This window comes from Agelaius phoeniceus, chromosome W, assembly GCF_051311805.1.
Source record: "Agelaius phoeniceus isolate bAgePho1 chromosome W, bAgePho1.hap1, whole genome shotgun sequence".
NCBI classification, from domain to species: domain Eukaryota; kingdom Metazoa; phylum Chordata; class Aves; order Passeriformes; family Icteridae; genus Agelaius; species Agelaius phoeniceus.
This window is the reverse complement of record NC_135301.1, coordinates 1,103,064-1,174,038: the sequence shown is the minus strand read 5'-3', so window position 1 is coordinate 1,174,038 and position 70,975 is coordinate 1,103,064. Positions and strand designations below refer to the sequence as shown.

General features: G+C 46.2%; 2 long non-coding RNA genes across 2 annotated transcripts; both read left to right on the top strand.

Annotated features, from left to right (window-relative positions):
- The first annotated feature begins 49,598 nt into the window (after positions 1 to 49,598).
- Positions 49,599 to 50,358, top strand: LOC143696633 (uncharacterized). Its single transcript, XR_013186023.1, has 3 exons — positions 49,599 to 49,642; positions 49,721 to 49,805; positions 49,886 to 50,358. It is a non-coding gene; the product is annotated as an uncharacterized LOC143696633 (long non-coding RNA).
- A 5,305-nt stretch (positions 50,359 to 55,663) lies between these two features.
- Positions 55,664 to 56,374, top strand: LOC143696563 (uncharacterized). The gene is made up of 3 exons (XR_013185973.1): positions 55,664 to 56,016; positions 56,185 to 56,244; positions 56,329 to 56,374. It is a non-coding gene; the product is annotated as an uncharacterized LOC143696563 (long non-coding RNA).
- The last annotated feature ends 14,601 nt before the right edge of the window (positions 56,375 to 70,975 follow it).

Here is a 70,975-nt window from a genome sequence, read left to right as displayed (position 1 = left end):
GGTGTTTTCTTGTATTTATTTGAGATGGGGTTAGAGATGGGGTTTTTCTTTGGATTAATAGAAGTATTCTAGAAATATAAATCTAACTGTAGAGAGATCCAATCGATAGAGGAGGATATTTCTAAAACCACAACCGAACGCCGCCGCCTTCGGGGGAATCGCACGAGCTCGGCCGAAGCAAGGCGAGAGCGGCCGACCCTGACGGCCTCGAGCGAACCGAGGCGAGGCTTCCGAGGCTGCCTGAAGCGAAGCGAGCCGAGCTCAGGCGAAGCGAGCCTGCTGCTCTCGTGCGCGCTGCTTAGCGCCAGTGCGCTCCCAGCCTAATGAGCTCCTGCCCGAGCCCGCGCTCCCGGTCGTGTCCGCGCCGTGGCCGGGCCGCCCGCGGGACGCGGCAGCGGGAGAGCCCCGAGCCGGGCGAGCTGAACGGGAGGCGGCGGCGCTTGCCCGCCCGCCGTCGGGGAGCCGAGGCGAGGCGAGCGGAGCCGAGGCGCGCCGAAGGCACAGAGCGGCTGGGAGTTGGGCCGAAGCGAGGCGAGCTCGGCCGAAGAGGCGAATGCAGGCGCCAAGAGCCGAGTTGAGGCGCCAAGAGCCGACCGGAGCCGAGCGTCTCCGGAGCGAGCCGAGCTCCGCCGAGCGCCGCAGCATCCCGGGCAGGGCGAGGCGCCGGGCCGGGCTCGGGGTGCAGCCGGGGCTCTGGGGGGCTTCCCCGCCTGTCCCTCTCTCTAGCCCTCCTTCCTTCTCCCCGTCTTCGCCTTCTCTCGCTCCCTTTCCCCCATTCCCTCTCCCCCCGCAAAGCCGGCTCCTTCCTGTCCTGTCCCTAGCCCGCTACTCCCTTCTGTTCCCCCTGTCTCCTTCCTGTGCCCAGCCTCCGTGTACCCTCGTCCCGGGCTTTCCCTTCCCGTGCCGCTTTCCTGCACAGCCCGAGCTCCCTCGCCGCCCTTTGTCGTGCCCTGCTCTCGCTCCTCTCTTCCCGTGCCCCCTTTCCTTCTTTGCCCCGCAGCCGCGGGGCTCGGGCTGCCGGAGAATAAAGCCCCGAGGGCCGGAGCCCGGCGCCCCTGGGCCCTTGCGGGAGTCCCCGCGCGGGGCCGGAGGCTCTCGGCGGATCCCCCCGTGCCGCTCAAGCAGCGCGGCCGACAGCGCCGGAGCTGCGGCTTTGCCGGCATCGCGCTGAGAGCGGCCCCCGCTCCGTGCCGGGCCGTCCCCGCCGTCTGTGCCGCTCCCTCTCTCGCTGCCCCTGGCCCGTGACAGCGAGGCTGGGCAGGAACCTCAAGCCTTCTGGGGGCTGCCCCCCCTTTCTTGTTGCAGCAGAATCCCTTGCTGGGGCCATGCACGTGTGGGAAGGGCTTGGGGGAAGCGCTGCGCTGCTGTCCGGGGCAGTCGGATTCGTTCGGAGCCTTCTTTGGGGGTCAGGGAAAGGCGGGGTGAAGACTCGGGGCTCTGATGCCGTTGGGGGCAGCCCAAGGTGCCCAGGAGAGGGAGCCCCACGGCGGTGCAGGAGCAGGTGGGGGGCGGGCGAGGGGCGGGGGTCACGCTGGGTGCCGTCCCCCAGAGGGACCCAAAGCTGCCACCAAATGCACAGGGAGGGGTGAGTGGGTGTAGGATGCTAAAACCTGGCAAGGCATTCGGTTTTCTAGGTATTGCTAAAGAATAGGAATTGGTCTCTAAACTCAGCTGGGGAGAAACCCTCTCTATGCACTCATTTGTTTACAGGAATGTAGAAGGTTCCGACTGGAGATGCGTAGTAGTTCTGAAGATATTGCCGTGAGGTTTTGATCTAGGAACGGACCGAGCTGTGCCCTGGAACCCTCAGAACAGCTGCAGGGGCTGAAGGCGATAGAAAGGGCTCTCTGGCACCTTTTGCCTCCGTTCTCTGCCAGCGCCCAAAGCGTGTCGCAGTCCCGGAAGAGGCGCTTGTCATCCCGAGAGCCAAAAGGAAGACGTGTCAAATCCCAGCTCTGCCTTGTGTTTCGTGTGGGTTTTTTACTTCGTATTGATGTCATTCCAGAGAGCAAGGAAAGAAGAAATGGGACCGGGTCCCACTATTACTGTGTGAAGGCTTTCTTGAAAGGCTGCTGTATTTATATTGTCCTTTTCCACTCCAAGCTTGACTTTTGCCCTCGTTTTTCGAGCTCTGCTGCATTGGGTGTCCCAAGGAGGGCGGGGTTCCTCAGCAGGGCTCTTAGGAGGCGGCGCTGATTCTGCTTTTTCTAAAGGCGTCTCAAAGCGCGCTACCAGAATGACAGTTTTGTGCACTGGAAAGCTTTCCCTCAGTGCCATCAGCGCACGTCCGTGTCTGAATTGTGGAAGCAGACGGACTAAGAAAAGCCAGCACCCGGAGCAGATTTCTGTTGGCTCTGTGTCTGTGAGAAGCGGGCTGTGTGCTGGACGGGGAGAGGCGCTGTTGGAGAGTGGCATCAGCGCCAGGTGTGAGCTGTGAGGATGATGGGGGGCTCGGAGCAGCCCCAGGTGTGAGCTGTGAGGATGATGAGGGGCCGGCTCCTGCCGGGGGGGCGAGGCTGTTTTAGGGGGAGGCTTCGCCTCAGCTGCCTTTTGCATGGAGCTGCTGAGTAGAGGGGTTCATGGGGGGGCTCCCGGGGCTGTCTCATGGAAGGACTGCGAGAGCTTCTGGCAGCGTCTGGGCGAACACCTGGATACGCGCTTGGATCCGCGGAGCATCGCTTCAAGGAGGTGCCGAGGGACGAATCTTTGTGCCGGGAAGCAGCAGCCGAACGGGTGAGCGCGTGTGGATTTGGAGCGGGGACTTTGGTCCTTTCCCTTTTCAATTGGATCTTGGCAGTCCCCCCTCCCCGCTTCCCCAGGAACAAAAAGGGAGCTTGTGAAGACAAAAGAAATGAAGGAGAGGCGCTACTCTCCTAATATTGTCTGTGTTTGAACTGGGGGGAATCCGCTTTCGCTTGCGGTTCCAAGGATGTCGGTTGAAGGAAAAGCTGCCTTTTCCCGGCTGTTAGGGGTATCCCAGGGGTGACAGGGAATCCCTGCGTTCCATTTGAACGGGAATGGGCAAAGTATTGTTGTCATCGGATGGCTTTGATTTGAAGGTAGCCAGCCCATTTTCATCATCCTAAGGTTTAAACGGAGGGGACAGCGCTGGTGTCCCTCCTTTGCAAGGGTTTGAATGGAGGTCAAAATCCCCCTTTGCACATGGCTGGAAGGATTTCATTGGAGGAAAGCCCCTTCTTTTCTGCGCTCCTAGGGGATGAATTTGAAGGGGAGAAGCCATTTCTTTGCCCTTGTTGAAGCGAGGTGAGCGCCGCCCGCGGCGTCAGTTTCGGGGTTGAGTTGCGGGAAGCCGCAGCTCTGGCGGCGTTTGCAGGGCTGCAGTCGGGCTGTGCCGCTGCATTTGAGGGCGCTTCTTGTGGCCGCGGCCCGGGCCGGAGCGTTGCCGCTCGGGAGCGCTGCCGGCCCGGGCCGGGCGGGTGCCGAGGCGCACGGGGGAATTTGGCGCGGCAGCGGCGGAGCCGCTTTGCCGGTGCGAGGCGCCGTGCGGAGCCGAGGGCAGCTGGCGCCGGGCCGGCCAAGGGCGGCAGAGGCGGCGCGGGCGCTGCTGCGCCGGCCCGGCCGGTGCCGGCCGCTCTGTCCGCTCCGGGCGCGGGGCTCGGGCGCCGCCGGGGCCCCCCGGGCAGGGGGAGCGGGCGGGGGCGGGGGGGTCTCCGGGGCGGCGCCGCCCCTGCGCGCCGGAGCAGCCGCCGGAGGAGCCGCTTTGCCGCCGGGAGCCGCGCTCCGTCCGGGGCCGGCAGCGCGGGGTTGGGCTGCCGCAAGTTCTTGGGTGTCGAGGTTCGGAGGTGGCTTTGTAGGGATGCATCGCACGGGTTTGTTCTGGTCGCAGCGGGTATGCGCTAAGGGCTATGGCGTTCTTCCTGACCGGTACGGTTCTCGGTTCTTCGGGTGGTGACGATAAAGGTTTGGTTTGAATCGAGTTCTGTAGTCGGATATTTTTTTTGCCGGGCTATTCTGTTTTTAAAGGCGTGCAATGGTTTCTACGGGTCGTTGCGTGAAGCAGCGGCTCGGATTTTAACTCTGTCGCCGTGGCTTTTATTAGCGTGGGCGTGTAGCGTTTGTTTCGGTGGGTTCGAGGTGGCGTCGTGTCGTTAATAGCAGCGGGGTTTTTAAAATCTCTCTAATTGCGTTTGTGTTTCTCGTCTTCCAGGGCTTTTATTTCTTTGGTTTGTTTGATTGTAGTGTATGTTTTATTGTTACGGATCATTTGGGAGATCTTGTGAATGGTTACGTTTCTCTTTCGGCTTTGTGTTTATTTCTGGGTGGTATTTTTATTTTGATCGAATGAGGTTCTATGCGTTTATTCTTCAGTTGGGAATAATTTTTTTGACGTAAATTGAAGTTGCTTTGGTTTGGGGGACTTTTGTTTTACAAATGTATTTTCTTTTTTTTTTTTTTCTTTTTTCTTTTTTTTTCGTTTCTTGTTGTCCTTTGACGTATTTGGTGGTTATTGATCAGTTTTATTTTTGGGAACGTGGGTATTTATATGGTGGGTCTTTTTAAGTAGGGGTTTTTTGTTTTTTTTTTTGGGTAGTTATTTTCTTATTTTTTAGTGGTTGAGATTTTTTGGTTTTTTTCTATTTCGTTCATTAGTTCGCTTTCTAAAGTTCTTTTGACAGAGTATTGCTTATTCTTTGAGTTAGTGTAGATGTAGAATTTTGGTTAGTTTTTAAAATAACGTTCAGGGTCAGTGGCACTGATTGGAGTTGAGCGAGTTGGTTTGGGTTTTTTTAGAGGTTTTTGTGATTTGCTGCGTGTGTTTCTCCAGGGTTTTCTTTTCGTTTGGTTCCATTTTTCTGATGTGATGAGAACTGTTAGTGAAAAGAGTGTTGTGTGTTTTTTTCGCTGGCAGTTGTTTGGCTGGTGGAGGTATCTTGATGGTTTTGGAAGACATTGGTGGGAATTCGATGCTGTTTGTTTTGTCATTGCATTTAGGAATTGGATTTTAAATGTAAAATTCTAAGGATAGCTATCTTTAAACAAGACAAGTAGGTGTGTAGAAATGGGAATAAACTTTTATTTTGATCTATTCGATCTCTATTTAAAATTTAACAGTTAACATAAGTCATGGTGTATTCCAAGAAGATATTGTAGTTTTTAATAGAGTATTGTGTATGTTTATAGATATATCAATAGAGATGCTAAATATAAACACAACTCAAACGAAATTTTAAATGTAGAAATGTGTTTCGAATCTTTGCAGATATATATATAAAATTATTAAAGGATTGTAAATATAAAGTGACATAAATCCATACAACGCGTAATACAAGTGATACTGTATGTATCTTATGATGATATATTATAGCAAGTAGCTATAAAATAGCTCTAAATATAGTCCATCACTATGATATAATATCTAAAACATTATAGGTATGGTAAATATAAATACAACAATATTATTAAAAGTAGTTTAAAAGAAAGGATGGTTTTGTTTTTTGTTTGGCAAAAGCAGGGGTTTTATTATAAAAACTACAAATACAAATAATAGAAAGGTAGAAATCTAATTGTAAAAATATCTCATGAATACATCAAGATGGATATAAAAATTGAAAATATTAGAGAAAAGAAGTTGTAGCAGTAGATATGGTACATAATAAAAATAATAATTTATCTATATGATGTGAATGATATATATGTGATATGTAATGATGAATGGAATGCATCAGTATAAACTGTGACTATAAATGTGAATATAATTATGCAAGCTCTAAATATAACACTATTTCAATATAGTTTAAAAGAAGGGTTTTTTGGTATTTGTTTGGTTAGAGATGGGATTATTTTTGGAATAATAAAAGTATGATGGAAATGTAAATCGAAGTATAGAAATTTACAATCAATATATACTGATATGGATAAAACCACAAAATATGAATAAATACAGATAATAGGAATAGACATAATAGATTGTATAAATGACGTAACACATCACTGTCCGGTATAAATATGTGTGTGAATAGAACTAGGAAAACTAGAACTATAAAATTTATTTAAAGAAGGTTTGAAAGAAAGGGGGCTTATTTGGTTCTTGTTGGGTAAGAGGCAGGTTTTTGGCATTTATTTTTAGAGGAGTTTTTGGGGGGGATGGCCCCTGTTCTTTTTTGCCGCCTTGGCCGCCCGCAGCCCCGCGGCGCGCGGCGCCCCCGGCTGGGGTGGGTGGCAGTGCTGCCGCCTTGTGGGCAGAGCGCGGTACTGCAGCCCGCCGCCGCCAGGCAGCCCTCTTGGGCGTGGCGCGTGGCGGAGTTTGTTTGACCGTCTCAAAATGGCGGCCAAAAGGGCGGGCAACCGGAGGCCCGCGGTGTGTGTATCAGGACTGCCTGCACGGAACGCCGGCGCGGTCCCGGCGGGATATTCTCTTGCGTTTCAGGTGTACTCGGCACGGGCTGTAGGGTCAGCGGCGCTGCGGGCGGGCGTATTTTGGCGGGTTTCTGACCGGCATCTGAGTAACCGCCTCTCTCGGCTGGGGGGGGAAGGGGGGGAGACCTTTCTCGGCCGCCATCATGGGAGCGGCGCGTCGCCAATGTCGAGGAGTTTGTTTGACCTTCTCAAAATGGCGGCCAAAAGCGCGGGAAAATCGCGGACCCGGGAGTCTGCCGCCCTGTGGCCAGAGCGCGGTACTGCAGCCCCCCGAGCCAGCGCCCTGCCCCTCGCCGCTGGCTGCCGGGGGCGGGGCAAGGACGCGGCTGCCGAGCGAGGCAAGGGCGAGGGGCGGGGGCGAGGGGCGGGAGCGAGGGGCGGGCGGGAGCGAGGGGCGGGCGGGGCGGGCTCGGTAAATGGCCGGGAGGGGTGAAAGACGTTCAGGAGTGCAAAAGGGACACGATGGCTGAGAAGAATGGCCGGGGGGGGGGGCGGCCCGGCGGGGCCGCTTTCGGCGGGCGGCGGAGGCGCGGTCGCAGCGCTCCGCGGGCCGGGGGCAGCGAGCGGGGGCGGGCGAACGCCGTCGGAACGGGGCTGCACCCCCCCCCGAGCCCGCGCACGCGCCTCTCCAGGCGGCGGAAGCGACGGCGGGCCGGAAAATCCCGGCGGGGCGGCGGCGCTGCCCGCCCTTTCTGCCGCCATCTTTGCAAGGTAAGACCGCCCGCCCCCTCCCGCCCCGTCCCGTCCCGCCGCCCTCCGGTGTCTGTAAACTTCTCTCTGGCTTCGCAGGTCCGTGCTGGAGAGTGGGAGAAAGGTCCCTGCTGCTTGCCGTGTCCTCGGTGGGCAGAGAGCTCTGACCTTGCCTTGGATGGGCTGCTGAGGATTGGATCCATGGGGATGTGCTTGGATGCATTTAGTGACCTTTACAGATTTCTTTCCCTGCTTTTTTCAGTTCACAGAATCATGGAAGAATTCAGGTTGCAAGGGGCTCTAAAGATCACCTCATTCCAAGGCTGCTGCCGCCGTGGGCAGGGACGTGCTTCCATCGAGCAGCTTGCTCAGAGCCTCATTGCAGAGCACCGAGGGGCCTTGAACACTTGCAGCGATGGGGCGGCAGCCCCAGGACCTCTGAGCAACCTGTGCCCTGTGCCAGCCAGGTGCCAGAGGAGGAAGGAAGCCCTTCCCACCTGGAGCAGAGGCTGCGTAGCCTTGTGTCACCGAGCGTGTGAGACAGAAAGGCCCTTCCTTTCTGGAGGGGTAACAACACTCAAAGCTCTTTCTCGGGACAAGCCGAGCAATGGAAGGCCAAAGGAGCCTTCAGTTCTTCCAGCAGCTTTGGGAACAACTTGAAGGAGGAAAAGCAGAGCCAATCTCTGAGAAGGGACGTGCGAGCTCTGGCGAGGACGGCTGCTCCCCCTGGCCTTGGTGTGGGACCTCCTGAGCTGCCATTCCTGTGGTGGGAGTGTTTCTCCTCTCCTCCAGCCAAGCCAGAGACCGCCTAGGGAAGGAGCAGGTAAGGTTGAAGCACTGAGATCTCCCAGGTAAGAAGTGACACGGCAAGAGGAAATGGCCTCAACTTGCAGCAGGGAGGGCTTAGATTGGATTGGAGGGAAAATTTCTTCACTGAAAGGGTGGTCAGGCATAGGAGCAGGCTGCCCAGGGAAGTCCCCATGCCTGGAGACATGTCAAGGATGTCAAGATGTGGTGTTTAGAGACCTGATTTGGGGGGCAGCAGCTGGGCTGGATGTCCTTAGAAGGCTTTTCCAACCGCAAGGATCCTATGCTTCTGGAAAGCCTTGACCCCTCTGGCTCTAGCACAGCACCTGGATGCTGACAAAATGAGGCTGGTCATAGAGCCTGGAGGTCCCTGTGCCACAGGGAGAGGACAAGCCGGTGTCACCTGCAGGGAGGGTCTCGTCCCCAGAGAGCAGCCAGTGACTCCGTCCCTGCCCGGGGCTCTGGGTGCACCCTTGGGGGGGGGACTCACCTGCCCTCCTTGCTGCTCTCATCCTTATCCCATATGGATTTAGCAGCAATCTTCTGTCTTTTCTTTCAAACTGTCCTTGGGAGAGTTCCAAGAGAGGGTCATTAGTTATTTCAAAGCCTACATCTTTTACCTATTGGCACTGAAGAGAAAAGACACAAACCTGCTTTGCATCCTTCTGCCTGGAAGTCCTTGTGACACGGGGAAGGGAGGAAGGGGCTGGCCGGGGTCAGCCTCTGCTGAGCCTCAGCTCTGGCTGCTCCTGCTCACAGGGTAAAGCCAAAAGCTGTCGTGATCAAAAACGCAGGCCACCCTTCTGACCTGAGTCACAGGGGCCGTTTCTTCTGAATGAATCAAGGTGGGAAATCATTCTTGGAGCTTCAGAAGAAAAAAACCCCAAAACCGTAGGTACATTTGTAAGAGTGTGTATGTACGTCCATTTCCTTGCAGGCAGCAGGGTGAGAAAGGGTGTTTATTTGAGGGCCCCCCCACACAGGGCTTTTCAGAAGCACAGCAGAGGCATTCCCATGTCTTCCTCACACAAGGTCCACTGCACTCACAGGAATGCCATTGAACTTTGCTTTTCTCTAACCCAGGTGTCACTCATAATAATGCCCACAGCCTTGGAATCAGGATGAAGGTGGAGCCTGAAGGAGCCAGGCACACTCAGGAGAGGGCAAGTAGCTGACTTGCTGGGATTTGGCCCACATAACTCTGAACTCATACTTTGGTTTTGGTTTTCTTTATTGTAGCTGACCGAGAGGCTAACAGGCGATCACGGGGCCCTCCGAGGCAGACTCATTTCAGGTGCAACGTGGATTCACATCACTGATCATCCAAAAGATAAGTCTGGGTCACGGCCTGGAGAAGGGAGAGCAGCGGGTTGGGAGTTCCTGGGACAGATTGAAAAATTAGCAGAGGGAAAAGCAATCTTCTCCAAGGGGCCTCTTAGGACAGCTAAGGGGAGAGACTCCACATTTGATGGCAGCGTGCAGGCGGGCAGGGCAGAGCAGTTCCGGTCCACGTCGTGTTGTCGGGTGTACCGTGTTACCTACTGTGTCTTTGGGGTCCCTTTTGCCTTTTCCCCTCGAGGCCCTCACCACAAGCATAATGTGTTGTGTTTAACGTCCCCCCGTTTGTCACGTTCTGTGTCACGGGTGTCTGCACATATTTGTGCCGGAGCTGCTCTGCCCTGCCGCAGAGGCTGCTGCAACAGGACAAGGCTCAGGGACACGCAGTTTGTGGGGTGTGGCCGGACTCTAGATGATATTCCTAGATAGACAGAAGATGTTTGGAGCTGTGAAGATATCCTGCAGCCCTTTGACGTTTGTCCTCGCTTTCTTTCAGATGCAGAAGGATAAAATCCAGGGCAAAATCCATCCACCCATCCCGAGTGAGGAGGTTCCCCCGAGCAGGTCAGTCACCGTTTGTCTCTGCAGGGAGAGTGTCAAGTGTGACTCTGTTACAGCTCTGTTCTTTTTCTTTTTAGGAAGTAAAGCTGGACATCAGCAGGCAAGGTGAGATGGGCAAGGTGAGCATTGAGTAGCGTACAGAAGCAGTTGTTATTGCTCCAGTCTCACTTTGCGGTGCAGCTCTAAGCATCCGTTCCTGTTTCTGCGCTTCAGGCAATCCACTCGGAGTAGGCCAAGCCCCAGTCACCAACCGGCCGACGCGCTGGGTTTGCCGCTCTCCCGAGCCCTGGGGAAGAATCCCGGGACTCGGCGATGAAGCCTCTGCCTTTTCTGTTTAAAGGTGTCACCAGGGCAGCCTTCAGCAATGGCCGAGGAGTTGCGGTGAGTCAGGGAAGTAGGGAGGAGGAGCGAGGCTCCGCTCAGGTTTCAGCAGCGCCACATCCCCTCGTCTCCTCTTAGCCCAGGCGTGCCCCACGACAATGGCGTCAGCCTCCGAGTGCGGCTGAAGCGTGCGGCCCCAGGAGCCGGGCATTCTTGGGAAAAGAGTGAGTGGCAGAATTGTTGGGTTTTGGCCAATGTGCTGCTGAGGTTATGCATTGATATTTTGTTTTCTTTATTGGAGCAGACGAAGAAACAACAGGAAGTTGTTGAACAACAGTGCCAGCAGGACCTTCCCAGATGTCGAGGCAGCCTTCCTTTGCACCTGACACAGACCGGCATCCCCAGATGTCTGAGAGATAAGTAGAGGGCTACGACCCACAGAGGGGATGAAAGCAGGGTGCTGGTTTGGGAAATACTGGGATGGGTTTTTGAGTCCACTTTGGAGGTGGGGGGTGTCCATGAAGTGGCCCCTTAGGCCCCATAAAAGCAAAGTCTCACTTTTGATCCCAGTGCTGAGGTGCGCAGGGCAGAGCGGTCCCAGTGTGTATCATGTCCCTTGTCTATTGTGCCTTGTGTGTTGTTTGGGTATCTCATGTCTCTTACCTTAGGCCTTTGAGGGGCCTGTCAGAAACCTTGGCATTGTTCTTATCCTCTGTGATCTCTGCATTTCTTGGCCCGGCATCCATGCCCTACAACCTTTGCCTGGGGAGCTCAGACATGTATCAGAATTGCATCTCTCTTTGGAAGCATCCGGTCAGATGTCTTTTCAGGTCTTGTTCTGAGCTGTACGGACAGCTATGCCCTGCCAGGATCCATTATGGCAGATTAGAGCTTGAAACAATGTGAGGACAGGTAGAGGCTTCTGACTGTAGGATTCTCGGGCATCCATCTCTTCAGTTTATGGAATAAATCATTCAGTTAGCATCTTGTTCCTTCAGTGTTTTCTGAGCCACGTCAGCTTGCCATCAGTCTCACCTCGGTCGTCTCATTTGGCATGCTCTCGGTGCTCGCAGTTATCCCTTTTGCCAAGAGATTTCTGTCTGTGTTGTGTCTCCATTGTTTGTGGTGTCCTGTCTGTCCCGTGTCACGGGTGTCAGCACACACATTTGTGCTGGAGCTGCTCTGCCCTCCTGCGTAGCCTGGTGCAGTAGGAGAAGTCCCTGGGAGTTTGTAATGTGGGGTGTAGTTGGACTCTAGATGGGATTTGTAGATGGACACAAGATGTCTGGAGCTCCTAAGTTGTCTCTGTTTCTCTGCGAGCCTCTCAGGGACCCTGGGCCAGTCCCGAGTCGGCAGACACCGGGGTTGGGAGCCCCGACACGGCCGAGAGCGGGGAGACACTGTCTGTGCCCCGAGGGTGCTGAGGGCACCTGGGCTGGGGGGAGACACTCTCTGTGCCCCGAGGGTGCTGAGGGCACCTGGGCTGGGCCCCTGTGCAGCACAAGAGACACCAGAGACATCGGTAGATGATAAAGGGCCGACTCTTAGCAGGGGTTAATCCAAGGTTTTATTAGGATCCCAAAGGAGCTCCTGCACCTCAGGGGCCTCCTGCCAAGCCCCAGGGAGATGTGCCAAGGTCACGTTTAAAGGGAGGTGGAAACTGAAAGTAGATAACATTTTACCAACCATTAAGTGACCCTAAGGGATGGATGCTGGGGGACAGACATACAGGACAGCGTATGGGGCAAGGCTTGGGGGGCTGACCCCTGGCCTCTGGCTGATCACTGGACGACTTGGACCGAAACTTCTGCATGGAGGGGATGGGAGGCTGAGTGATTGACAGAGAGCCAGAGTGGGGGTTTGGGGATGATCTCATCCTGGGAGAGGGATAACACAGGGAGAAGGAGGGGGTTACAGTTTGGGATAAACCATTTGGGAAAAATATGGGGATACAAAACAAAACTACTTCAAAGTATTACAAAGTATAGAAATGCACTACAACAGCTATGAAATAGATTTTGTGTTTACTCAAGCTTCTAAAGTCAGTCCACGTTAGGAAATGCGTAAGGCAGGAGTAAGAGTAGCCCACTTACTGAAATGCAGTGACTGAGAGAGCAATGACTCTGTCCAGGCTCCTGATTTCCGAGTCCTCCATTAGAGCCTGCTTTCCTTTCACAGTTCTGTCCTCCGTGGTGATGCTGCATTGTTGTGGCAAATAAAGCCTCTGGTATTGCAGAGCTGTGAGCAGCCACTTAGACCAAGAACAAAGCTTTAATCTTCACGTTTTGATAGTCATCCTCTGCAGTGCTGCATTTTGGGAATAGAGAACGGGTTTGTGCTATTTTTAGGTGCATGGAATTACAGTAACATAAATGTCTTCTTTTCAATTTAATGTGCTGTTAGCTAGTGGTTGGTTTGATAGTTCTGTGCTTGCTACAAATCTCTGTGTGTTCGGGGGTGAGCAGTAAGAACATGGAGTTTGGCACAAGCGTGAAGGAAATTAATGTGGGTTTTTTTACTTGATAAAGGAGAAAAAGTGTGTTGATCAATAAGCAGCAAGTCAAATCCAAAACAGAAGAGTGCTCTATGCTATGTAAGTGTTTATTCCAGGTGATGCAGTCACAGACAAACAAATTGAATAGTTATTGGCAATGTAATGTTGAAAATTTTGGGAATATATCCAGTCAATTCCTAAAATATTGCTGCAGTTTAAATGTTGTGAGGGACATGATCAGCAGACTGTTTCTTTTTAATTCTTGTTTGTCTGAAAACCTGTAAGAATCAGGATTTTTCTGTGATATTCTCGGTTCATGCAGAGTTCATTGATTCAAAGGTACATGGCATGCAGAGTCCTGCAAGGCCTGAGAAACAGCTGCATCACACCTGGTGGATGTCCAAGAGTCTGCACAAACAGCAGGGATGAACTTTAGGATGAACTTGCAATTGATGAGCTCTGTTGTTCTGTCAGCTCAAGAGAGCACACACCCCCCCTCCTTTCCAAGGATGAACATTTAATATGGCTCACAAAGTGTGCTTGCTTTTAATTTTCTGTGCCATTACCCATTCCAGCATGCTGCTTGTCCAGATCTGTTGGAGGTGAGCAGCTCCCAGCGTGAAAGGCTGATTTCTCAGATTCTCAAACTGCCTGGGGCTCAATGGCAGGACACCCCAAATTCACTTGAGAATGTATCTGAGGTTGTCCAAATGCTTCCTGCACTCGGGCAGGTTTGGTGCTGTGACTGCTTCCCTCGGGAACCCGTTCCTCAGGAGAAGTTAAATGGCTTGCTAGGGTTTTCACAGTCAGCATTGAGCTTTAATGCAGGTTTGATAATGCCCAGTACAGCATAATAGCCACAGGAGCATTATTCTGCATCAGAGCAAAGACATTGCTGGATTTGTGGAGAGATCCAGAATAAAGGGACTTTATTGTCCCAAAGGGAATTCTGAGCGATACCATAATGTAAATAGAACATAGGAATGCTAATAAAGAATGAAGTGAACATTGCTTTCAGTTAATAATCATTGTGAACACAATATTTATACTCCACATATTGTGTTTTCTCATGCAGTGGTCTTTAAACCAGAGAGATAATAGCTGTTGATCTAAGAGTTATTATACTTTAATTAGGAATGATTCTTCTCTAGAGCTTTTACTTGTCTTTGTTCTAAGAGCCAAAGTTGTTGAACTTTTTAGTCAAGACAGAAACCAGTTGTCAAAGTTGAGAAAGAAAAATGGAAAGAGAAAAATAATGCCTTTTACTCTTAGTTCTCTTTTTTTTCTTGCAATATTGGTAGAGAATATTCATGGAAAATACTTAGGCTTTTTATTTATTTTCCTGGAAATATAAGACAGGTGCCTTGTTTTTTGTTACAGTAAAATAATATACTCTTATGTAGCTATGACACTTCATTTTGTGGCTTGTTACTGTTAAACAGTGCCAGGATTCTGATGGCAGTCATGTAGGCTAAATAGTTATATCTGAAATTTTTTTATTGCTAAATAATTCATGGTCCTTCTCCTTTTTGTTTGCCTCCTTTTAGACTGACTATTTGAGAGTTCTGAGCAGCCGTGTGAAGGCTGCTCCTGTTTTACTCAAAGTGTGGTATTCGCATTCTCTGAACAAAGAGAGATTTAATTCTCTCTCCCAGGACTTTTCCTGGGGAAGGCAGTGAGAAACCTCAGAGAAGAAGAGAAAACAATTCTTATCTCTACTTGCTGCTCCTGTTTGGAACATGTGGAATGTGTCATGGAGATGGTTTGCCAGAAGTGGTTTGTGAGCTGGACACCAGCGAGGGTTGTTTGGACTGATTGGCCAATTGGGTCAAAGCTGTGTTGTGACTGTCTGCAGAGAGTCATGTGTTTTTCTTTAGTAGTATTTGGTATCTCTTTAGTGTAGTTTTAATATGGTATTAGTGTAATATAGTACAGCTTAATAAAGCTTAATAAAGGATTTGTTCAGCCTTCTGGAATCATGGAGTCAGAGCACATCATTCCCCGGATGGGGATCGCTCATCTACGACACAAAGCGCGGATTTTTACACCTTGTCGAGCTGGCATCTCTTGCTGACGCCCAATTCTTGCCCTTCTACAGAGGAGCTCAAGGAGAAGCTGCAGCAGTATGTTGATGAGGTGAATGCCCACGAGCCAGGTTTCATCAAGGCTGTCCGGCACAGCAGGCAGGAGGGGCTGATCCGCTCCCGAGTCAGCGGCTGGAGAGCAGCCACAGCGCCGGTCGTCGCTCTCTTCGATGCCCACGTGGAATTCAACGTGGGTTGGTGTGTGCCCCTTCCATTCTCTCACCCAGGGACCTTTGCCAAGCACTGGTGGTAAATTACTGACTGGCATTTAGAGGGTGAGTTAGAATTTTGAGCTTTTTAATGAAAATTCAGACATAATCATGGACACAAGCAGGAAAAATGTGTTTGTGCTGTGTAATATGATCTAGATACATTTTCATGGTTTGAGTAATCTGCTGGTCTAATTACAAGGTAGTTAAATCATATTAGAAAACTGCACATTAAAAATCTCCTCCAGTAATGTAGCCCTTTGCCCATGAGGGTGAATGTATCTTCTTTTCATTAAAAAAGATTATGTTTCTTTTACATTCTGCAGTGTAAACAAAGAAGCGTTATTTTGGCCAATCTGCAAAAGTAAACATAACTAAAATAATGTATTTTACCGTGTTCAGTCTGGATTTAATATCTCCCTTGCTCCTTAAGTAAAAGTGAGGTAAAAAGGCAAGAGCTTCTGTCTCTAGGACAGATCTATTATTAACTCTGCTCCTGATGTCCTTGGTAGTGTTGCGAGCCTGAAGTTATCATTACTGGGTAGCAAGGGTATAAATGCTCTATGATATGCAGATACTCATTTCTTCCATCCACCAGCTCAAATCAAGGTTAACAACAGAGCCTCCTAGAGAATATGTTGCAGTCTATTATTTTGGGGCAGAAAGGGCTCTGAATGGGTAACAGCTTTAGACTTTGCTCCTTCTGAAAAATACAGCATTAGCTGCTATATTGTTTATTTGGTGGTGGACTAAATACTCTTTAAGGGCTCCTTCCAAACCAAACTACTCCATGATTTCCATCAGTGCTATGCTTGCAGTGGTGTAATCTTAACAGTGTATTTCTTTTTTTTTTAGGGCTGAACCAGTGCTCACCAGGATAAAAGAAAACAGGAAAAGAGTAATTTCTCCATCATTCGATAACATTAAGTATGATAATTTTGAAATAGAGGAGTATCCCCTCTCAGCACAAGGCTTTGACTGGGAGCTGTGGTGCAGGTATCTGAACCCTCCTAAGTCCTGGTGGAAACTGGAGAACACAACTGCTCCAATAAGGTAATAAATAACTAAATTACAGTGTCTAAAAGCTCTCCTGGGTGTGACAGGGGGCAAGTGGGCTCAGCTGTGTGATAGGTTTTACTGACTGTAAACTTCGATTACTTAAATGTCCTTGATGCCTACACAGTCATCAAGAAAACTCCTGTTTTCAGTAGATGTTTTTAAAGGAAACTTTTGTTTTCAGTAGATCTTTTTAAACAGGTTTCCTGCCCAAGTGGAATGGTAGGCAGGGCTGCTCTGCAGCACTCTGTTCTCCAAATGTCTTGCCTGCTAATTTAGTGCTTACAGGCCAGAAATGGAATTTTCTTTGCAGTTACATTGCATAAGCAGAGCTGACCTGACAGCTGTGTTCTTTATAGTGTTGTCACATAGGTGCACAGCTGTGCTGTGTCCCAGGAGTTAATGTCTGGTCAGTGACACTGTGAGCAAAGGCTGCATTGGGTCCTTGCTTTGGGACAGTCTGGGTCTGCACTTTGTTCCCATGTCCAGAGTGTTGTCAGACTGGTACAGAACAATCCCTTTGTCTCAGGGAGGGGAGTAGTACCCTCTGAACCCACTGAGCAGCTCTGCTGAGAGTACAGGCCTTGCTTGTAGACACACATTCATTCCAAGGAGGGCACTGGTACCTGTGCTCCAGCTCCCTGCAGAAAGGAAGTGTGAATGCTGTTCTTACCTCCTGAAAGCAGAACCTCAAACAGCACTGGCAGCTGTTTTTCATCCAGCAGCTATCTTGGCAGGCAGGCACTTTTCTCAGGTTCTGTCAGTTTAACACCCTCTGAACTGCACTGACCTATGAACAGAACCTAGAATTGGAAAGCAGGAGATAAAAATTAACAGGTTTGCCAAAGACAAACGTGAAAAGGGGTTAATTTCCACAGCATTAGAAATAGTTATTGCTGTTAATGAACTCTGTTGACACTATAAAAATGTTCCTGTGAAGACAGGTTGAGAGAGTTTGGGTTGTCCAGCCTGGAGAAGAAAAGGCTCCAGGGAGGTTTACAGCACCTTCCAGTACCTAAATGGTGATTCCAAGAAAACTGGTAAGGGACAGAAGTAGGTAGTGATAGGGCAAGAGGGAACAGCTCTAAACTGACAGAAGGCAGGGTTATGTTAGATATTGAGATGAAATTCTCTCTGTGAGTGTGGTGAGGCACTGGAACAGGTTGCCAGGGAGGTTATGGATGTCCATTCATGGAGGTGTTCAAAGCCAGGCTGAATGTGGGGCTCTGAGCAACCTCATCTGTTTGAAGATGTACCTGCTCATGGCTGGGGTTTGGAATGAGATGATCTTTCAAGTCCTTTCCAGCCCAAGCCATTCTATGATCCTGTGATTAATTATACAGAGTAACCATTATGATTTTTAAAATTAAAAGTAGTGAAACACAAAGTAATGACTTTTCCATTTTACCCCCAAACTCTGTTCCACATGAGGACTGGGCAGTGCATGTACTTTATGAATTTCAGGTTTGTTCCCTAGCTCTTTCCCTGGCACATTTTTTAATTCAGTGCAATATGCTGCATGTGTGTGTTGGATAATTAAAACAAGCACACCAACAAACAAAGCCATGTGTCTTGATGGATGGTTTCTATCTGCCTCCATTATTCTTTTAGAATTATAGCAAAGGGAAGCAGGTGCACTGAGAAACACTTAAAAACAACAACAAAGGCAAAAGGACCTTATCATAAATGAAGCATAAGTTTTGTATTGATGTTAACTGCTATTTTCTTCATTAATAAATACATCAAAGATGGTCTTTCATTGTTATAAAACGGGTACTATAGCACTTGGAGGCATTAATACATAGATTTCTGTAGAACTGTAGAATTTGTGATTAAGACAGCCTGTGATCTGTTTGAAAGCAGATGTGTCCACTAGCTGTAGCTTGAGTGTTCTCCATAAAAGCAGGGTGATTTCTCCTGTACTGCTAATTAATATCTTGTCATTACCAGAGTGCCAGCATAATAATCTGAAAAGACATATTTATTTCTTGCAATTGTGGATTATAAGGTAGGAGAAAAATGAAAAGGCTAAATGACTCTGTATCCTTCTCTACTCATAAGGTGAAATTGTACCCTCTGTGGCTGAACTCTTACCTGACTAAAATTTGCTCTGTGTAGCAAAAATTGGTTGGTTCCCACCATGACATAGGTAGAGTTTACTGATCCAGTAAAGCTATGTGATTTGTTTAGGTTTGGCTCAGGATAATGGACTAATGTTATGCTGGTAAAGGCAGGCTTTGCTTGATTCTGTATTAAAAAAATGTATCTGGATGGTCCTATTCAAGAAATAATCTCTTTCTTTAGGTAAGCTTACAGACACAAGTTTTTAGCTCTAGCTGAACCTGGCTTCTGGCTAAACACACAGAACTGCACATCATTTGCAATTGTCACAGGCAAGAGCCTTGAGGACTTAGCAAGGACAGAGGCTACACTGGCTGGTGCCCCAGAAACAAAACTGGGGCACCTGGATCTCACACTACTAGCACTGAAATCCTTACTGCTCTGGTGAATATTTATGTCCAATAATTTGACTCTAATTTCCTTCAATGGTGCTCATTTCACTTTAGAATTAGGAATGTCAGAAGGCAAGGCTCAATAAAGCTCTTTGAGAAATACTTTCTTAAGAATCTGTTTTGCTGCATCATTTTACGTAGCAATGATAAATACAATCTGTGCCTGAAAAATAAAATTCTTCATAATTTATCTGCTAATTTTGGTTGCTGATGATTTATTCTTCCAGAAGTCCTGCACTGCTTGGATGCTTCATAGTGGACAGAGAATACTTCCAAGAGATTGGATTGCTGGATGAAGGCATGGAAGTATATGGAGGAGAGAATGTGGAGCTTGGAATCAGGGTAAGGAAGGAAAACAATTAGCCCATACTGGTGGCTTACATTTAAAATATAGCTTACTTCTTATTGCAGAGGGGGAAAGCAGTCCAAACCATGGATGATGGCATGGAAAGGAGATCCACAGCTCTGCAGACATGTACATTTATTTGAGGAGAGAGGAGGGAAAAAAGAGCAATAGCTCTCTTCACAGAACTTAATCTGGGACAAGGGTAGATGTGTAGAATTTGGGATTGTTCTTTCAACAGAGTTTTGCAGAGTTGATAGCTAAATTTCCCTGCTTACCTGTGGTCCCAGACTCAGTAAGAACAGTTTCTCACAGGTGTGATGAGAAAAACCTTTCTAGATTACTTGGTTTATTTAAATTAGGAAAATCACTGTGGAGCAAAGTAGAATATAGGGGCATTTATGCTGCCTTCCAGACAGAAGGGAATTAAGGTATTCATAATGTGAATATATTGTGAGTGCATATATTTTCTTTTTCCATTGTACACTCTTCACCTGTTTACTATAATGCAGTATTGTGTGTGATTTGAGTACTTCTTTCTGTATCTCTTCACAGTTTAACACCTTTCTGTTCTCTTTGAGAATCTCTCAGGTTTTTGATAAGGGTGGAATTCCTAGGTAGATAATGGTAGTGAAAAATGGGGTGGTGTGTTATAAAAATCAATTCTGAGCCCTGCTAGGAAAGGTAAGGGAGAGGTAACATTGTGTTTTGAGCCTTTTAGCTGCCAGAATATCAGCATACCGTTGTACAATAGCAAAAAAAGGGGAACTTACTGTAAGAATAGATAATTATCTCCTGAGACAGCAAGATAGAACACAAAATACTCATTTTTATTTCTGGCTTCTTGAAATTCTTTTTCTTCCGCCTGTTAGAGATAAAGAGGTTTTTCAGCCAGAGTGAAGCACAGACCCTCTTTCAGCTTTCTCTCTCCCTCTTTCACTTTTTCAAGGAAAGGGAGAGAGAAATGCAAGGCTGCTTCTTTTAATAACATTGTTCTTCTCACTGTAAGGGCCAGAGAGCTGCCTTCTGCTCCCAAAAACTTATTTTGCAGCTCAGTGTTGCAATGAGTTGAAAATTACCATCACTTTGATTTTTCTGTTCTTTTTCCAACTGACAAAACATTATTGTTTCCTCATGAGTGCAAGGAGTTGTCTCTGGGTTTGCATCATGAGATGTCTCCTGTCTGGGCTGCAGCACTTAGCCTTGGAGGAGTTGATGTTGGTATGTTGGTAGACAAGGCCAGAGAGACACAATCTCTGCATAATTGAAATTTTGGAGTATGCTGGATCACTGAAATAAGGCCTGACACTGCTCTGATTTCCTTATGGCTTTTTCTCTGTCTCCAGGGAAGCAGTGCCTGACCTACATAAAATACTCTCATCTGTAACAGAGTGTAGTGTGCAAGGTAACATAATACGTGCTTCCTTATCTGAATTTATGCTGGCTTGGATCTGCCTGTATGAAAACAAATTCCAGAGCTGTAATAAATTACAGATTGTTTAACAGTTTATTAATGCTCTTCTGACAATCCTCAGTGTGTCTGAGATCATCCAAGGGTGAGACTCAGTGAGGGGAGACCTCAGTGTGGTCTTCAATATCCTCACCAGGGGAGGTGGAGGTGCAGGCACTGATCTCTTCACTCGCGTGGCCAGGGGCAGGACCCAAGGGAATGGCCTCCAGCTGTGTCACAGAAGGTTTAGGTTGGATATCAGGAAAAGGTTTTTCACTCACAGGGGTGGTTGGGCACTGGAACATCTCTACATTACTTGTGGTGCTTTCAGCTGTGGGGCTGCTGATGAATGCCTTAATCAAAATAGTCATTGTTCTACAAAAACGACATTGTAATTACAGTATTAGTGCAATAAATAATGTTTCCCTTTTAAAATGCTGCTCTCCAATCTGTGACTATGTAGGCTCACTGCACCTCCTCTTTCATTGTCGTTTTCCTTTTTTTAAAGAAGTATCTAGATTTTTTTAGTATTCTGCTGTGTGAAAAGCATTCTCATTCAGGATAATGGACAAGCAGACACTGTCTGTCCAAAATGGCCTGCTAAGGAAATTTTATGCAAATGCTTGTAAGAGCAAACATCTAGAGGAAGAACTGGAGAGTTTATTTTTGACTGCAGAAATAGCACATGTTAGAATCATTTGAGCTACCTGTTTATCTGAAACACAGTGGGTAGAACATGGTCCCATGTCCATCTATCACTGATTTTGTTCCAGAGGATGTAAAACTTCTGTGAGGAATTAGACCCTGACAAATGGAGACTTTTCCCACTATCCTCACCCAGGAGTTATGTTTGTCACCTCATCATCTGCACAAATATCTAGTTATTTATGTTATAGGAGTGCAAGAAAATCACCAACTATTGGAAACTGTATTTGAAGGATCCATTGCTGGCAAACCATTACAAGCCACAGAGAGCAGGACTTTGGAGGATTGTTCTCTTGATTCTGAATTTGCTTCAGAGCTGCTACTCAGCTCTGTTGGTCTCTGATTTGGAATACTGTTTTAACTTCTAAGATTTTTACCCTTGTCTATGGATTTGCAACAGCATTTGTAAAATTCTAAACATGTATTATTAAATAAATATTAATAGAAATCTTTTGCCTTGAGCTAGAAGCTGGCAGATGAGTTCAAAACATGAATGGATTTGATTCTTAGAAGAAACTCTTTACTCTTCAACCAAATGTTTTCTTGTAAATCTGTTTATTTGCCTCATAAGACAAAAAAAGGCAGGCTGGTTGATGCAAGACTTAATAGAATCCTCTTTGAGCAGTTCAATCATTTTAACTGGGGTTTAGAAAGATTCATTTACTGTCAAGAAGCATCATATTTATAAAATCAAGTTAGAATGAGTGGTGCTTCTTTTTTGTTCAATCATTCCCAATTGAATGGACTTAAGTGTGCTTTTAAATTACCAGGTTGCATTTGGAGGGCAGATTGGAATCACATTTTCATCCATGTGCCCAAGCAGGAACTGTGTTGGTAACTGCCTTAAAAGAATGTGAGTGTAAGGCTGGTGTTTCTCAGTGTCATTTGGGCTCAGCTTCTGGCTTGGGCCTGCACAAGCAGTTCTTGTGGCCGTGGAAGACCCTACAAATCCTCTGCCATCAGTTGCATTCATTCAGCCAGGTTCTGCTTTGCATGGTTCATGTCTGGTTTGCAGTAGGCTTCTTAAAGGCCTCTTCCAATTCCTACTGAAGTCAGAAGAAGATTTTCTATCAAAAGCAACCCTGTAGCAATTCTTTTGTCTTTTAAAGCAGCCTACATACTTGATAAAGCTCTGGAATATCTGTTACAAGAAGTTATTTGTGCCACTTTTAGGGATGCCCTAACAAATACTCCGTGATTTGCCTCAGGTCCCAGACTAAGTCATCATCAGAGTCATGGGAATGCAAGCCCAGGCTTTGACTTAGAGTAATTCTGTGTGTCACAAAGACTTTGTGCTTGCAGATGAATTTGTGTTCACTAGGATATAATGGCCCTCTTAAGTGGGTAAGAGGAAAATTTATTAGAAGGTAAAAGCTCTTTAAGGGATTGGGTCTTGTTCCAACTAAATGCTATATCAGGACTTTACATCAGGTGACCCAGGAGGAAAATTGCATTTATAGTTAGACTGAGTGTGGCGCACTACTTTTGTGTAGTATATTTCTGTAGTGAAATTAATTGCTTCATTTCTTGCTAGTCGGGTGGTTTGTCTGCAGACCTTTTGTGAATCTCATGCTGTTTCTGATGGTGGAGAACTGGAGGAATGCAGTTAATGAATAGAGGTGGAGAAATTAGTTACTTGAGCAAAAAATAGTCCCAGGGTTCTTTGGGGTATTTTCCATACATGAGGGTCCCTCTGTGGCAAAGCAAGCAGATGTGAAGTCTGTCATGGCTCTCTCTGATCTATTGTTTTGGAATTCCAGAAGTTAATATTTGTTTGTTAGTTTTGGGCTGGGTCTTTGGGTCTTACCTATCTTGTCTTTTCTTTAACCCCCTCCCCACAACATGCTTCTGGGATCGTGATTTTTCATTGCTTTTTTCATTGCTTCTTAGTTAAGTGAGTCTCTCCCATTTGGTGCCTAGAAACTGATGGCTGCTTACATGTTCCAGCCATTTCCAGTCCACAATGTGTGTGTGTATCCTGATTGTTTCTCACCTGAGATCTTTCTTACAATATTGCCCTTGGGATAGTGTTCTTTTTGTTAATCACAGGCAAGTGAAGGTACTTACACTTGGCCCCAAATCTCCATATTTATGGGGAAACATGTCACCCTTTTTCCTCTTTACCTGGAAGTTTCCAGCAATTTTACCTGTCGGTGTTCCTAACACAGGCCATAAATGACACGAAACTGTGACTATATTGCATGTAAATAGATGTCTGACTTTATTAAGGAAAGCCTTTGCACAGCTGTCCTGGCCATGGCTGGGGTGGAGATAATTTTGTTCCTAGAAGCTGGTACAGTGCTGTGTTTTGGGTTTAGGATGAGGATAATGTTAAACTGCACCAACAGTGTTCAAGCTCAAGTGAAGTTTCACAGCACATAGGCTACACTGGGTTACATTTTCTCCTTCTCCTTGCCATGCTCTTGTTCTAGCTCCTGCAGCAGCTCACCAGTGCTTTGGCCCTGCCAGCACAGTGGTCTGCCCCACACTGCTGCCTCTGAACACCTCTGCTTCAGTAAACTTTTATTTTCTTTCAGATACAGGGTTAATTTTAATGCTAATCCGTTCGTGATTTGCCCTGCTGCCTCACAAACTGTTTTGTTAGGCAGATTGACGGGCTGGCGTGCCAGTGTGATAAATATGGCCAGGAGACTCCTTTAAAAAGGCCTTTATTACCCGAGGGGTTGCGCACAGCGCCGCTGCTCCCACAGCACGGTGCTGAGGAGGAGGAGGAGGAGGAGTGCAGCAGGAGGGTGCGTGCAGCTTTGTCTCTCGGCAGAGCTGGGGCTTCCACCCTCAAGAGAATCCTTAGGAAGATGATGTTGGCTTGTAGTCCAGGGGTATCACCCAAGCTGAGCACTATTAAAGTTATGGTGGCAGGACGGAATCCGGCTCTGGTCAAGGGTGGGTGATGTAGTGTGGTTCTGGGGGGTTAAAGTCAGAGTTCATGTGCTGGTTTGTTGTTTTGAGAGGGTTCATATAGTTCCCACAGCCTCTCATTTGAATTCAGTCCGGGTGCAAGGCCTGGGAGCAGGGGAGCAGGGGACGTGGTTCCTGACAGGAATGGATACAAATCTAAGGTGAGATGGAAAGGGGCACAAATGCAGAGTATGACTGAGAGAGATACAAATACAGGGTAAAATGGTAACATAGAACAACAGCAACTCAAGGCAAGTCCTAGAACTCTGACATTCAATGTTTAACAACAGACCAACACTTCAAATTAAGACCCTATCCACTTCATTAACATCAACTAGCAATTACTTCTCTAAAAAAGAGCTCTCATCTCCAGGGTTTCATTTCTCACACCAAGAGGTAGAAATGTCAGGAAAGGAACCAAGAAGATTGAAGGGATTTTTCACCCAACTGCTGTGTTGTGGGACTGTTTGCATGGAGAGGGAGTAGTGGGCTGTGCCATGTGTGCCTGGTGTCCCTTTCTGTCCTTGCTGCTGGGCCTACCTCCGTTGCACTCCACTGAGCAATGGAGATCTTCCCCAAATATGCCTCAGGAAAATTAATCAAGATGTTCCCCATTTTTGCACTTGCAGCTATCATCACTTCTTGTGGTCTTAAAGCCATGTTTTTAGCTTGTTTTCAGTAAGAAGGCCAATATCCTTTGCCACTAGGGAATGATTTGCTCTACAGAAAACATCCTCAGTACGTGATCACAAGTGCTGCCAACAGTACAAGGTTGGTGATGTGTAAAGGCAACGGGCTGAGAAGTCCAAAAATAGAAATATCCTTAGTTGTTACTCTGAGATAACTTTTAAATACTGCTTTTTCATATAATGATTCTCTTTAAATTTTCGTTAAAGCTTTAAATAGAGAGAAGTTTATTTTGCTTTTATCCATTTTGTGAATTAAGAGGAGACTATTTCTAGATTGAAGCCTGAAAGAAAAAGATGGTAAAGATTGACCAAATGTTGCTTCTTACAAGATGTAGCCAATGCTTTTCATAGCTCACACTTTCACCAAGACAAAAATAATTCCTTAGCAGTGCAAGTGTGGCATAAGCACTTGCCTAGCACCCTGTGTAACCAGCAGTGGCTTATCTGTGTGCACAGGATTATTCCTGAGGTTAATTTTGTTTTGCAAAGTACCTCACTGTGTCAACAATTTGAATCCCAAGATGACACAGACTAAAATTCTCTCTTTACAGGATTGTAATTCCAACAGGTTAAAAAAAGAAAGGCTCTATTGAGAACAAAACAAGTAATTGCCATGCCTCCAAATTCTGCCAGTCATGACACTACTGAGTTTTTTGGCTTGCTCTGGTTTCAGTCACTCCTACATTGGAATAATTGTTTTTCCCTCTGTTCTTATGAATGCCTCAGCAGGTAATCTGCAGCTACAGCATGTGTAATTATACATTACCAGTGAATCAGTTTTGTGGTTTTGCTGTTTCTGGGGAGAGAACATGTTATTAGCTGCTCCCACAGGAAAGAAAAGTATTACAGCAGCAGCTAACATGGGACATCACTATACCCTACAAGGAAGGATGAGGAGGCACTTGGAGATTTCTCACAAGTGTTTTTTCACCAACTGTGCATGTGTAGTTGCACATTACCAACTGGGAAGTAATACAGATATATTTATGTTTTATGAGAGGAAAGTGTTATTTATAGCGGTATGGGAAATAGTAAAACAGTTTAACTCAATATACACTTACACATCAATGGACTCAGGTGAGATGCAAGTTAATTAGTGCATTATTAGCCTCATGTTTAATGCTCTCCTGCACTTTCAAGTCATAGTGTAATTGCCATTGTACCTTCTTATATTCCAAGTCTTCATGGCCTAAGCTGGGAAGATTCCATATTTGTGGCTTTCCTCTAGAATTTAATTTCCTTGAGATATTTTAATATTGCAAGACTGATTTAGTAATCTAACAAAGATTAGAGGAAGACCAGTGAGGGAGAGCAAGGGGTTGTTGTGGTAGTGCAGAAGTGAGTAGATGACTGAGATGGGTTCACCAGGATGGATGCAGCATGTTCAGGTCACAGGTGTGAAGGCCAGACACCTTTATGTGTGTGACAGCACCTTATGTTGTAAGGCAAGGCAGTGAGGCAAAAGACCAGCCTGGCTGAACAGGGAATTCTTCAGGAGCTCTTGCCTCAGTCTTTAATAGTACTGATAGAATTTGGGCTACTGTGCTGTGGAAAGGGACCTGGGGCTCCTGCCAATGGCAAACTGAATGTGGGTCAGCAGTGCCCTGCAGCCAGGAGGGCCAGGCCTGTCCTGAGGCCCAGCCAGGAGGGCCAGGCCTGTCCTGAGGGCATCAGGCCCAGCCAGGAGGGCCAGGCCTGTCCTGAGGCCCAGCCAGGAGGGCCAGGCCTGTCCTGAGGCCCAGCCAGGAGAGCCAGGCCTGTCCTGAGGCCCAGCCAGGAGGGCCAGGCCTGTCCTGAGGCACAGCCAGGAGAGCCAGGCCTGTCCTGAGGCCCAGCCAGGAGGGCCAGGCCTGTCCTGAGGCACAGCCAGGAGAGCCAGGCCTGTCCTGAGGCACAGCCAGGAGGGCCAGGCCTGTCCTGAGGCACAGCCAGGAGGGCCTGCCCTGTCTGGGGACATCAGGTGTGAGGGTTTCCAGGATGAGGTGAGACATTCATCTGACTCTATATATTTTAGAAGGTTGATTTATTATATTATGATGTTATGTTATATGATATGAAAATGATATATTAAAACTATACTAAAGAAAGAGAAAGACATTAGAAGGCTAGCAAAGAATGAATAATAAAAACCCATGACTGACTAGAGTCTTGACACAGCTGGCTGTGATTGGTCATTAATTAAAAACAATTCACATGGCAGCAATCAAAGATGCACTTGTTGGTAAGCAACCTCCAGACCCCATTCCAAGCAATCAGATAATTATTGTTTGCATTTCTTTTCTGAGGCTTCTCAGCTTCTCAAGAGAAAATCCTGGTGAAGGGATTTTTCATAAAATATAACCGTGACAACAGAGGTGGCTGGCACTGGAACAGGCTCCCCAGGGAAGTGGCCACCACAGCGAGTCTGACAGAGTTGAGGAAGTGTTTGGGCCATGCTCTCAGACACGTGGTGTGACTCTTGTGGTGTCCTGTGCAGGGCCAGTGATTGAACTTTGATGATCCTTGTGGGTCCCTCCCACCCCAGCATGTTGTATTCTATGATCAGGCTTTAGGCACAGTGCAAGATGAACAAGACTGATCAGGCTAAGTGTAGCTGTGGTAAGGAGAGAAAGGTAAAGCCATAAAAGATGGCCAGCACAGTACATTGCTCCATGAATACTAAACCAGTGGCAATCCTGTTTTTCAGTCTCCTTTTGTGCTTTTTAAGACAAAAAGTGATTTCTTTTACTTCCTGTTGCTAACATCAACTTGGCAACGCAGTGATTGATGTGTGGGTTCTTGACTGTGCCTGGCAATGAGATGGACACACTTGGCAGAGAACTGGATGGGGCCCTAAGTGACCCTTGCCATGTGTTACCTCCAAGTAACACAGGTGGAGAGTGGTTCCTGCAGTTCCAAGCAGCAGCACACCATGCATAGTTTAACAGTACACTCTAACAGTTTCGCAGCTCATGAAGATACATGCAAAATTAATCCCTGCAGAACAAAACAATTGAAAAAGTACATAATGAAGCAATTAGCTAAAAGAGGAAGACAAGTAATGACCATTTAATTTGTGAAGAATCTTTACATGGATTAGGTTTTCAATAAGAGTGTTCTATGAAGGCACAATTAATGTAAAATGAGGCCTGTGAGGCAATTAATGATGACTTCAAAAGTTAGATTTAAGGGATAATTTACATATTAAAACTGAAGAGCAGCTCTAGTTATGTTAAAGTCTTTTATTTTTCTTTTAAAAAGCCTTTTAGATTATGAGGGGGTGTTTTTGTAGGTTACTTAGAGTTTCACATTAATCTGTCAGCTTGGTTATGAAAAAAGGCTGTTCTTCCATACAAATAAATAAGTTTACCTGAAAGTAAGTATGACAGGATTGTGTGATGATCAGACATATTTAGTAAAGGTTAACTGAATTCAGTGGAGATATTACCTAAATAAATATTAACATATTCCATCCAGTGGGTACAGTTTCTAGCTCTGCAGAGGCAGATACCCAGTAACAAATGTGCACGACAATCCAAAAACTTCTAGGGTGTGATGAAAAAGCCACTGATAGCAACTAGAAATATGAGCTTTGATTTCAGTGATCTTTGTGTCTGACACTCTCTCTGTCCTTTCTGCAGTCACCTGTCCAGATACCAAAATAAAAATGCAGATTCAAAATGATTATGGTATGAAATGCAAATAGCTTATTCCTGCTTGTCTGTAGAACATCAGGCTCATTACTTTTATCAGTAAACAATTAATGGTAATGACAAAGGATGACAAGATTTTACAATAAATTGTTCCCAAAAATATATTTCAAAGATACTGGTAACTAATTAGTTTGTATCCACAGTAGTAATTAATTTACACTGACTGTTTTTTTAACTCTGGGGCATCTTTAATGAGTACTTCTAATTTTGTAATCTGATAAAAGCAGCTCAGCCACGAGGGTTTGCAGGCACACTGCCTTCTCTGTGCAGACCTCAGGCCACAGAATGCACTTCTCAGAGTTACAGCCAAGCCTGCTCATCTGTTTTCAGCAACTGATATGTGTAATTAAGAAAACAATGCAACCCCCCTTTATGTTCTTACATCATCTTTTCTGTAGTGACAACATGCTGAAATGGAATATCCCTTCCTGTTAGTTAAAGATTTAAATAACCAACAATTTCCCTTTATGTTTTCTAGTAGTAATTTCAGGTAAGAGGTAAACGAGCTGCAAGAAAAGGTTCATCTGTAGGGTGTCCTAACAATCCCTTTGTAAGATCATCTTGACCTTTTAGCCTTGCTCGGTCACTACCTCAGTTTCTCCAAAAAAAAAAAATGTCTAACTAGATCATATACATGTCTAAAATAGTTGCTCTGGGCCTGTCTAGAAAGTGCATTCTTCATGTTTAACAGTTTTCTAAGGCATCAGTTTTGTTTGCAGGAATGTTAATAACCTGAGTTGTGGATGCAGAGTGATCTTGTTATAGTTCTTAGAGTTTACTTCAGTCATAACCATCCATTCTGGAAATGTGCTCTGCCAGTTCCTTTATTACCCTGCTCTCCTCCTGTAGGGCATAACTAAACTATTCAGCTTTTCTCTGTTCAACCTCTTAAAACTTCCACTCACCTCACTTCAGCCAGCTCAAGCTTGTTACTGTTTCTGTGGGGTGAGAACAATGAAACTTCATTAAGGGGGCAAAACCTGGGCTTAGTCTAAACCATTAATGGTAACGTAATTAACTTGAGTGCAGCTCTGGCAGGTTACATCTGCCCTGGCAGTGCTACAGGAGGGTAAACTGGGCACACAGTCTTGCCCAGAACACCACCATTTGTTGTGGTTGTATTCAATCCCTGAATTGACTACTTACAGCATTCCATTTTTTTTTAAATTTTATTTTATTTATTACATGAAGCTCCGAAATCTTTCATCAGACCTGGCTTGTTCTGCTTTTCTGCTTTCTCTCTTATTTTACCAGAGTGTTCACAAAGGAGAACACTCACACATAAAACAGTTCACAACACCAACAATGAACAAATACCAGGAAAATCTGGGCACCAAAACGATTCCCAAATACACCCAGCAGAATTTCCAGTTTCCCTTTTGTTACAGACAAATAGAATAGTTACAGTAAATGGCAGGGGCATTAATTTGGTGCTTCTGTCCACTCTTGTCTGTTGTGACTCTGCCACCACTGAGTTACCACAGACTTAAAACCTGGAGCACGATGTTTCCCTTTAATCTTTCTCATGGTCCTTCCAAGAAAAAGGTCTGATTGTAGCAAAATAAATTCTATTTGTGATTAGCAATCAGGCAGTCCTGGTATAATCCTGTGTTACCTTCCTGGGCTTACACGTAACCTGCCAATCTGAAAGGGGACATATCCCCTCCATCCTTCCCCTTCTTTCCTTTCTTCCAGAGAAACCTTCCACATATCTTTGTAGTCAAACAGAGTAGAAAGAATTTGTATAACATAATGAACTCATGTCTTTGGTCCCAGGTGTAATCCCTGAGGCCTTTGAGGGCCCTTCTTTGCTAGAAATACAGAGCAGCCAGTGTCTGTCCCTTGTCCTTGTCTCTTGTATCTGTGTGTATGGACTTAGAAAATGTAAAATGAGAACAAATGCCTTGAAATGTGGCCATTCTGTTCTCTCTCATGCCTGTATCTGTCACCAGTTGCTAACAGCTTTTTCTTTCTATATAGTATCTGCTTCAAGTGTGGATTTTAGCATTTGTTTGCAGAAAACCTTAATTTATCTTTGTATCTGTCCTATAAAAGACGGAGATGCTCTGAACTCCTGTGCTGCTGTTCTCTTTTATTCCCTCTCCAGTGAGGTGTTATCCTCAGATGAAACAGTCTAATCAGAGCTGATGGCCATATTCAAGCCAGTCCCAGGGGGTCTATCTTCCTCTTTGAAGACCCTCAGAAACAGCAGGGAAAACAGAAGGAAAAAGTCCCATGATGAGACAATAATCAGTTGTATTTGCATATTTCCTCTTAAATACTTAACCAATATTTAAGCAGTTAATTGTTAATTTAGACCAACTTTTAAAATGTTGTCTTGCTTCCTGCATGAAAGGAGATCCTTTCAAAGCCACCATGGGGTCAGCCTATTCAGCATATTTATCTTTGCCATTAGCTTTTGGGTGAAAGTGCTGCTTCTGTGTAGAGGCCACAAATGCTGTTTGTGCTTCCTGTTGCAGAATGTTCATTACACGAGCAGTCAGCAGCTCCACGTGGGTGTTCTGAGCCCCACCATCGACGACGATGACAACAGATGCCTGGTGGATGTCAGCAGCAGGCCCAGGCTCATTGAATGCAATTATGCCAAAGCCAAGAGAATGAAGCTTTACTGGCAATTTACTCAGGTAATTTTTGCCCAGCAGCCATTTCAGAAAGTTTTGAAGCTCTGTTTCTGTGTTGAAGTGTGAGTAATCTGTTTATTAGCAGAACAGAACCAGATTTATCCTCGCTTGCTTTGCACAGAGCCAGGAAGCTCTGTGCAGGTTTCGTTTTGATCCCAATGTCAGCTACCTCAGTAGGGTACAAAACTTGTATTATATTTTCTGAGTTCACCATGAATAACTCCTAAGGCACAGCACTGTTATGGGGAGTGGAAAAAAAGGTTATTTCAGTGGAGTCAAATGCAAAGTAACCTATTTAGGAAAGAGGAACAGAAATCTGTATGGTTTTCTTTTAGAAGTAGCTGTCACAAATGGTGGTAGTGGCTCATTGGTGCTAACAGCCTCATAATGAGCTAGTTCTGCAGTTTCTTTTGTAAAAAGGCTCAGGCTTTTACACATGAGTGTGAGAGAGGCAGAAAGAGGCTCGAGGAAAGGCTGGGAGGTGCTTTCACAGGGATGAGAATGCTGATAGGACACTAAGGCCAGGCCTGGTGTCTGCATTCCTAACTGATTTAGAAACATGAGGGAGAGTAAAGAATCCACACAAGTTCTGGGGCTGGAAAAGGTGCTCCAACACTTAGGGAGATCACTCTGGTTTAGCTAAGAGGAAACAGCAGGGTGACTCAAGGCATCTCAGTGCTTCCACAGTGGAACACTTCCAACCACTGGAACCTGTTTTGGCTTCAGGCTAACCTATACCCTGAGGACAAAACAGGTTCCAATGGTTGGAAGCCAAAGACAGTCAAATTCTGTTTTTCAAAGAAAGATGAGTTTTTCCCAAGGTAAGTTTAACACAGTGGAACTTTGCCATGTCAGGTGCTGGCAAGCAGATTTGTGGTGGTTAGTGGTGAAAAAGCCATTTTCAATAATTAGACACTATGATCAGAGTCCCAGGGAGCTCAGCCTAAATTCCGTGTTAGAATATGCAGATCAATTGAAATACTGGTGCAAATTCATTTCCTAATTTTCTTCACTTTGCACTCAATTTATTTCTTAGGCCCTAGAGACTGGTTTAATCATAAGCATATAATGATAATGCAAGTAGTTCAGTTTCTGGGTTAAAATGCATTAATCCTCCTTCTTATGAAGCATTCAGATTAGAAAACTTAGATTACTTAAATACAACACACACACAAACGAAATAAAATCATCATTCAGTATTTTTGTTTTCCAAGGGAGTTATTTCTCACAAATAATCTCATCTAAACCCCATAAACCTTTGGAAGTCTGTTAACATGTCTGGGAAAGAGATAAAAATCTTGGGTTTCCTAGTTGTGCTGAAAGGAGTTTCTCATTTATCTGGCTGAAGAAGAGTACCTAGGTATAACCTATGCTAAGGCTGGTAAATAGCAATGTGAAGTTGTGTTCCTCACATCACTTGTGCTATATTAGGACAATATTTTCATCCATGGAGAGAAAAAGAGAAAGAGCAAGGCAGTGAGGTGCTCCTAGGCATGAGCTGCAGCTGCAGGATGTGAATGTGTATAGGTTTGGACCCCTCACTGTCAGCAGGACATGGAGATGCTGGGAGGTGCCCAGAGCAGGGCAGCAGAGCTGGTGACAGGTCTGGAGCACGAGGCTGAGGGAGATGGGGATGTGGTGTTTGTGAGGGTCCCCAGGACGAGGTGAGAGATGAAAATCTGACTCCATGTTCCCAGAGGGCTGATTTATTATGATAGGCTATGCTGTTATTCTATTCTATTCTATTCTAGAATGCTATACTAAAACTATACTAAAGAAAGAGAAAGGATCCATCAGAAGGCTTAACAAGAATGAATAATAATAAAAACTTGAGACTCCTCAGAGCCTCAGCACAGCTGGACCATGATTGGCCATTAAATTAAAACAATTCACGTGGAACCAATCAAACATTCACCTGTTGGTAAACAATGCCCAAGCCACATTCCAAAGCAGCAAACACAGGAGCAGCCATCAGATAATTATTGTTTTCCTTCCTCCCTGAGGCTTCTCAGCTTCCCAGGAGAAAATCCTGGGCAAAGAGGATTTTTCAAAAAATGCCATGGTGGCACGGGGGTGTATAGTCAGAAGAAAAGGAGGCTCCTGGGGCCCTCATTGCTCTTTGTGAGGGGAGGCTGTAGCCAGGTGGGTGTTGGTATCTTTTCTCAGAGCTAGGAGGAGAGGAAATGGCCTCGAGCTGTGCCAGAGGAGGTTTAGATTGGATATCAGGGAAGGGTTGTCAGGCAGGGGAATAGGCTGCCCAGGGAAGTGGTGCAGTCCCCATTCCTGGATATTGAAAAGACACCTAAAAGTGGCACTTAGGGACATGGTTTGGTTTGGTTATGAAATTGATAGTGTTGAATTAATAGTTGAACTCAATGATCTAAAAGGACACTTCTGTAATTCTGTGTACCACAGTGATATTACTTTTATTAAAACCAAATAGGAAGGCAAAACCTAGGAATATACAATTTGCTGCATCACAGATCACAAAATTAATGAAGTGGATTATTTACCTAATCCAGAAGACTGTCCCAGGCAATGGGCAGTGCTTGCAGTTTCACAGAAATGAGCTGTTGTGAGCCAGCAATTCACTGTAAGTCCAAGAGGAGGATTTCCTTCTTGACCCCTGATTTGCTCTCTTGGAGAAGATTGAGGCTTGATTTGTCTGAATGATCATCTCAGCATGCCTAAAAAGAGCTATCAGCACTCTTAAAATTAACTCAGCCATCAGAAACATCTAGTCAGTCACTGAACACTGATGTCTGAGACAGGGAATTCAACAGGTTTCCTGTACTCTGATAAATCACCAATAGCTGTAGCAAATTTTTAACCTAACACTTATTTTTTCCTTAGAAGCTTTGTTCACCAGTTCCTCACTGCTATTCACAGGTATGCATCCTTTGGAATGCTAAAGGCAGGTCCCACTGATGTCCATTCCCCTACTAAGCAAAGTCCTGGTTTTATTTCATGTTACTGTATTTTGTAATTCCCCACCATCTGAACAGTCCATCGCACTTCAAAACAGCTTTGTTGCCTTCCTCTGTCTTACACTTTGAACATCTTGAAGCAGGCCTAGATCACAGCAGATAAATCAAGCCTGAGTTGTTTGCAGAAATAATTTATGTAATCTCAGAATGAAAAAGGTAACTTTTCTGAGAGTTTCACAAAATGCAGTGCTAAAACAAATAAAGCAAATGTCTCCAGCACTCCTGGTTTTTTCTTGGTTGTATCAAGGTATTGTTTCACTACAAAAGCAGCTGTTGCATGGCACAATAAATGAAAAGATAGGAAAGAATTCTGGGTTTAGTTAGAGAAGAATTACCCTGCAGAAAACATTGGGCAAAGCATTAACTTGGGATATTTTCCATAGGTTGAGTCTCACATATGACTCCAGAAGTGTTTAAAATGCAGGATTTGCCTATATCCAACTCTTCTACTAGAGGGAGTATAAAATGTAGCAGTTGTTGCTGTGAACTGACATAGTTTAGAAACACATCTTAAGTTCTAATTTAGTGCTTGAGTATCAGAGCTGGAGCACAGAGTAGCCAGTGAGCCCTGAATGTGGTGGGTTCTGCATATGGAGGTTTCTGAGTGCTGCCCAGTAGCATAAGCAGGCAGATTAGGGCAAGGGAGGACACAAAAGACAAGTGTGAACATCCTCTCCTTTAGTGATGAGGAAAATAAAATCAGAAATACCCATCTGTGAATCATCCCCCATCAGCATGCATCTCTGCAGCTTACTCCTTCAAGTTCCCAAACAGGCAGTTCTTGCTGAGTGCTGGTAGGGGTTGCTCAGGACAGCTGTGGTCAGAAAAGCCCAGCACAGCATCCTCAGCTGCAGGGCATGGAGCCAGTCCTTCCTTTTCACAAACGGCTTGCTAGGCAACCCTGGCTCTCGGAGCATCAACACAACCCAGCATCATCTGGGTTTGCTGCCCCATAAAAACCAACAATGCATGCAGCTCTAAGTTCTGCATTTCCCATCATTATCAGGGCCATGTAGGGATAAAGGATTCCCTTTTTAATCTGCTTTCCACTCTGCCACAGCCACCCCCCAGCCCTGAGACAGTGTTCAGTAATTAATTACAAAAATCTCATCATACACCTAGAATAGCTGTTTCTGCGTGTTTTTCTAGCATGTCAGGAAGATTTCCTGGCCACTGCTGATTGAGTAATAATTCATGTTTACTTTCTGTAAAATATCTTAGTCTGGCTCATGTATTCTTCTCCAAAACTTCTGGTTTTGTAGTCTTATCCCAATTTTCTGTAGTGAAACACATTTCCAGCTGTGATATCCTGAAGAGCTTCTTGGTATTTCAGTAAAGGCTTGAATTTAATTATTTTCAAGTTATTATTTTTCTTAATCTTGCTATTACCAGGACTGCAACCTGTTAGAAATCTGTGATAATTTTTTTTATATGTGGAGAAATGTTAGTGATAGGTAGAGATCCACGTGTTCCATTTCTGATTTTTATGCTGCATCTCTCTAATTTCTTTTCTATTCTAATTACATTCTCTGAATGAAGCTGCATTTCCTTGTGCCAGGTTTAATTGCTTTTATTTTAAAACCTTAATTAACAGTATAGTGTATTTCTACATCCTGGAGAGAGTAAGCAAATCAGACCATCCAGTCTAGAGTAAAGAAAACAGAAAATGATTGCACAGATGTCTAGTTATTAAATCCTGCTCTGGACATGCAGATGAGGCTGCTTCATTTGATTTGTCACAGCTGCAGTATTAAAAATTTAGTGCAGCATTAGGAAAATGTAGCATTTATGATCATGTAAAACCTGAACACTCAGATGTCTTGGGAAAGGAATGAGACAAAATTGTGATGCAGACATTGAAGCTGTGTAACTGTTGAATGGTGTGCCTGATCCCTCTGTCAGAGGATGTTTCACAGTGTTTACACACTGAGTACCAGCAAGTGGATGCCAGTGCTTGGGTGGCTACCTGACAACAGAACTGGAGTGCAGGAGGAGGGAAAGAGTTTACATTTCCCTTAAGAAATGGTTTGGCTGATCCCTACTATAGCACTACTTAAGTTTACATTGTACATCATAATTAGTTTTGTTTAGTACTGGAAAAATGAATTCAGATTTTAAGTGAGTCTTGTAAAAATTCTCATGTGCTTAGCTACCCTTTAAACAAAGATCCAAATAGCTGAACAGATAACAATATATTTTTAATATATAAACCTGCTGTATATGATACTTCATATACATAAAAGCAGTTAAATGCACCTCATTTTCACAGTACTCATCTAAAATATATTAGGAAGCATGTGTTTGAGTAAGGGCAGCTGTCAATATACTTCAGTGAGAAATATTTGAATTAAAATAGTTCAAGTTAATTGATGAAACATTTGAACAGGAAAAGATATGTTAAAGAGCCTGCTTTACTTCCAGCACACCTGTTAGACAAAGAGTTGTAAAATTTGTCATACTTCTTTGCATTCAAGAAGAAGTTAATTCATTTCCTCTATGTTATATATATCTGTGTCCTTTATACAGCTAAAAAGCAGAAAATTTAAACTGAATAACATCACCAATATTTCTAAGAAATGGGCAATACTGAAAATGCATAAATTACTGGATGGGATAAATTATTCCCTTCTTCCTGTGAACATTTTCTTATTGCTTCCACATCCATACAGAGGTGAATCACACGGAGGAAAAAAATAGATATATTTTTTGTATAATTTGAGTAATTTTCTTTAGGTTTAAATTTGGTGTACTAAGAGTCACTGAAAATGTAGCCCAGTATTCCTGGGAAATGCACAAGGAGATCAAGTGTTCTGTTTGAAGTGGAGATTGTCTCATACACCTCACCATAATTCTTTGATTCAAATGTATCAAAGCAACAGCAAAGATTAGAGTTTCTGCCTCAAAGGCAGAGTGAACATGTAAATATTTGAGGTCACTGGTTGAGGTCCACATAGAAAATTAATAGACTGGAGAATGCAGTGATCTATACAGTGTATGTGATAGGAGGCTGGATGTACTTATTAACCTTTAAGGACCTTTTTCTGAAAAATCCAGGTTTAGGCGAGCATGTTTTTTCTCTTTCAGGCAGAATAACAGGAGCTTTAATATGATGAGCAAACAGCAGGTGTAAACTCTGAAAGGAAAAGTGTTCCCTTTAGAGTAAGTCCTTAAAAACAGCCATCAGTCTGATTTGCAGTAATGCTGACAACCTCCAGCCCTCATCCTTCTTCTCTGCAAGTGACCGGGCCTTACAGAGTGATCAGGTTTGGTACCTGTGCATCTGCCACCCCCAGTAAACCAAAACAGATCCCATAGAACAGTTCAGCAAAAACTAGCCTGTCTAAACTGTCTGATTGCTTTGCACAACTTTGTACTGCAAGGGTTTGCAGGCACAGCAGATGGTGTCCTTAAATGCCATGGCACTGGATAAATTCTGCTTTAGTGAAGGACTGGGAAGGAACCCCCTTCCATCCAGTAGAAATGCAGAAAGTGCAGTAACTCTGAAGGAAGTCAGAAGCGTTGCTTTCCACTCTGTGTACAGGATGTTGACTTGGGACAGTGTTAGCATTAGCAGTACACTTACAAATCACCCAGTCAGCCTTCTGTGTGTCTGGGTACCAGCAGGAGCTGAGAACATTTGTGTTTCTCACAGGAATTGCTTCAATTTGCTTTGCAAAAACCATGCAGTTCCCAGTCAAACCTGTTAGTGCTGACACGTTCAGTCCATTTTTTACAGAAGAGTTGACCTGGATGCTTATTTATCCTCTTGAGACTCCTTCTGCCATTGAGCTGTCTCTCATCATCAGTGCTCTTAATCCTAATTCTGTTCAATTGCCCACAATGCCTCTTGAAACTTCTTTCAGTCTACAGAATTATGTTTAATGTTTCATGCTTAAAGACATTACTCTAGGCTATCAAGTTTTGCCTTTAAATTGGAAAGTAGAGATCTTGCCTAGAATGGGGGAAGGAACCCAGATGGGCATCTCTCCTTTCAGTGAGCATGAAGTGTAGTAACACAATAAAGCCTTTTGCCAAGCATGCAGTAAATCCAATTATGAGAGTTTTATACAAGTTTGGATAACTGCTTACTATAAAAAAGGCAAAAAATAATTCACTTAAAGGGCACCTTTGCCTGCATTTGGCTTTAGGGTTCCAAATGCTAATGATGGCAACAGACTGCAGAAACCATTCAGGAATGCTGGAATTTGGAGGCCAGGCCAGTTAGAGGAGCACAAGACAGTGTTAGCTTTTGATGCCTCAGTCCTGCCTGCTCATTTTTTTCCTGGAGTTACTCAGTTTGTGTGCTTTAATCCTTACACAGCTCACTAGTTCAGGCTTTGCAGCCTGTATTAGGTGCACTGTCAGCAGTCCAGAGCTGACAGGACAGTACCACTGTCCCAGGCTTGGATTGGGCATATGAAGGGGTGAAAACAGACACAGTAAGTAGAAAAATAACAGGAAATTTTAAGTAATGTGTGTGAATTGAGTATAGAAACCTTCCTCCCTGTACTTCAGAGCAGTTCTAAAGCCAAAGCAGAGGCAGAGCTGAACCAGGCACTGCTCTTGTTCCTCCCTGTCTGTGTGGATCTGAGAGCCAGCCGTGCTCATCCTGCCTTTCTTCCTTGCTGCACCCCAGGCCATTGCTGTAGGACACATTCAAGGCCCTGTGCAGAGGAGAACAAGTGGCTCTGTGGGGGTTTAAATGATCTGCCCAGTGCCCTGAAGAGCTGCTGTGCAGGTGAGCTGGGAGTGCTCATCCAGCTGTGCTGCAGCCCCGTCCTCACACGTTCACCACAGCTGGATTTCACCAGAGCCCCCGGGGCAGAGTGCAGCCACTGGCTTTCAAAACACTTGCAGAATGTTTGGGCCTAACTCTTTGGGGAGGATTTAATTTTCTTAATGACTCTGAGTAAAGTGTGCACTGCACCCACTCTGAAGGCTGAAGCAGTGGCTCTGCACAGGCCTCTCATCTCTTGGAAACAGAACAGCTTAGCTCCTCACAGGGCTTGAGCCTTCACATTTCCCTTTTGTGGTTAAAAAAAGCACATCTTGCTAGAAGCATCTGTGCTCCCTGCAATACTCAATTCACACACATGAACCACGACTTAATTTTGGTGTCTCTTTGTATTCCATACAGCAGCTCCAATGTACTCAGCTGGCTGGTTTTCAGTAGCCAATGCAGAGCACTTTCCCCACATCAAAAAGAGCTTCCTTGGCTTTTTATCTCCCAACTCCCTTGTTTCTGTTAAATAAAAGCCAGATTTTACATGAGGGCACTTCAGAGAGAGTGAAGGAGTGTGAGGGGGCTTTTAATATGGTTTTTTGGTTGCTTGTTTGTTTTGTTTTTCCTTAGGAATGGTTTACACTTAGTTTGTGTAGCTGCCTGTATTAGTGTTTCTCATGAACACATTTACTATAACACCTAGGTCTGCGCTACAAAATTTAGAAAAAAGGAAAAACGTTGTCTCCACAGTGAACATCCTCCTTCCTCCGCCCCCAAATCCACATGGCATTTCAGCCCATTCAAGTGAAAGAAACCCTTAACCACTGACACAAATGGGAATTAAGCAGAAAAATTCCAACTCCTCATGGCAGTCTTTAAGTTTTAACCCTGTGCCTTCCTCTACCTAACAGAGCTCCAAGTGCTGTACTTCACAAAAACATGGAGAGAGGGAATTCTGTTCCTGTTCTTACGCCAGTAAATTAGAAATGACAGGAGAAGCCTAAGAGTGCCATGCACAGAGTCATATCCCAAGTCCAGAAATCAGGCAAATAATGGACCCCAACTAAGGCAGTTTTCTAACAAGACAAAGTGGGACAACTTTCCTCAGCTTCAGTGCAGGTTCCGAGCTGAGAATGTCTCAAGCACCAGAAGTCGGATGAGAGACAACCAATAAATGGAAGATGCAAAACTGCTTTACGTAGCTAACAGCGACACAAGCACCTCCAGCATCAGCTGAGAACACAGGGAAGTTCATCTTGATTTTGGCTTTAGGCAGAAACACTTGTAAGGTGTAATTCCCAATTGCCAGTTTAAGCCAAGAGAGCTGAGCCTGGGTGCCATGCAACCCTGAGTCTCCCCAGTGGAAAACCACACTCTACAGCTTTCATCAAGGATAGAAATGTTATTCTGGAAGAAAACAGGATAACTGTTCCTTTCACAATGAGAAAATATCCATTACCTCAGAGTTTCACATGTGAATAATCTGGTTCAGAGCTCATTAACTTGGAGAAAAAAAAATCAACCTCGCTGCAGTGATCTCCAGAAGGCCAAAGTAACAAAGGGAATGGGGGAATGAGATTGGTGGAGGGGCAGGGATAAAGTGTGAGTGTCTAGGATAAGACAAGAAATGGCATATAATACAGAACTGAAAAAATTTTCATCTTAGTTTCTTCAAATTTCTTGTATGTCATGCAGTGTTATTACTTTTGGATAGTTTGGAGTTTATTTTCCCACCAGGCAGCCAAATGTAACTACTGTTATTAATACAAATGTCAATAACAGTTACACAGCAGTGGGAAAATACAGTTCATTCAGCATTTCATTATGGAGGTGTATTAAATGCCTCTGCAAGCCTGTCTGTCTGGTAAAGTAATCAGTGGGAGTTTTATCAAGGCTGCACATAGGCCTACCAGGAGGATTTATGGGAGCCACACGTTTCAAATTTTTGTGGATTATTCTAGAAATGTCCCTCTTGTCCAAAGCTATATTTAAAATGTGGAGCTTTCAAACCTAATTCTGTATTTCATTAACCAGGCCCAAAATGGTATTTTAGAAGTCCCATCTCAGAGAAAGTTCTCACTAAGCATTACTGGTGGGATAGGAGGGGACCCTGAGCCACCTGTGTGCGTGAAGCAGAACCTGCCCTGAGTGGCACAAGCTGCCCCTGGCTGGGGAACAGCACACAGCCTTTCTGTGGGGTTTGTGCCAATGTCCTTCCACTTTGTAATGACTTTATAATACAAGGGACAACACAGACTTGAACAGAGCTATGAGGTGGTGGGCTTTTGCATGGAATTGGGTATTCAGTTTGGGTTTTTTACAGAAACTCTTTTTTCCCATCGTACCTATAAGCGATTTGAATGCTTCTGCTCCTTCCATACTTCAGGTGTACCAATCTGCACCAAATCCTTTCTTTGATTTACAGATTCAGCCAGTGATTCTCTACACAAGCCCAAGGTCCTTTTTAGAGAAAGCCACTTTCAGACCTGTGTGCAATTTACTCTATCTCCATGTATCTTGGCAGAAACCTCCCAGACCCTGATGTGTACACGTTATCTGTTGCCTTCCTTAGACAGGAGAGAGGAGGAGAGAACCAACTGAAAATAGATTTCAAGAGGGGGAAATGTAATTTATGTCACCTGCATGACAATTTAATTGTAATTGAGGTCTATAGGTTTTTGTGCGATAGCAGAGATTTAAAGCTTGATGCAACTCAACAATGAAGGCAAGGCTTTAATAAGGCAGCATTAAGCTGGGAATTGAACAGAATCAATACTGAGAATTAGCAAGAAAAGATTATAAAAGACATTTCAGTATTCAAGGAAAAAACAGTTTTTGCATTTGATCATTTATGCAGCATACCATGGCTGTGTTTTGCCTTATTTTGGTGTTCAGAAGTGCAGCAGAACCACAAAATCAGGGAACTCAAGCAAACAGGAAAGCTTTTGGCTTTTTTATGGTTAAAATGCATGGGTAGAAACACAGCTCCATTCCAGAAATCCCATTTGCTGAAATGGAAACCAGGCAATTGAGACTATTGCAAACTGCATCAGAGATTAAACCAGCCTGCAACAAAGGAACCTTCATTCCAAATCCAGCAAATCCTCACCTTGTCTCTAACTGTAAAGGTTTTCACAGTAGATGGACACTGGAATGTTCTATAACTTCTGTTACCCCGCAGGAGCAATGCAACAAGGTCAGTGTTTAACACAAACCCCTCTTTTTCTTTTTCTTTTTCTTTTTCTTTTTCTTTTTCTTTTTCTTTTTCTTTTTCTTTTTGCCCCAATCTCTACAGGGAGGTCCTATCCAGAACCGAAAATCCAAGCGCTGCCTGGAATTGCAGGAGAACAATGAAAATGAATTTGGATTTCAAGTGGTCCTTCAGAAGTGCACTGGACAACGCTGGTCCATAACAAATGTCCTGAGAAGCTTGTCATTATAGCAGACTAAATTTTGTACCCATTTCTTTTGCTACTGTGTAGCAAGTACTGCATTGTCGCCTGCTGTACTGTATCCCTCCCGCTCCCCGTCCCCCCAGCTCCTTCTCTCCCCTTTTTGTCTCTGATTTGATTTTGTGAGTGTGTGGAAATAGGGTTTGTGGGCTGGAAATAAGAAGTTTTTATTTCACCATGATGTTTTCACGACATTTATAGAGATGCTGAATGACAGGTGACGGGTAGGCTATCCTAAAATATTTTACAACTGTAACTATTAAGCAAATGGAGAATATTTATATCTCAAACTTTTATTGAATAAAAAAGCCCAAACACTATTACTGGGTAGGTGTCTCCATGGAAATCAATTTGGAAGCTAAGTGCTGGTTTCATTGCTTCATTAACCCAAGCCTGATCCTGGCATGTTGCTGCAGAGCATCAGAATTCTGCAGACTTTGGATAAAGAGTTCTACCTGCACACCAGCAGCTACAGCAAGGGAGGATTTTCTCCAGTCTCCCTCCAGAGCTCTGTCTAGGCCACGGTAGGTACCGGTGTGCAAATACAGGGGAAAGGTCTGGGGTGTGGAGGTGTTATGTCCCCAAGTATTTTTCCTCTCCAGTACCACTTAATAAAACCCCAGAGAAAGCTCCAGGGCTCAAGTGAGGCAGGGAAGAGAATTTATTAAAAAGAAGGGAAAAAATATCCCAAGAGAAAAGCAGCAGCTACTGGAAGAAAAGTAAAATATAAACCCTGACATTTCACAGTGGGCTGGCCTCCATTTCAGTGGCTGAACCTTCCTTCCAATTCTTCATTGTTCTTACAAGTCTTTTTTTTTTAATGCAGTTGTTCCCTGGGTGCTGCAGACTTGGGTAAAAGTGGCTCCATCCAAGAGAAAAAGGGATGAATTCACTCTGCTTTTCTTCCTGCCTTGAAGGAGGTGTGAATGCAATTCCACATCACTTCATCTCTGCTCAGACTGGCGAGGAGAGGAAACTTGATGAGGTAAACCAGAGCACTGGGATTACTAGAGTTCATTTCCAGCAGCTTTTATTTGTATGTAAATTCCCCCGTATTTTGATCAGTTTTTCTTGACAATAACAGTACACCTACCACATCTACCAGCTGATAAGGAGATACTGACAATTAAAGGAAATAGAACATTGCAAGAAACCCCAAGCCGCCTTCCTACAGTACTTGCTTAAATATTTATGGACAGCAAATATCTTGTCAGGTATCATCCCTCGTGCCAGGATATCACCTAGGGTGCTTTCCCAAGGTCTCCCACTGTGTGTTCTCTCACCACATTTGCACCTGGGGCAAGCCACCAGCACCAAGGAGGAAAAAGTTGTGCTGGTGATGTGAGGAGAGCCTGCAGAGCATCTCCACATCCTCAGGGAAAAGCTGTTAGGGCTTGGTTGCTATCAGAGACCCTGGGTAATACTTTTGAAGATGGGCTGTTCAGAAGGGATCCAGCTTCCGGGAATTTATTCATTGATCTGTTTATATACTTATTTTTACAAAGCTACCGGTTTCAGGAGCACAGATGACTGACACCATACCCAGTCATTCCCAGCTGGAACTCTGACAGGAGAATTCCTGATTATCCTTGCCTGCCTGATCTTTCCAGGCTGGCCAACATCTGCTGGGAGTGACTGTGCAGGGCATGGTTTAGGATTGTCCTCTTTTGCTGGGGAAGGTTCTTTGGCTTCATCTTTCTGAAGGACCAGAATTTCATCCTCCAACACCATGTGTCTTTTTCTGTGTCTTTTATAAACAGAAGTTAATCAGTCAAAACTAATCACTGAGCCTTTTTGTGTATGGTAATCAAGAGGTAGTTGCAAAAATTATAATTAAGCAAGTAGCTGTCATATGTCATTTTATACTGGGTAGCACTGAATACTTATTTAGCTGGAGATATAAAGGGAAACAGATTTTAGAAGGTCACACTTACATTTTACAATCAATGTAAAAATGTGTCTGTAAGCATCATTTTGTTTGCAGACCTAAATTATGTGTATTTGTGTGTGTGTATCTCTACATCATCAAATACATGTAAATTTATATGTAAAACATCAGCATGCATGTACACAGACAGCTCACTGGCCAACCACAACAGAAGCAAAATTACATTAAAGTGCACTTTCTCCAACTAGAGCCTTTTGAGACGTGCAGATAAGACACCAAAATGTCAGCTTTGGTTCACAATTACATCACTGCTACACAGATCACCTTCAGCACTGCAGCTATTTTTAATGCTGACAAAAAACGCAGAACACATGATCCTTTTTCAACATTTTTTCAAGTGCATGTTGGAAGTTTTCCACAATAACTTCTCCAACCAGAATACAAAATAGCTGTGTTCACGCAGAGGCTCTGGAGGCAATTAGCAAGGCTTTTATCTAACAGTGCATTTTCTACTGATTTTCTAAACTTTCCCCCTGCTGCACACCTTGCTTTAAAAATACTTAAAAGTGCAAAAGTTGAGTCTCAGGTCTGTCCTTCATGGCTACATTTTGACAGCAAAGCAATGTATTGTTGTTTACTGGCTAAGATGAGCTTTGCATTGTCACATGAAATGAGAGTTTTACCTGAATTCAGTCTTGTTCTGAACAGTCTGAGGGGATTTTTGTGATAAACCAGCTGAAAACTGTTTAGCACTACAAAAGCATACTTTTCATGATAATATATTGTTTCCAGTGAAGTCGTCTCATTTGAGGTGCATATATGATAGGATAGTTTTTCAATTGAAGAATATAATCTTAGGATATGAAAACAACAAATATATATTAGTTCAAAAGGCCAAAGGTGCATGAAATTTTAATTCCAATTTTAAAAGGAAAGAAACTGAGTAGTCTAAATAAACTAGACCACAGTTTAGAAGGTGGTGACTGCTCAGGCCTAAAAGTATGAAGAGTTCAGCCTTTAAACTCTGCTGACATTCTTGATCAGAAGTCTGTGTGGGTGGCAGTTTTGGGGTTTTTCTAATGAACAATAGCAGGCAAACATTTTAACATAGAGACTTTTTCTTACTCCTAGAGAACCAAAGCTCCTGTAAGCACACACAAAGAATGGTGTGAGCCCCAGCTTGTCATTTGGACTGATAGTCCCTTAGCTTCTCTCATTGCTAAAATCACTTGATTTCAGTGTTTTATTTCCCCATCTGCTCTAGAAGTGGCATACCAACAGCTAACCTCAGGAAGATCTGCCCATTTTCTGCAAACACAGATAGTAAAGAACCATATTTAAGTGCCCATAAATGCCAGTTATTCTCATAGCAGTTAGGAATATTTTGCTGCAGATGACAAGAGCACTCATTCAAATTCAAAACAAGCCACCAAAGGTTACATTCTTATTTTCAGCATCTGTTAATAAGGGTTTTCTGTGCATCATATTTTTGTGATTTACCATTATTTTATAGTTTTCTGTATTCTCCTAGACATTGTTCAGCTGTTAACACAAGAAGTATCACTTGAGTTAAATGCTCTGGAAATGCTCACAATTAAAGAGGAGATTCTAAAAATATGTCCCAAACTTGTGGACAGATCACCTTGAATAAGCACTGACAATCACAAAAAGCATCCTGTTGCACAAAAAGGACCTTGCCACCAATATTGGATGCCGAGACCTTTCTAAACAGTAGAAAAAGTACAACACAAGCAGTGCAAAGACAAGAATCAAAAGCTGTGCATGGGCAGCACTTTCCAGAACAGGTCTCGTGCTTTAGGCATTTTTGCTGACCATATCTCATCAGATCTGGCAGCCATTCAGAGAGAGCTTCTTTTATTAAGAGATGAAGAAAGATCATCACACTAAAGAAGTGAATTGCCTTGACTTTTAGTGTGCCTAACGTGCTTTGCTATTGAACACCTTTTACCTGGGCATGCATTGCAGGAGGGAAAAAAATACCACGAAACCACCAAACCTGTATCAAAGGTAGCTTTACATTTCTGGCAGGCATCACTTTCCTAATCTGCCTCACTTTCCTGTTCTTAGAAATCAGAGTCCAAAGTTCAATTGAATATCTTGGAAGGCACATTGGGTATGTGTGAGGTAGCTAATCCTTCTGCCTGCAGCTGAATGCAATGTGTACCACCTCCATTTTTCTAACCTGTGTGTATTGTGCCTAGGCACTTCAATGTTAGATTTCTGTGTATTTAGCAATGAACAAAGTTAAACCCCTCTCTTACACCCAATTTTTTTAGCAGAGAGACAGGAACATTCAAAGTGTCAGTTCAGGCTTGAACCAGTTCATATTTAAATCATTTTATTGTTCCGCAGCATGACTTCCTCTACTTGGTCTCACAATCACAACTCCTGTCAAGGATGGCAAATTTAAATGATTCTTCTTGAGAGTAAAGCTTTCAGATATTAAACCCTTGACTGAATTTTCCTAGGAGAGATTGAATCACTTGGAGATTTCATCATCTGGGGAAGGGCTTGGGGGAAGCGCTGCGCTGCTGTCCAGGGCAGTCGGATTCATTCGGAGCCTTCTTTGGGGGTCAGGGAAAGGCGGGGTGAAGGCTCGGGGCTCTGATGCCGTTGGGGGCACCCCAAGGTGCCCAGGAGAGGGAGCCCCACGGCGGTGCAGGAGCAGGTGGGGGGCGGGCGAGGGGCGGGGGTCACGCTGGGTGCCGTCCCCCAGAGGGACCCAAAGCTGCCCCCAAATGCACAGGGAAATTGCATTCCAATGTCTTGGAACAGAGGCTCATCGGAAGTTCTCTCAGCTATCCAAGCACAGAGCCCTGGAGCCAAGGCAGCCTGAGCTGCTGCGTGCTTGCTGTGAGCCTTGAGGTGAGCGCGCATCATTGCGGGCTCGGGATCGATTGAAATGCGCTAAGGAAACCAGCTCTGGGGAGGGAGGGAGGCAGGGAGGGAAATGCTCTCTTAACATGTGCCAATGCTTCTGTCAAACTCATCAGGGCAGGACAGCGTTCAGACTGAAAGTGTAAGAAGATGTGGAGTGAGACAGAGAACCTGACAGGAGCACCGGACTCACAAGTGCACGAATTTTGCTTTTGGCTTGGATTGAAACTCAGAAGTTGTAAGGAATTTGGAAAGGAGAAGGGACGTTTCAGAAGGAGAAGAAGAAAAAGAAGTTGTTGGTTTTTTTTACAGCCCTGGCAAAATCTTTGGTTCTAGCTAATAAAGGAAGTTAGTTGAAATAAAAAAAAGAAAAAAACATGGGTTTTTCTCCTTCATTGTTGTATTTGTTGGTGGTAGATGGTGTGTTGTTTTATTTCTTGGTCTTATTAACTCTGTGTAAATAGTTTTTTGAGTGAAGCTAACTTTCTGGACAGGTTGGTTTGTATTTGAGGTAGGATTAATTTCAAGAGGTTTCTTTCCTAGACTTCTGATAGGTATTCCTGGGATTTTGGTTTTATTTACTGCATGTATCAACAGAGAGATTTGGTAGGGCCAGCTGGGCTGCTGAAGTTCTGGGTGTTAATTTATTAGATGGCTTTTGTTAAACACAGATTAATTAAGTAAGTTAACAGCAAATTACCCAATTTATCTAGGTATGCTACCTAAACACAATGCTTTATGTCTTACCATTTTTCTGTTGTTCTGCTCCAAGTAGTTGTGTCAAAAAAGAAAGCGCTGTTATTTTTCTGAAGAGCTTTCTTCTATAACAAGACCTTTACTCCCTTTGGATTTGAATCAGAGGAGCCAAACAGCTGCAGCTGCTCTGAGGGCTTTTCTATTCAGTGGGATTAGCCCCCTCCCTTTTCCCAGGCATCATGGGAATGGGAGGCGGGCACCATCAGGGGTATATTAACCCCAGCCTTTGCTGAGGGGTTTCATTCCCTCTCTGGGGTGTGCTGGGGTGAGGGCTCTCCTGTCATTTCAGTGACGAGGCTCTTTCAGCTTATCTCAGCTTGCTTTCAGCAGGTGTTTCTGGGCATCTAAAGCAAGAGAGGCTTGGAAGATCCTGTGAAGAAAATGGCATGGAATACAGGGAGTATTTAAGGTGACGATTTTGGATTTTGTGTTTAGGGGTGATAAAGTGCATTTGCAATTTCTGGTTTTGTTCTTGTTTTGTGTTTTTATTGTTTTTAGGAGGTGCACAGCTTCCAGAGATCCCAGGTTGTGTCCAGCACAGCACTTCTTTCAGCAGATTGATCATGTCACAGGAGGCATCTGCCCAGTGTCAAAAATGATGTTTGAGATGGAGGCTTCAGGTGAGTTGAGGGTTGTGACTGGGAGAGGGAGGGTGAGCAGGTGTCCAGTTAGGAGTTATTGGGGGGCAGGGGGGTTTGCAGGCAGCAGGGTGAGAAAGGGTGTTTATTTGAGGGCCCCCCACACAGGGCTTTTCAGAAGCACAGCAGAGGCATTCCCATGTCTTCCTCACACAAGGTCCACTGCACTCACAGGAATGCCATTGAACTTTGCTTTTCTCTAACCCAGGTGTCACTCATAATAATGCCCACAGCCTTGGAATCAGGATGAAGGTGGAGCCTGAAGGAGCCAGGCACACTCAGGAGAGGGCAAGTAGCTGACTTGCTGGGATTTGGCCCACATAACTCTGAACTCATACTTTGGTTTTGGTTTTCTTTATTGTAGCTGACCGAGAGGCTAACAGGCGATCACAGGGCCCTCCGAGGCAGACTCATTTCAGGTGCAACGTGGATTCACATCACTGATCATCCAAAAGATAAGTCTGGGTCACGGCCTGGAGAAGGGAGAGCAGCGGGTTGGGAGTTCCTGGGACAGATTGAAAAATTAGCAGAGGGAAAAGCAATCTTCTCCAAGGGGCCTCTTAGGACAGCTAAGGGGAGAGACTCCACATTTGATGGCAGCGTGCAGGCGGGCAGGGCAGAGCAGTTCCGGTCCACGTCGTGTTGTCGGGTGTACCGTGTTACCTACTGTGTCTTTGGGGTCCCTTTTGCCTTTTCCCCTCGAGGCCCTCACCACAAGCATAATGTGTCGTGTTTAACGTCCCCCCGTTTGTCACGTTCTGTGTCACGGGTGTCTGCACATATTTGTGCCGGAGCTGCTCTGCCCTGCCGCAGAGGCTGCTGCAACAGGACAAGGCTCAGGGACACGCAGTTTGTGGGGTGTGGCCGGACTCTAGATGATATTCCTAGATAGACAGAAGATGTTTGGAGCTGTGAAGATATCCTGCAGCCCTTTGACGTTTGTCCTCGCTTTCTTTCAGATGCAGAAGGATAAAATCCAGGGCAAAATCCATCCGCCCATCCCGAGTGAGGAGGTTCCCCTGAGCAGGTCAGTCACCGTTTGTCTCTGCAGGGGGAGTGTCAAGTGTGACTCTGTTACAGCTCTGTTCTTTTTCTTTTTAGGAAGTAAAGCTGGACATCAGCAGGCAAGGTGAGATGGGCAAGGTGAGCATTGAGTAGCGTACAGAAGCAGTTAGTTGTTATTGCTCCAGTCTCACTTTGCGGTGCAGCTCTAAGCATCCGTTCCTGTTTCTGCGCTTCAGGCAATCCACTCGGAGTACGCCAAGCCCCAGTCACCAACCGGCCGACGCGCTGGGTTTGCCGCTCTCCCGAGCCCTGGGGAGGAATCCCGGGACTCGGCGGTGAAGCCTCTGCCTTTTCTGTTTAAAGGTGTCACCAGGGCAGCCTTCAGCAATGGCCGAGGAGTTGCGGTGAGTCAGGGAAGTAGGGAGGAGGAGTGAGGCTCCGCTCAGGTTTCAGCAGCGCCACATCCCCTCGTCTCCTCTTAGCCCAGGCGTGCCCCACGACGATGGCGTCAGCCTCCGAGTGCGGCTGAAGCGTGCGGCCCCAGGAGCCGGGCATTCTTGGGAAAGAGTGAGTGGCAGAATTGTTGGGTTTTGGCCAATGTGCTGCTGAGGTTATGCATTGATATTTTGTTTACTTTATTGGAGCAGACGAAGAAACAACAGGAAGTTGTTTAACAAGAGTGCCAGCAGGACCTTCCCAGATGTCGAGGCAGCCTTCCTTTGCACCTGACACAGACCGGCATCCCCAGATGTCTGAGAGATAAGTAGAGGGCCACGACCCACAGAGGGGATGAAACCAGGGCACAGGGCAGGGACCCACCGGGAGGGGTTTTTGAGTCCACTTTGGAGACGGGGGTGTGCACGAAGCGGCCCCTTAGGCCTGTGGGGGAAATAAAAGCAAAGTCTCACTTTTGATCACAGTGCTGAGGTGCGCAGGGCAGAGCAGTGCCGGTGTGTACTGTGTCATTTGTCTATTGTGTGTTCTGTGTGGTTGGATGTGTCATGTCCTTTACCTTAGGCCTTTGAGGAGCCTAGCAGAAACCCTGGCATCATTGTTAGCATCTGTAATCTCTGCATTCCTTGGCCTGGTACCCAGGCCATTGACCTTTTGACTCGGGAGCTCAGACAGGCATCAGAATTGCATCTCTCTTCGGAAGCATCCAGTCAGGTGGCTTTTCAGGTCTTGTTCTGAGCTGCACGGACAGCCGTGCTCCTCAGTGCTCCGTTATGACGGATTAGGCTTTGTAAGAATGCGAGGTTAGGGAGAGGATTCTGACCGTAGGATTCCTGGGTGTCCATCTTTGCAGTTCTTGGAATAAATCATTCAGCCAGCATCTTCCTCCAGGGTTCTCTGATCCTCATCAGTTTGCCATCAGTCTCACCTCGGTCATCTCCTTTTGCATTCTCTGAGTCCTTGCAGCCACTTTCCTTGCCAGGAGATTTCTGTTCCTGTTGTGTCCCCCCTGTCTGTCACGTCCTGTCCCGTGTCACGGGTGTCAGCACACACATTTGTGCCGGAGCTGCTCTGCCCTGCCGCATAGCCTGGTGCAGTAGGAGAAGTCCCTGGGAGTTTGTAATGTGGGGTGTAGTGGGACTCTAGATGGGATTTGTAGATGGACACCAGACGTCTGGAGCTCTTAAATTATCCTGCAACAGTTTGAGTTTTGTCCTAACTTTTTTTTCAGATTCAGATGGATTAAATGTGTGCCAGAGGGCCCCATCCCGAGTGAGGGGTTTCCCCCGTGCAGGTGAGGCACCGTTTGTCTCTGCAGCAGAAGTGTATATGGTGACTCTGTTACAGCACTGTTCTTTGTCTTTCTTTTTAGGAAGTAAATGTGGATACCAGCAGTCAAGGTGAGCAGTGGAGAGAAGTAGTTGTTATTGCTCAGGTCTCAATTTCTGGTGCAGCTCTAAGCTTCCATTCTCGTTTGTGCACTTTAGGCAATCCACTCGGAGTATGCCAAGCCCCCGTCACCAGCCAGCCGATGCACCGGGTTTCCTGCAAATGTGAAGCCTGTGGATGCATTACAGGACTTGGTGATGAAGCCCTGAACTTTTCTATTTAAAGGTGCCATCCAGGTGGCCTCCGGCAGCTGCCCAGGAGTTGTGGTGAGTCAGGGATGTAGGGGGGAGGAGCGAGGGTCCACTCAGGTTTCAGCCGTGCCAAATCACCTCATCTCCTCTTAACCCAGGCGTCCCCTGTGGCAACGGCCTCGGTCTCTGAGTGTGCCCGAAGCGTGCGGCCCAAGCAGCTGAGCGTTCTTAGGAGAAGGGTGAGGAGCAGACTTGTGGGGTTTTGGCCAATGTGGTGCCACGATCAGGCATTGATGTTTGGTTTTCTTTAATACAGCTGTCTAAGAGACACCAGCCCGGTGCCAGCAGGACCTTCCCAGCTGACGAGGTGGCCTTTCTTTGCACCTGAGACCGGCATCCCCAGATGTCTGAGAGAGAAGTAGAGGGCTATGTCCCACAGGGGGGATGAAAGCAGGGTGCTGGTTTGGGAAATACTGCGACGGGTTTTTGAGTCCCCTTTGGAGGTGGGGGGGTGTCCATGAAGTGGCCCCTTAGGCCCCATAAAAGCAAAATCTCACTTTTGATCACAGTGCTGAGGTGCGCTGGGCAGAGCGGTCCCGGTGTGTATTGTGTCCCTTGTCTATTGTGCATTATGTGTTGTTTGGGTATCTCATGTCTCTTACCTTAGCCTTTTCAGGGTCCTGTCAGAAACCTTGGCATTGTTCTTATCGTCTGTGTTCTCTGCATTTCTTGGCCTGGCACCCATGCCTTACAACCTTTGCCTGGGGAGCTCAGACATGTATCAGAATTGCATCTCTCTTTGGAAGCATCCAGTCAGATGTCTTTTCAGGTCTTGTTCTGAGCTGTATGGACAGCTATGCCCTGCCAGGATCCATTATGGCAGATTAGGACTTGAAAGAATGTGAGGACCGGTGGAGGCTTCTGACCGGTCTGATTCTCGGGCATCCATCTTTGCAGTTCTTGGAATAAATCATTCAGTTAGCATCTTCTTCCATCAGTGTTTTCTGAGCCACATCAGCTTGCCATCAGTCTCACCTCAGTCATCTCATTTGGCATGCTCTCGTTGCTCGCAGTAATCCTTTTTGCCAAGAGATTTCTGTCTGTGTTGTGTGCCCATTGTTTGTTGTGTCCTGTCTGTCCTGTGTCACAGGTGTCTGCACATATTTGTGCCGGAGCTGCTCTGCCCTGCTGCATAGCCTTTTGTAATAGGACAAGCCCTGGGGAGTTGAAATTTTTCATGTGGGGTGTACTTGGACTCTAGATGCTGTTCCTAGATTGATATAAGGTGTTTGCAGCTTTTGAGTCATCCTGCCGGTGTTTGACATATGTTCTAACTCTCTTGCGGGTGCAGATGCATTGCATCCATGGCAGAGCACCCCATCCCGGGTGAGGGGGTTCCCCATAGCGGGTCAGTCACCATTTGTCTGTGCAGGGGATGTGTCAAGTGTGACCCTGTTACAGCGCTGTTCTTTGTCTTTATTTTTAGCAAGTATAGCAGGATCTCAGCAGTCAAGTTCAAGAGGGTAAGGTGAGCAGTAGCCTTTCTTGTTGCTGAGGTCTCAATTCCTGGGGCAAGTCTAAGTCTCCGTTCTCGTTTTTGTGCCTTAGGCCATCTGCTCGGAGCATGCCAAGCTCCCATCCCCAACGGGCCGCCGGACCGGGTTTGCCGCTCTCGCGAGCCCCACGTTCCGGGCAGCCATCAGGAACCGCCGAGGAGTTGCGGTGAGTCAGGGAAGTAGGGAGGAGGAGCGAGGGTCCACTCAGGTTTCAGCAATGCCACGTCACCTCCTGTCCACTTAACCCAGGCGCACCCCATGACGACGGCGTCGGCCTCCGAGCGCGGCCGGAGCGTGCGACCCGAAGAGCCGGGCCTTCTTAGGAGAAGGGTGAGTAGCAGACTTGTGGGGTTTTGGCCAATGTGGTGCCACGATCAGGCATTGATGTTTGGTTTCCTTTGATATAGCTGTCTAAGAGGCAACGGCCCGGTGCCAGCAGGACCTTCCCAGCTGACAAGGCGGCCTTCCTTCGCACCTGACATGGACTGGGATTTCCATATGTCCAAGAGATAAGTCAAGGGCTACGACCCACAGAGGGGATGAAAGCAGGGTGCTGGGTTGGGGCTCCTGGGGGGGAGGGGGTTGAGTTGTCTCTGGAGATGAGGGTAGCCAAGATGTGGCCCCTTAGGCCACGTAAAAGGAAAGTCTCACTTTTGATCACAGTGCTGAGGTGCGCAGGGCAGAGCAGTCCCGGTGTGTATCGTGTCCCTTGTCTTTTGTGTATTATGTGATGTTTGGGTATCTCATGTCTCTTATCTTAGCCCTGTGAAGGGCCTGTCAGAAACCTTGGTGCCATTCTTAGAATCTGTGATCTCAGTGTTCCTCAGCCTGGTGCCCAGGCCATGGAACCTTTGACTCAGGAGCTCCGACAGGCATCAGAATTGCATCTCTCTTTGGAAGCATCCAGTCAGGTGGCTTTTCAGGTCTTGTTCTGAGCTGCACGGACAGCCGTGCTCCGCAATGTTCCATTTCAACGGATTAGGCTTTGTAAGAATGCGAGGTTAGGGTGAGGATTCTGACCGTAGGATTCCTGGGTATCCATCTTTGCAGTTCTTGGAATAAATCATTCAGCCAGCATCTTCCTCCAGGGTTCTCTGAGCCTCATCAGTTTGCCATCTGTCTCATCTTGGTCATCTCCTTTTGCGTTCTCTGAGTCCTTGCAGCCACTTTCCTTGCCAGGAGATTTCTGTTCCTGTTGTGTCCCCCCTGTCTGTCACGTCCTGTCCCGTGTCACGGGTGTCAGCACACACATTTGTGCCGGAGCTGCTCTGCCCTGCCGCATAGCCTGGTGCAGTAGGAGAAGTCCCTGGGAGTTTGTAATGTGGGGTGTAGTGGGACTCTAGATGGGATTTGTAGATGGACACCAGACGTCTGGAGCTCTTAAATTATCCTGCAACAGTTTGAGTTTTGTCCTAACTTTTTTTTCAGATTCAGATGGATTAAATGTGTGCCAGAGGGCCCCATCCTGGGTGAGGGGTTTCCCCCGTGCAGGTGAGGCACCGTTTGTCTCTGCAGCAGAAGTGTATATGGTGACTCTGTTACAGCACTGTTCTTTGTCTTTCTTTTTAGGAAGCAGATGTGGATACCAGCTGTCAAGGTGAGCAGTGGAGAGCAGTAGTTGTTATTGCTCAGGTCTCAATTTCTGGTGCAGCTCTAAGCTTCCGTTCTCGTTTGTGCACTTTAGGCAATCCACTCGGAGTATGCCAAGCCCCCGTCACCAGCCGGCCGATGCACCGGGTTTCCTGCAAATGTGAAGCCTGTGGCTGCATTACAGGACTTGGTGATGAAGCCCTGAACTTTTCTATTTAAAGGTGCCATCCAGGTGGCCTCCGGCAGCTGCCCAGGAGTTGTGGTGAGTCAGGGATGTAGGGGGGAGGAGCGAGGGTCCACTCAGGTTTCAGCCGTGCCAAATCACCTCATCTCCTCTTAACCCAGGCGTCCCCTGTGGCAACGGCCTCGGTCTCTGAGTGTGCCCGAAGCGTGCGGCCCAAGCAGCTGAGCGTTCTTAGGAGAAGGGTGAGGAGCAGACTTGTGGGGTTTTGGCCAATGTGGTGCCACGATCAGGCATTGATGTTTGGTTTTCTTTAATACAGCTGTCTAAGAGACACCAGCCCGGTGCCAGCAGGACCTTCCCAGCTGACGAGGTGGCCTTTCTTTGCACCTGAGACCGGCATCCCCAGATGTCTGAGAGAGAAGTAGAGGGCTATGTCCCACAGGGGGGATGAAAGCAGGGTGCTGGTTTGGGAATTACTGGGAGGGGGGGATTTGAGTCCGCTTTGGAGGTGAGTAGCTTTGGAGGTGGGGGGGTGTCCATGAAGTGGCCCCTTAGGCCCCATAAAAGCAAAATCTCACTTTTGATCCCAGTGCTGAGGTGAGCGGGGCAGAGCAGTCCCAGTGTGTATTGTGTCACTTGTCTTTTGTGTATTATGTGTTGTTGGATATCTCATGTCTTTTATCATAGCCCTTTGAGGGGCCTGTCAGAAACCTTGGCACCAGTCTTAGTATCTGTACTCTCAGCGTTCCTTGCCCTGGCACCGATGCCATGGAACTTTTAACTCGGCAGCTCAGACAGGTATCAGAATGGCAACTCTTTTTCGAAGCATCCGGTCAGATGTCTTTTCAGGTCTTGTTCTGAGCTGTATGGACAGCTGCACCCTGCAAGGTTCTGTTATGATGGATTAGGACTTGTAAGAATGTGGGGACAGGTAGAGGCTTCTGACCGTAGGATTCTCGGGCATCCATCTTTGCAGTTCTTGGAATAAATCATTCAGTTAGCATCTTGTTCCTCCAGGGTACTCTGAACTTCATCAGCCTGCCATCAGTTTCACCTCGGTCCTCTAATTTTGCATCCTCTTGGTGCTCGCTGTCATTTTCCTTACCCAGAGATTTCTGTTCCTGTTGTGTCCCCGTTGTTTGTCCTGTCCTGTGTCACGGGTGTCTGCACACATTTGTGCTGGAGCTGCTCTGCCTTGCTGCATAGCCTGGTGCAATAGGACAAGTCCCGGGGACTTGATGTTTGTAATGTGGGGTGTCGTTGGACTCTAGGTGGGATTTGCAGATGGGCACAAGATGTCTGGAGCTCTTAAGTTATCCTGCAGCTCTTTGATTTTTGTCCTTTCTTTCAGGTGCAGAAGGATGAAATCCAGGGCAGAGCCCCCCATCCCGGGTGAGGGGAATTCCCCCGAGCAGGTCAGTCACTGTTTGTCTCTGTAGAGAGAGCATAAATGATGGCTCTCTTTTTAGGAAGTCAAGGCCGAGTGGGCGAGGTGAGCATTGAGTAGTGTACAGAAGCAGTTGTTTTTGCTGAGTTGTCTCAGTTTCTGGTGCAGCTCTTAGCATCTCCACTTTTTATTTTAGGTGGTCCACTTGCCGTCTATCCTGGCCGGGCATGCCCATTCCAGCTGTGTGCAGCTTAAGGTATCAGTGTGGCATCCTTGTCAGATTTGGGAGGTTGTGTTTTCACAGTGTCTCAGCATGCTTTTCTGCTTTGTTTCTTTGCAGGTGCTGTCGCTGCCCTAGGCACGCCAAGGAACAGAGGAGGGCAGGTGAGTCGGTGTTTAGGCAGGCTGACTCACAGGTGAGTGTTACACAGCAGCATGCTAAGTGTGTACCTATTCTTTTTGCAGGTATCTTCTGGGCAGCCTCTGGAGTCAAATCAAGATTTGAGGTGGGCCGGGGCAGGGGTGCGGAGGAGCCCTGGGGATTACTGTTTTTGACGGCAATAGTCACCTTTTCTGTTTTGTCTTAGGTACCCTGAGGAGCCTCGTAGCCAAAGGTTGGAAACAACAGCACCGAGGCACACACGGAGCACATTTCACCATCCATGTCCGACCGAGGATGGATTTTGTCTGCTCCTTTTCCAAAAGATAAGTGTCGGGGCCAGCAGTTGGGAGAAGGGGAAAAACCTTTACTATCACAGAGGGCAATTTGATGTCAGCTTAGCGGAGAGGTCTGTAGTGGGACCAGCTCTCTGGAAGAAAAGGGAGAGGGTTTCTCCTCAGCCTGACCAGAGCCTTTGCTGGGCAGGGCAGTTCCGACCCATCTCAGCATTCTCGTGAACTTTGCGTTGTCCGCCTTCCTCGGCCCGACGTCGTCACGGATCATTCCCCTGAGGAGCTCGCCTTCACGTCCGGAGCTACAGCCACGGTCACCCGGCCGTCGGCTTCCTTCTCTAGGCTCGCTGAGCCTCTCGAGCATCCTCTTAACTGCTTTGGCACTAACTTCTTTTAACGAGTTACATTTCATCATCACATGCTATCATCATAGGGCTTCCTCTCCTTTGGCATCATCAGCCTCTGGCACATCTTGCGCTAGGCATCTCGGGTGCCTAAGGGGACAGTGCCAGGCAGTTGCCACTTGTCTCTGTGTCTATGTTGTCCGTGTCTGTGTTGTCCGTGTCTGTGTCCGTTGTCTTCCACGTCATAGGCCTTTATTACGTCTCAATGCTTTATCGGCACTATTCTGTGCCATCTAGGCTGTATTCTACTCACATTCCTTTCTGGATATCCCTTATTCTGGCATCTTTACATTTTTACTCTTTGAGACAGGAATGTCTCAAACGGACAAGATGTTCTCATCCATCTTCCTTCTCACTACCAGCTTTGGTAGTGCCTTTTTTTCCATGCCATTTTCTTGGACTGCTAGAGGGAGTGTCTTGCACCCTCCTCATGTGACTGCAGTACTTCTATAGGTTCCATCTTCTCAAGGGTATAGGACTCAAGAATTCATCTTCCAGCGAGTTATCTCAAGTCCTGGCTTATATTGTGTGTACCTGTGCTGGCTTATACTGTATGTACCTACCCTCTATGTACACTTGCACTGTATGCATCGACTTAGATTGTTGTGTGTACTTATATTGTACCACTTATGGTTGGAGCTGCCCTGCCGGGGCACGTAGTCACAGTCAGGTAGAAGAGTTATAAAAACTTTACTGTTCATCTGTCTTTTATGGGATTTTGGGTAGAAAACTTATTGGTCCAGAGTGGAGACAAGTCCTAGCTGTCAGATAGCCACTCGTTGACCGCTTCCTGTCGTCTCACAGGTCCCCGAGGCTACCGATTTCCCCAGAACCTACCAACTGACGTCAAGGAGCGCAGCCAGAAGATGTGTGGCAGCACGTTCTTCAGCGTCTCGAGTAAGGGCCGCAGCGAGTGTGTAAGTGGGAAGAGCGTGTGAGCGTGTGTGAGAGCATGTGTCTGTGTCTGTCTGCGTCTGCTCATCTCTGCGTGTGTCAGCGCATGCCGACTGGATTACTGGATTTAACCTTGTGTGTGTGACTTGTGCTTTTCAAGTTTTTCAACTCATTTTTAAATTTAGAATAAAAAATCCCCAGCTGGGTTTCCCCCCCCCCCGGCTGTTTTTTTTTCCTCGGTCCCAGTCGGTCTGTGAGGCGACGCTCATCACCAGAGTTTGGGCGCGGACTGTCCAGGGACCGGGGTTTTTGTCAGGCAGGAAGATTTTTTTGAGGCTCCCGGGAACCACGTTCCCGAGGACCAATGATTGCTGGGGTGTAATTTAGCAGTTGTGATGAGAGGGATGGTGACTTCGTGTGTCAGCTGAAGGGGGTGTTAATTGTAGATGAGTGTTGTTTTTTGCGTGCTTTTGTTGTTTTGGGTTTCCTGTAACAATAAATCCACATGTAAAGAAAATAGAAAAAGGTTATCATCTTGTGTTAATATGTGTGTTGTATTGTATTGCTCTGTATTGCAGGGTGAGCACAGGGTGAACTCTCTCCTCCTTGCTGTGACACCTGGGCTGGCAGGGATGACACAGTGACCTCGGCCGGCCGATGCTGCCTGTGCCATCACCTGGCACTGACGTGTTTGATGAAAATCCTTTTGCTGGGATTTTTCTCCTGAGAAGCCTCAGAACAGAAATGGAACCAATAACGATCTGCTGGCTGTGGAGTGTGGGCTGGAGATGGTTTAGCAACAGGGGCATCTTGGGTTGGTCTCCTGTGCAGTGTCTACTTGATGACCAATCATGGTCCAGCTGTGTCGGGGCTGTGAGCAGTCCCAGGTTTTTATTATTCATTCCTTTCCAGCTTTCTGATGTCTCCTTGCTCTTTTAGTATAGTTCTACTATCTCATTTTCTTTTAATATAATAGAGATCATAAAATAATATTTCAGCCTTCTGAGAGGTGGAGTCAAGATTCTCGTCTCTTCCCTCGTCCTGGGGACCCTCAAACACCGCCACAATCAGCGGCCGAGCGGGTTTGTGCGAGCCTCTCAGTAACCCTCGGCCGGTCCCGAGTCGGCAGACACCGGGGGGCAGCCCTGACACGGCCGAGAGCGGGGAGACACTGTCTGTGCCCCGAGGGTACTGCGGGCACCTGGGCTGGGGGGAGACACTCTCTGTGTGTGCCCCGAGGGTACTGCGGGCACCTGGGCTGGGGGGAGACACTCTCTGTGTGTGCCCCGAGGGTACTGAGGGCACCTGGGCTGGGGGGAGACACTCTCTGTGTGTGCCCCGAGGGAACTGAGGGCACCTGGGCTGGGGGGAGACACTCTCTGTCTGTGTCCCGAGGGTGCTGAGGGCACCTGGGCTGGCAGGGAGACACTCTCTGTGCCCCGAGGGTGCTGAGGGCATCTGGGCTGGGCCCCTGTGCAGCACAAGAGACACAAGAGACAGCGGTAGATGATAAAGGGCCGACTCTTAGCAGGGGTTAATCCAAGGTTTTATTAGGAGTCCCAAAGGAGCTCCTGCACCTCAGGGGCCTCCTGCCAAGCCCCAGGGAGATGTGCCAAGGTCACATTTAAAGGGAGGTGGAAACCGAAAGTAGATAACATTTTACCAACCAATAAGTGACCCTAAGGGATGGATGCTGGGCCATAGACATACAGGACAGCGTATGGGGCAAGGCTTGGGGGGCTGACCCCTGGCCTCTGGCTGATCACTGGACGACTTGGACCGAAACTTCTGCATGGAGGGGATGGGAGGCTGAGTCATTGACAGAGAGCCAGGGTGGGGGTTTGGGGATGATCTCATCCCGGGAGAGGGATAACACAGGTAGAAGGAGGGGGGTACAGTTTGGGATAAACCATTTGGGAAAAATATGGGGATACAAAACAAAATTACTTCAAAGTATTATAAAGTATAAAAATGCACTACAGCCGGTTTGGGCAGCACCAAATGAAATGTAATAAAATGCTTTAAAAATAGAAAACTTAAAAATAAAAATTAAATAAAAGTAAAAAAACAAAATTAATTTAAAATAAATGAAAAACAAAACAAAAACTGTAAAGTGCTGTAAAGTGCTGTAAGAGTTCCATAAAAGGTAGTGCCGTAATGCAAGACCCTCAAACACCACCACAATCACCAGCTTGAGTTGGTCTGGGCAGCACTGAATAAAAAAAAAATAAAAACCTTTAAAAATAGAAAAATTAAAAATAAAAAATAAAAAATAAAATTAGAAAAATAAAATAAAAGCTTTAAAAATAGAAAAATAAAAAATAAAATTAAAAAATAAAATTAAAGCTCTAAAAATAAAAAAATTAAAAATAAAAATTAAATAAAAAATAAAAAAATAAATGCTTTAAAAATAGAAAAGTTTAAACTTAAAAAAATAAAAAATAAAAATCTTTAGAAATAGAAAAATTAAAAATAGTAAGTAAATTTAAAAAATAAAAAATAAAATAAAAACGTTAAATATAGAAAAATTAAAAATAATAAGCAAATAAAAAATAAAATTAAAAACTAAAATAAAAATGCTTTAAAAATAGAAAAATTTAAAATAAAAATTAAATAAAAGTAAAAAAACAAAATTGATTTAAAATAAATGGAAAACAAAATAAAAACTGTGAAGTGCTGTAAGAGTTCCATAAAAGGTAGTGCCGTAATGCAAGACCCTCAAACACCACCACAATCACCAGCTTGAGTTGGTCTGGGCAGCACTACATAAAAAAAAAATAAAAACTTTAAAAATAGAAAAAAATATAAATTTAATCAAAAATAAAATAAAAAAATAAAATAAATTCCTTATAAATATAAAAATTAAAAATAAAAATTAAATAAAAAATATAACTAGAAAAATAAAATAAGTGTTTTAGAAATTGAAAAATAAAAATAAAACTAAAAAATAAAATTGAAGCCCTAAAAATAGAAAAACTTTTAAAGAATTAAATTTTAAAAAAAGCTTTAAAAATAGAAAAAATAAAAAATAAATTAAAAATAAAATTAAAAAAAAAAGCTTTAGAAATAGAAAAATGAAAAATAAAAAGTAAATAAAAAATAGAATTAGAAAAATAAAAGCTTGAAAACTTAAAAATAAACATTAAGTAAAAAAAAAAATTAAAAAAAAATAAAAATAGATTAAAAACAAAATAAAAACCCTAAAGTGCTGTAAAGTACCATAAAAGTTCCATAAAGGGTAATGCCATAAAGCGCGACTGTCGCAAAAGGTGCCGTAAAGCGCGGCTGTCGCAAAAGGTGCCGTAAAGCGCGACTGTCGCAAAAGGTGCCGTAAAGCGCGACTGTCGTAAAACTGCCGCAAAGCGCGATTGTCGCAAAAGGTGCCGTAAAGCGCGACTGTCGTAAAACTGCCGCAAAGCGCGACTGTCGCAAAAGGTGCCGTAAAGCGCGGCTGTCGTAAAACTGCCGCAAAGCGCGACTGTCGCAAAAGGTGCCGTAAAGCGCGGCTGTCGTAAAACTGCCGTAAAGCCCGACTGTCGTAAAAGGTGCCGTAAAGCGCGGCTGTCGCAAAAGGTGCCGTAAAGCGCGGCTGTCGCAAAATGTGCCGTAAAGCGCGGCTGTCGTAAAAGGTGCCGTAAAGCGCGACTGTCGCAAAAGGTGCCGTAAAGTGCGACTGTCGCAAAAGGTGCCGTAAAGCGCGACTGTCGCAAAATGTGCCGTAACGCGCGACCGTCGCAAAAGGTGCCGTAAAGCGCGACTGTCGCAAAAGGTGTCGTAAAGCGCGGCGGTCGCAAAAGGTGCCGTAAAACGCGGATGTCGTAAAAGGTGCCGTAAAGCGCGACTGTCGCAAAAGGTGCCGTAAAGCGCGGCTGTCGTAAAACTGCCGCAAAGCGCGACTGTCGCAAAAGGTGCTGCAAAGCGCGACTGTCGTAAAACTGCCGTAAAGCGCGACTGTCGTAAAACTGCCGCAAAGCGCGACTGTCGCAAAAGGTGCCGTAAAGCGCGACTGCCGTAAAATTGTGCCGTACAGGCTGGCGGCGCCCTGGCCGACACGGGGTGCCGTACAAGATGGCAACGGCCGCCCGAGTGGGCGTGTCCTGGGCGGGGCGCCGTGTCGACGGGCTGACGTCATTAGGCGGCACTCTGCCTGCAGTGCGCCCATGCAGACGGCAGGGGGCGCTGTGCCTGTAGTGCGCCAAAGCAAACGGCAGGGGGCGCTCTGCCTGCAGTGCGACAAAACAGACGGCAGGGGGCGCTCTGCCTGCAGTGCGACAAAGCAGACGGCAGGGGGCGCTCTGCCTGCAGTGCGCCAAAGCAGACGGCAGGGGGCGATGTATAAATAGAGTATAAAGTATAATCTATATAGAAGAAGAAATAAAAGCTCTATGTTACCTGCAGCTGTAGAAAATTTCAGGCTCCCATGGAGGAAATAGTTTTCCTAAAATCATTGCCGTTTTGGGGTTTTTTGCACTCCCCAGTCGGCTGAACGTTTCTACTGCTGCTTTTTTTTATTCTAAAGCTAGAATGGAAAGCCAAGATTAGAAATACAGCGAAAGAAAGAGAGAAAGAATTAAAGAAAGAGAGAGAGACAAAGAGACAGAGACAGAAAGAAAGAGAGACAGAAAGAGAGAGACAGAAAGAGAGCGAAAGAAAGAGAGAGAGAGAGAGAGAAAGAAAGAGAGAAATAGAGACAGAAAGAAAGAAAGAAAGAGAGACAGAAAGAAAAGGAAAAAGGAAAGGAAGAAAGAAAGAAAGAGAGAGAGAAAGAAATAAAGAGAGACAGAAAGAGAGCAAGAGAAAGAAATAGAGAAAGAAATAGAGAGAGAAAGAAAGAAAGAGAGAGACAGGAAGAGAAAGAGAGAGAGAGAGAGAGAGAGAAAGAAAGAAAGAAAGAAAGAAAGAAAGAAAGAAAGAAAGAGAAAGAAAGAAAGAAAGAAAGAAAGAAAGAAAGAAAGAAAGAAAGAAAGAAAGAAAGAAAGAAAGAAAGAAAGAAAGAAAGAAAGAGAGAGACAGGAAGAGAGAGAGAAAGAAAGAGAGAAAGAAAGAAAGAAAGAAAGAAAGAAAGAAAGAAAGAAAGAAAGAAAGAAAGAAAGAAAGAAAGAAAGAGAGACAGAGAGAAAGAAAGAAAGAGAGAGAGAGACAGAGAGAGACAGAGAGAGAGACAGAAAGAGAGACGGAGAGAAAGAAAGAAAGAGAGACGGAGAGAAAGAAAGAAAGAGAGAGAGACAGAAAGAGAGACAGAGAGAAAGAAAGAAAGAGAGAGAGAGAAAGAGAGAAAGAGAGAAAGAAAGAAAGAAAGAAAGAAAGAAAGAAAGAGAGAAAGAAAGAAAGAAAGAAAGAGAGAGAGAGAGAGACAGAAAGAGAGACAGAGTGAAAGAGAGACAGAAAGAGAGACAGAGAGAAAGAAAGAAAGAGAGAGAGACAGAGAGAAAGAAAGAAAGAAAGAGAGAAAGAAAGAAAGAAAGAGAGAAAGAAAGAAAGAAAGAGAGACAGAGAGAGAGAGACAGAAAGAGAGACAGAGAGAGAGAAAGAAAGAAAGAGAGACAGAGAGAGAGACAGAAAGAAAGAGAGACAGACGGAAAGAGAGACAGAAAGAGAGACAGAAAGAGAGACAGAAAGAGAGACAGAGAGAAAGAAAGAGAGAGAGAAAGAAAGAGAGACAAAGAGAGAGACAGAGAGAGAGCCAGAGAGAGAGACAGAGAGAGATAGAGAGAAAGAAAGAGAGACAGAGAGAAAGAGAGACAGAGAGAAAGAAAGAAAGAGAGAGAGACAGAGAGAAAGAAAGAAAGAGAGAGACAGGAAGAGAGCGAGAGAAAGAAAGAAATAGAGAAAGACAGAAAGAAAGAGCGAAAGAAAGAAAAGGAAACAGGAAAGGAAGAAAAAAAAAAGGAGGAAGAGAAAGGAAGAAAAAAAATGAAAAAGGAAAAGGGTGAGAGTGAAAAAGAAAGAGCGAAAGTGGAAAAGGGGGTGAAAAACAGAGTGAAGAAAAGAAAAAAGAGTTGGAGTGGAAAAGAAAGGACATTCGGGAGGGGCGGTGCTGCCTAAGGTGCTTCCGCGCCCAGGAGCGAAGGAGCCGTTTGATCCCCTGGCGGGAGCGCAGCTCCCGGTGGCGGAGAACGGAGCGGTGGCTGTCAGTCCGAGACTACAACTCCCGGCAGGCCCTGCGGCCGTAAAGCGCGGCGTCTGACGCAACGGCCGACGCGCCATATGAATGGCTGGCGGGCCGAGGCGGCCGCGCGCCGGGGGAGCGGGCAGCTCCCGGCGCCTGTGCCACGCGGGACGGAGCCGCGGCAGCGACGCTGGAGGGGCGAAGCCTCCGTCCGGCCGCCCGCACGGAGCCGAGCGGCGCGGAAGGGGCGTCCGCCCGGTGCCTCGGCCTCGCTCAGCGGTCCCGGTGGCGGGGGCTGAGCTCGGGCGGGGCGCGCTGCCGCCCGCCGATGGCGGAGCGCCAGGCGGTGCTTTGCTGCCGCGGGCCGGGAGCTGCAGGAGCCGCCCCGGGCGAGCGGCGCCGGGCGCTGCCGCGGTCACTGTGCGGCGGCTGCCCTCGGGCTGGCGGAGGCGCGGGAGCCGCCGAGCTGCAGCCGTCTCCCTCGGGCCGCTGCCGCTGCTGCGGGCGGGGGCGGACGAGCGGCTGCGGAGGCGGCTCCGCGGCGGGCTCAGCCTTGCGAGCAGAGAGCGCTCGACATCGCTGGCATGACACGGCTGCTGAGTGCCTCAGTGCTCGTGGCTCTTCCTTCCACGCAAACAGATGGAGCGGCATCGCTGAGCAGTAAAACACAGCGATGGCCCGGAGAATGGCGAGCGCAAGGAGCGCCGGGCTGGATCCTTCTGATGGCACAGGTGCGATCGGCAAACTCAGCCCCTTGTGCCCCTGCCCTCCCGACCCCCAGGGGAAATGCTCTCCAGCCTCGAGCTGCTGAGAGACAAAACGTGTGATTTGACACTAGGGTCCGGAAAAGGTTTCCGTTTAGATTAGCAAATGCCTCCATTGTTCTCGGTTACATCCTAGGATCGGTTTTAGGCAGTGACTTTCTACCGCTTGTCGGATTTTCTTGTGCAATGGTAAGAAAATAGGCAGGTCTGATACTGGTTTCGCTTTTTTTCTACTTCATGTTCCATGAGCTGCTTTTATCCAAGCAATTGGTTTAAAGTTCTACTGTAGGCGTTTCTGGTTCACTTTTTTTTTTTTTTTTTTTCCCTCTAAATCGGCAGTAAATATAGCTGAGTAAAATTACCTTGGTTTTCTTCCTTCTTAAATGTTTTTATTGATAATCCTATTTGAATATGCAGAACACGTGGGTATGTCCTGTAATATATCCTAGCTTTTCTTGTTTACAGGGTACTCAGAAAATATTTTTCCCTTAGAGTCCCACTGAAACATTCTCCGTGCAATGTCCGTTAAGGTCTGTGTTTGCAAATAAGCCACCATCAGCTGAGATATTTGCCTGTGTACCTTTTCCTGTCATTCAGAGCTTGCGTTCTGTGGTTTTTATGATAAACCTATCAAACTTGCGAAACCGTTTTGCAAGTCTTAACCGTTGAAGGCAGCAAGAAGTGGTTTTAAAGCCTGTTCTTGAGCAGACAAAGGGGAAAAGTGTGAATTTGCTGCTGAACTTGTCCTTTTTCATTTGACGTGCCTTGAATTATTTAGGAAGAGAGAGCACTAGAAAAAAGAGAGAAATAGAATTGGTTCTTGAGCCCTCCTAAAATGCTCCCTGTGATTCCGTGTGGAGCCCAAGTGAAGGGTGATGGAACAGAGCCCCTGTGCTTTAGAAGGAAATCAATTTCAACCTGATCTCCACCCTGAGTCTCCCTAATTTCTGTTTTTAAAATGCAAACTCAGTTTAGGAAGTGTTGGGAGTTAGTATTTTGGGGAAGAAATGGCAGTTGCACAAACCGTTCCATTTCCCAGAGGCTCTGGGAAGGATTCATTTTGTAAGCGCTGTAACTGCCATTGGTTGGGGGTTCGGGGTTGGAATGTGCACTTGCCCTCCTATAAAGCACTCGTTCATTTGCATTTCAGTGCCAGGAGTCTGGAGAAACTGGAGAAGAGCCCAAGAGACATTTTTCATCCTGAGATACAAAAGGTAGGAAGTGACTTTTTTTGGTTTGGTTCTTTTTCTTTATGATTTCCTGGAAATAGAAGTAATTAAGTATAGATCCTACTGGTTTGTTTCTTCCAGTAGCTAATAAGAATAATAATAAGAATCTAATACTACTTAAACTGTCTCTTTATCCATTGATCTTGCCATTTCAAATCCAAACTTCTAAACACCAATAAAACCATCATCCTTGTAGAATCTTTAATAGGAGGGGGCTAAAGATGCTGTTTTTGTTGACAGGATTTATTGGTTCTTGAAGGGCAAGAGGTGAGTACAAGCCTAACTACTTCTTGCTCACAGACCCGTCCGGTGAATACGGCTTTGTATTTGGATGGGCTTTTGATGACTTCTAAATCAATTGCTCGTTACAGTAAAAAGAAGTCATGTTTTTTTGAACCTGACAGCAAAAATAACTTGAAGCACCAACTTAATAATAATTGATCACCCATCTAAGTTAATGATTTTATGCTATACTATCAAAGTTTAAAGGTAAATTATTGTGTAGTAGGAGATGGTATAAAATGTATGTTCTAACGTGTAGGATATAGGCAAAGATTAGAGGAAACAAATTTTTATGTCTTCTGTTTGACTGTTTACCAAATAATATTTGGTTTTATTTTCCAGGGATCGGTGAATTTTAAATTTGGAGTCCTCTATGCTAAGGATGGTCAGCTTACAGGTGATGAAATGTTCAGTCATGGTGAGGTTTTCACCTTCTCCTTAATTGTTTTGCTCATCTGAAAAAAAAAAAAAGGCAAGTTAAAAAAAAAAAAGGTATGTTTATTATTTGTTACCCTGTTCTGATCGTTTCCTCAGTATTTGCTGGAGCTCTGCTTACCCAAGCTTTGGGTAAAACAAGCTTTGGGTTCCTTCTGTCCCACTGGGTGTTGCCCAGTTTGGTTGCATCTGGTGAAATTCACCCTGAGCCCTTACAGAACCAGCTCAAACCACGTGAGAGCCATTCGCAGCTCTCTCAGGACACCCGGAGGAGGATGGGTGACGTTTCTGAGCATCTGGCAAGTGCACTTCTATCAAAACTCGGCCTGTGACATTGCTGGGGAAAACCCTTCTGTATCCTGAAGGGTTCCTCAAACTCTGTTGAGGATCCGGTTAGCAGTTGCTCACCTGGATGGTTCCAGCTCCTCAAGCTAACACTGGTACTCTTGCCATGTAGTTTAGATCTATTGTAGTTTTGGTATTTTGCAAGATTTTACGTCTTTGGACAATAACGTGCATTTCACTCTTTGGAACCTCTCGGATCGTGCTTTGGTGCAGCACCACCTAATGGGACACTTGGCTGCTGTGCTGAAGGGCTTGGTTACTGGAATTGTAAATCCCGGAGAGTTTGTAAGTCTTCTGTCCCCAGGGAGGTGTCATGCTTTGTTCACCGTTGCTCTGTTTGTCGGGTGCTGCTTCTCGTCGGAGGTATTAACTTCAAACTGCCCTGTTCTTTTTTTAACTTTTTTTCCTGGTTCTCTCCGTAGGGCAGGGAAGGACTCTCGTATCCCGGTCGTCAGACTCAGCGCTGCCCGAGAAGATACAGAGACTGTAAAAATCATAAGGAGCAACTAGGACTGCAGAGGAAACAAACTGGAGAGAACAAAAGGTGATATTGTTCTCCTTCCCCTGGATTAGAAACATCGACTGCGCTTTGATGCCGGTGGCTGCCAGGGGCTCGTTAGGTCTCTTGAGGCAGGTGTAGGTGTTCACTTGTAGGTTCTATTTTTTGGCAAAGGACCACGAGAGAAGTTTATTTATAGATCCAAATAAACATTCATCTTATCTGAACATAACCTGTCATCCCCTTTCTGACATTAAGGACTCCTGTATAAATACTTGGGGGGGTTTTCTTTGTCATTTCTGAATGGTTCCATTTTGCCGGCTACTTGAACGAGTCTGAGGGGGTTTAATTGCATACTGCTTCCTTGAAATTCTGTTGGTCTCTGCTTGGAACCCTTCTTGTACTGCTTAATGAAAGACTTCTGATGGTGTTTTCTTGCCTGTTTGTGTTTAAGGTCGTGCTCTGATGCATTTACAGAAGCCATGGCAGGAGAGAGTCAGCTGCTGGAGAAGAGGAGACAGTACTATCCCTGTGCAGCACGGAACTGTGCCACTGCTGTGTCATCAGCTGTGTCTGCACTGAAAGTAGCCACCTTCACTTGTAGGTAGCTCCTTGGTGCTTTAGGACACGCTGAGGGATTTATTCCTTTTGGGATCCACGATGAGAATTCCCAAGAGAGGTAGTAGTAATAAGGTCTGAGATTGGAAAAAAGCCTGTGTCCTTGGAATGTTGTTGTTGTCGTCAAAAGTTAATTTTTCCTTCTTTCTTAGCCAGTAGTCAGCTTTTTGCTTTATTTTTTGTGGTATCAGTATTTGATTGTTTAAAAAATTGCTTCAGAAGAACTGCAGTGGCTGGCCACCAGGACCTTGTTCCGATTTGCCTATTTGCTTGTAGCTAAAACGTTTCCATATTGTTTATCATTCTATTGAAGAAACTGCTGCCCAGTCAACTAAGAACTGAACATCTCTCTGTCTAGGACATGGGGAGAGGATTTAGGTCATGTCTTTGTTTCCAGAAAAAAGTTCCAGTGTAGTTTCTAACTAGAGGAAAAGGGGGGGGGTGAAGACTCGGGGCTCTGATGCCACTGGGGGCACCCCGAGGTGCCCAGGAGAGGGAGCCCCACTGCGGTGCAGGAGCAGGTATGTTATCACGTACTAGAGAGCAAATTATAAATAGAAACAGGAAAATTATAAATATAAAAATATTTTTTAGATCGTTAAAGAAAGCAGTTTTTTTAACTTGTCAATAGGCAGGGTTTTGATGATAAAAATGATAAATACAAAGAATATGAAGGTAGAAATCTAAGTCTAGAAAGATATCATAAGTACATACAGATAAAGTTTAAAACTAGAAGAAAAAATCAGTTGCAGCAGTAGATACGATACATAATATAGATAATACTTTAAATATATGTCTAGAATTTTATAGATATTATAGATAATTATTAATAGATTGCATCAAAAGAAACGATAAATATAAATGTGAGTATAACTATACAAAGTATAAAAATATTTCAATACCGTTTAAAAGAAGGTGTTTTCTTGTATTTATTTGGTTAGAGATGGGGTTTTTCTTTGGATTAATAGAAGTATTCTAGAAATATAAATCTAACTGTAGAGAGATCCAATCGATAGAGGAGGATATTTCTAAAACCACAACCGAACGCCGCCGCCTTCGGGGGAATCGCACGAGCTCGGCCGAAGCAAGGCGAGAGCGGCCGACCCTGACGGCCTCGAGCGAACCGAGGCGAGGCTTCCGAGGCTGCCTGAAGCGAAGCGAGCCGAGCTCAGGCGAAGCGAGCCTGCTGCTCTCGTGCGCGCTGCTTAGCGCCAGTGCGCTCCCAGCCTAATGAGCTCCTGCCCGAGCCCGCGCTCCCGGTCGTGTCCGCGCCGTGGCCGGGCCGCCCGCGGGACGCGGCAGCGGGAGAGCCCCGAGCCGGGCGAGCTGAACGGGAGGCGGCGGCGCTTGCCCGCCCGCCGTCGGGGAGCCGAGGCGAGGCGAGCGGAGCCGAGGCGCGCCGAAGGCACAGAGCGGCTGGGAGTTGGGCCGAAGCGAGGCGAGCTCGGCCGAAGAGGCGAATGCAGGCGCCAAGAGCCGAGTTGAGGCGCCAAGAGCCGACCGGAGCCGAGCGTCTCCGGAGCGAGCCGAGCTCCGCCGAGCGCCGCAGCATCCCGGGCAGGGCGAGGCGCCGGGCCGGGCTCGGGGTGCAGCCGGGGCTCTGGGAGGCTTCCCCGCCTGTCCCTCTCTCTAGCCCTCCTTCCTTCTCCCCGTATTCGCCTTCTCTCGCTCCCTTTCCCCCATTCCCTCTCCCCCCGCAAAGCCGGCTCCTTCCTGTCCTGTCCCTAGCCCGCTACTCCCTTCTGTTCCCCCTGTCTCCTTCCTGTGCCCAGCCTCCGTGTACCCTCGTCCCGGGCTTTCCCTTCCCGTGCCGCCTTCCTGCACAGCCCGAGCTCCCTCGCCGCCCTTTGTCGTGCCCTGCTCTCGCTCCTCTCTTCCCGTGCCCCCTTTCCTTCTTTGCCCCGCAGCCGCGGGGCTCGGGCTGCCGGAGAATAAAGCCCCGAGGGCCGGAGCCCGGCGCCCCTGGGCCCTTGCGGGAGTCCCCGCGCGGGGCCGGAGGCTCTCGGCGGATCCCCCCGTGCCGCTCAAGCAGCGCGGCCGACAGCGCCGGAGCTGCGGCTTTGCCGGCATCGCGCTGAGAGCGGCCCCCGCTCCGTGCCGGGCCGTCCCCGCCGTCTGTGCCGCTCCCTCTCTCGCTGCCCCTGGCCCGTGACAGCGAGGCTGGGCAGGAACCTCAAGCCTTCTGGGGGCTGCCCCCCCTTTCTTGTTGCAGCAGAATCCCTTGCTGGGGCCATGCACGTATGGGAAGGGCTTGGGGGAAGCGCTGCGCTGCTGTCCGGGGCAGTCGGATTCGTTCGGAGCCTTCTTTGGGGGTCAGGGAAAGGCGGGGTGAAGACTCGGGGCTCTGATGCCGTTGGGGGCACCCCGAGGTGCCCAGGAGAGGGAGCCCCACGGCGGTGCAGGAGCAGGTGGGGGGCGGGCGAGGGGCGGGGGTCACGCTGGGTGCCGTCCCCCAGAGGGACCCAAAGCTGCCACCAAATGCACAGGGAGGGGTGAGTGGGTGTAGGATGCTAAAACCTGGCAAGGCATTCGGTTTTCTAGGTATTGCTAAAGAATAGGAATTGGTCTCTAAACTCAGCTGGGGAGAAACCCTCTCTATGCACTCATTTGTTTACAGGAATGTAGAAGGTTCCGACTGGAGATGCGTAGTAGTTCTGAAGATATTGCCGTGAGGTTTTGATCTAGGAGCGGAGCGAGCTGTGCCCTGGAACCCTCAGAACAGCTGCAGGGGCTGAA